Source organism: Triturus cristatus, chromosome 2_1, assembly GCF_964204655.1.
Source record: "Triturus cristatus chromosome 2_1, aTriCri1.1, whole genome shotgun sequence".
Lineage (NCBI taxonomy): Eukaryota > Metazoa > Chordata > Amphibia > Caudata > Salamandridae > Triturus > Triturus cristatus.
The window spans coordinates 63523267-63595355 of NC_140581.1; the positions used below are offsets into that span (position 1 = coordinate 63523267).

Consider the following 72089-nt stretch of genomic DNA (forward strand, 5'->3'; position numbering starts at 1 on the left):
AGACAATACATCATCTGGTAAATAGTGATGTTGAAGACATTGTGGATGCGGAATTTACTGCACCCAATGTTGCTGACATCATCATATGTGAGGTTGCATAGTTTTGCCTATGTATTAACATGTGATATTTATAGAACAGTATAAGATATTTTACCCACAAGTCTGATTGATGAAGTTATATAATCTTGGAATAGTTGTGATGAAACCTATGAGTCAAGTGCATAAGGAAGACTCATGTGATTCTTTTTTACTTCTTCTTCACAGCATCAGGACCACCCAGTGGAGGAGACAGCACCACGGATGATGGGGAAGCAGCTATCCAGAGTAGTTCCTGTGCTCATACCGAGCAAGAGGGAACCAGTGGCATGGAGGGTGATTGGAGCCTTACTGAAGGCACGAGTGAAGTTACATCGGTCAGCTCGACAACAAGCTCAAGCTCCAGTGAGGACTCCTACGTGGTGGTCGATGACCCAGGAACTGGATCCACTCCATTAGAGTCCACCACCACCCCTACCATCTCCACCCTCCCAGCTGATCCCCAGCCCACTGTCTGTGGCTACTCCCCTAGAAGGGAAGACATCACTTTCATGCCAGGCACCCAACCCCTGCATCTGTCTTCCCAGCTGCCCCGAGTGTGGAGTCCATTAACCTCATGAGGCCGATCTCTGTGGGGTACACAGCAGTGCTGAATGTCCTCCAGGTGCAAACCAATAACCTTACACAAATGATCTGTCCTGGAGGGCATATCTGCCTTACATAGATCCAAATCAGATTCAAGCCTTCACACTGACAGCAGCATTGTAACAAATTCATCTGTGCCACACCCCTCCTGCCTCGTCCCCATCTATAGTCCCGACTAACCTACTTGACCTAAGCACATGCAAACATAAACATGCATCAACCTCAACATTCAAATGCAGTACACAAAAATAGAGACTTAAGAGCAAACACACACACATGCGCACTGATAAGACAGACTCACCCTGACCACAACAGACATGCCAACAGACACCACACCAGCATCCACAGTTATGCCGCAGACCTCACAACCCTCTACCTCCACAACCCCTACCCATGCCTCTCCACGGAGAGACGCCGACCACTGCAGCAGTAGCAGGAGCTTAACAAGGCACTGTTGTGGAAATGCCAAATAAAGAGGTATCAAGCTTACCCTGGTTGCAAGAGGGACTAGGTACACAAAAGGAGGAACCAACGACTTTGTATATTACAGTGCTGATATTCATGACACTAGTCACAGAAGGACACAACTAACCAATACACCCTGATGAAGTCCACAAAAGATGAACAAAACGTGTTGGCTGTTTTTACAATTTTCATGTGAAGATTAAAGAACCTTTTGGATTCATACTAATTTGGAACATATTCATGGTGGTGCACTTCACAGTTGTGATTGAATCAATTTTAGTCGTTTGGATACTCTCTGGAAACACCTGGAGTGGTGGATGTGCACACTATACAGCAACACATTTTGAACATTGGACTAATTTTGGGGGAGTATTGGGGGAGGTGCGTTTGCTCTATAGGCTTGATGTTTTGCTTTGGTTGTGGAGATCCAATCAGGTTCAAGCCTCCACACTGAGGCCAGCATTGTCACACATTCAGCTGTCCCACACCCCTTCTGCCTCTTCCCCATCTATAGTCCCGACTACCCTCCTTCACCCAAGCACATGCAAACATACACATGCATCAACCTCAACATTCAAACGCAGCACAATATCACATAGACATAAGAGCAAACACACACACATGCACACTCATAAGAAAGACTCACACTGACCACATCAGGCATGTCAATAGACACTACACCAGCATCCACAGACATGCCGCAGACCCCACAACCCTCTGCTTCTATAACTCCTACCCTTGCCTCTCTTTGTACTCACTCTGCCTAGAAATTCCACCTACTTGCCCTTGACCTCTTCCCTACCCAAACCTCCAAACCCACTACCAAAAAGAAGAAAATGACCATGCCACCCCTGCAACCCCTGCCATTCACTTCAGACTCCCCTGCCCAAACACAAAAAAAGACCCACAAAGCATCAACCAAAAGAAATTCCCCTCTTTCCAGAAAGTCCCAACCTCCTCCTAAAACCCTTATGTCCACAATCTATCCAGTACCTCCACACCCTAGAAATGCCACCCCAAGAAATCACCTGCCCTTGCAGACCCTTCAACATTATCGAATCCCTAAACACTTGAAGCCCGGCCCTTCCCCCTCCATCTAGCACTCCCACTGCAGTTGTCGCTCCCCTCCATCTGACCTTTCCACTATATCTGTCCCGCCTCCTCCATCTGACACTACCACTGCAGTGGTCCAACCGCTTCGCCTGATTCCATCCCTCCCAAAACCCAACCTAGTCCTCCCTAGTTTTATCCCCTTGGTGCCTGGCATGCCCCCTAGATGCCTCTCCCATAGAAGATGTCCCTTTGCAGGACAAGTACAGGCAGGATAAGATTGGCATGATGTGTGTTGCTCATGAGTGCCACAAACTTTATTGGACTGGTCAATTACCTTTTACCTAATTCAATTGCTCCCTTATTTTGCTGAATAAAGCATGTTATAATTTTGATTTTAGATTTGTGTGTCCCCAAAATGTATTTGTTGTTAACTGTCATTCATGTGTGATTTGTGCTGTAAGTATACATTGATGTTAGTATGACATGGATTGCATATGTTCCATGGAGTAGGAGCACTTGGTTAGTATGTAGTCTAGAATGTTGTGCCAACATTGGCTGGGTGTCAATGTCAACATTAGTTTGTCTAGGAGTGTAACATGAAGTCAAAAAGCTTTATTTTGGAAATCTCACTTCCACATAGTTCATGTCAACATAGTGCAAGTGTGGCAAAGTTTAGGAGAAGCATGCTGCATATGTTTGAAATGACAACTGTCTCATCAATACACCTGGATACTTATGTACACAGAGTAATGGTACAATGGAGGTATGTGACTTGATCATGGTGGACACATTTCTGTGTCTTCTATAGATCTGGTTGACTAGTTGCAATGACAGCCTTGCCACAGGTGGCATGTCAGGGTAGGCTAATACACTTTCAAGGCTGTGGACCCATATAATACATTTCCTGTGCCTCTGGCAGTATAAATTAGGTATTGTTCTGACACTGTCCCTACCTTATTGCCTTCCAGGACTCCCCTTTCTACAGATATTCCTGTTAGGCAAGGTGTCTGTGGTATGTATTATCCACTGCATTTAAAGTTCGTTACATCTTGATTTAGTATGGGGACGTCATGTGCATGGTGTATGTGTCCACGACATATCTTATTAAGTTACAGTGTTTTGCTGTCCTTACAGGGACACAATTGTAGTATGTGTTAGTTGCATGTGTACACAGCGTATGGTGCAGGAATGGTTGACACACAATTAGAATGCTAGCGATGACATGCTGTGATTGTAGAGTTGTACAGTACCTAGCATTGCAATGCATAGCTCAATCTGGCCTTATGCCACAGTTAGAGTGTGAGAGTCAGGGTATTTCAATATTCTGTGAACTGCACATTGACCACATCATGGTTATGTGATGTTACTTTAGATTGTGTATTTGCATTTGCATTCGATCATTCACCAGCTCAGAGTATGGTAAGAAGCAGGTTAGGGGAGGTATGGCCTATTCCAGGCTGGTGTTAGTTGCAATATGTTGTCCAAGCTTTTCATTGAATATTGGTTAGATAAGTGAAGTTGAATGTGTCTACGTGGATGTGTGACAAGCTAACCGTGACCAAGACACAATGCAAGGCACTTCTGATTTGTGGTTCGGTGGTTTACTCTTCTTGTTTTTTGCATTGTGACAAACTTTATATTATCCCTTCAATGAATCCAATTGTGTATTTTAGTGAGACAAGTCTTTGGTTGTGTGGAGCTATATGGTTATGTATCATGAGTATGTGACTACCTTTTTCAAGAAACTGAGCAACTTGCTAGTGCATTTCACATATGGGCACTGGTTCCAGATGTTGTCGTTTCAGGCATATGATGATTCTGAGATAGGATATGGCACGCCGTAAATTGTACCTAAGATGGCAGACAGTTTGTATTTGCCAAACGCTATGATAGTCATATAAGTTAGGTAACACACATGCAACCAAGCTCCATAGGAATTAGGAGTTGTCATGATACTGCCAGGAGTAGATTGTGCTTGTTGTGTCCAAGATATGTCATCTACTTCAGGGACACTGCTGGCTGCTGCATTGTCTAAGTGTGTCAACTATGTCTCATACATTTATCCAAAGTGTATTAATCTTAAAGGGTATTTCTTATGTACATCACATTGCACTGTAGGTAATGCTAGGCTAGGTCAAGTCCTATCAGAACATTATGAGTGAACAACATTTGTCTGTGCTTTGTTACCCAATGCTCCTTCTACTCCCCTTATGTGACACAGCTGAATGTATACCTTTGATGAATGACAATGCACGGCAAAAAAATTCCTTTGTGGCTTAGTTCATGCAATCAGACTGAACTCAGTTGTTGGTAGCAGGAGTGGTGTAGAGCGGATTTAGTTCAGCATGGATGCTGTGTGCCATTCCGGGATGACACTTCCCATGGACAGCTGCCCAGGGCCTCACAAAATGCTAATGACTACAGAGTCCAGCAAGTGAGCACATGTGTCAGTGGGCTAGAAGTGTTACAAGCTACAGGTGGACTGCCCCCTCCCTTGGGTTTTTCAACCATGGGGCATCGGGGTAATGCACAATCAACACACAATACCGCTCACCTGGGTCCCTTAGGAATGGGCTGAGAAGTGAATATGTTTGACACTAGCAGCCTTTCAGTTTACAGACTGGAACAAGAATCTTGAATCTGAGTTTCTTTCCATACAACATAACTTGCTCTCACCCCTCACTCGCCGTACACAATGAATCATCATCATAACAGTATATAGCCACATCACTTGAAGGAGCTATGGATGTGACCGCAAACTGCCCCCGCCTGGATGAACATTAGGGAATCCTATTGTACACCCACATTACTTATGTCTGACAGACATAATGGCATTGTAGCACAATGGGCACTGCTCAACAGGGATGAGGGCAGGGAGAGAAGAGTATTGCACGGATGAGATTTTGGATTTTTGCTCTATTTTTCACTGACAAATATTTTGTCTGTACAAGCTAGAACTATACAATGTTACCCACTCATCATTTATAGTTGAGCATATGATATGTTTGTATGTAGTTATTTGTGTATTGAAAATAATGGAGTACTTATGAGATATGCTTGATGCTTGCCAAGATCTAACAGAGATGAACTTGATTGGATATTAAGGCTAGTGGATTGCCCTGTGCTACATGTGGTAAGCCGAGTGGGCTGTGAGTGTACAGATGTCCTGTGGGCCCATCTGGTGTGCAGGTGCTACAGGAGCCTGTGTTACACCCATGCACTATTTTGACAGACGGGGGGGAGGTGGGTGTTGTGATGTAAGGCCGAGCTGCACATGTTGTTGTAGAGGTTTATGTTGTAGGGGCTGAACTAGCTAAACTAGGGTAGAGGTGAGAGTGACTTGTGTTTCCAATTTTAAAATGGCGGGGAGACTTAGACTTAATAGAGGAAGAATATGTGGCAATTTTTATATGAGTGGAAGGGAGGAGTTAAGGTCAAATGCAGTTCTTGGATAGGATATGTGATGTATCCTCATTATTACAATGAGAATTTTTGAAAATGCTGGAGTGAGGATATCATAGTGTGGGACCTCTAAAAACAGGTTAACAACTGTGTGAGGTATGCTAGGAATTGGAAGATGTGATTGTGTTAGAACAAGCTAGACAAGGTTAGAGGCTAACAGGAGATAAGAGCTGTAGTCTTTGGCACTATGGTGAGAGATGGTTGTGATAGGGCAGATGCATTGAGAAAGGTAGTTGTTAATGTGCAGAAGTTAATAGAGGCATGGAGCATGGAACTGAGATGTGGATGTGACAGAGCCACAGTGAGACAAGGTTAAAGTTTTAGGTGAAACAAAGTGGATAGGTGTTTGTCAGGGATATGCACCAATTGTGTTAGTTAGTGTGCTGTACGGGGACATGTGAGGTGATGGCTAGTAGATGGATGTTATGTTTGAATTTTTGGGTGCACTAGTTTGTCAAATGACTATTAGTAGGCCTTCAGAAGAGAAGGGTGAGTGACTGGTGAGAGGTGAATGAATGAGGACAGATTCATTGAGAAATGTAAGCCTCTGGATGAGAGATGTGGTGAGGTGTGTAGTGTTAATGTCCGGGTTGGATATGATGATGCACCTTGTGAAAAAGGAGCGGTCGAAGCCATTATTAAGGGGAAAAATGGAAATGAGAGGTGTATATTTGATATGATATGGTTATCGGCTGCTGAGGTGGGGATGAGTACAATACATTGTGTATGTGGTATGAATGGGAGAGGCGTTGTGTACAAAAGTTGTGATGAGTGGTTCTGGGAATGTAGGTGCAGATGTAAGAGGAGTAACACTAGAAAGAGAAAGAGAGAGTCTGGATAGAAGAGTTAGAGTACACGGGTAGAGCTTGGAGGGCAGAAATGGTTTTAAGGATGGCAGCACCATAGGGTGATTGTAAAGAGCTTATGGATGAAGGATAGTTTGAGAGATGAGCATGGACTTTAAGGTAGATGTGAGAGGGGTCAGGCTGGCAAAAGTAGAGATTATATATGCCAAGAGGTAATGTTGAAAGGTATAATAACAATAGAGGGATTTGGGGCACTTGTAGGTCCGGCACACAGGCCCCAGAGGATCCAGTTAGAAGATGAGGTATGCAGTTCCTTGGTGGGAGGAGGGAGGTAGAGACTGGGTTGGTCAATCACCCTCTCCCTGATGTGGGGACGGGGTGTCTCCCAATTTTGGAAATGGGGCCCTCTCACACCTGGCTGGGTGTCATGCTTCATCATAGGGCATGCTCCTTGTCGGGCCGGGGCTGCAATGCCTGATGGGCACCCTATGTGGGGCTCTTTGTGGTAGATCTCTTTCCTAAGCCGTTAGGTGTGGTGCAGGTGTGCGGGGGTTGTGTTGTAGATGTGGATGGGGTGTGTGAAGGGATGGTGTTAGAAGGGATCAAATGGGGCACAGTGGTGCTCCAAAATCGATTTAATCCGCACACCCACTGGTCCCAATTAGAAAGAGCAATGGTGTGTCACTGTTCATATAATGGTCAGAGGTGGCCGCCAGACAGTGTTCAACATATTTCTTGCCTCATGTGTCAGAGATCACGTGGCAATTCATCCGGACCAAAGGGTGTAACTACACTATCTACACAGTGGTTGGTTCGGTGATGCTCTGAGGGGTGAACCATGTATAAAAAAATAAGGGACACCCTACTCACACGGAGCCAGGGTACTTTACAGTTTAACAGAATGCACCGGTCCCTGTGGACAATCAACAAATAATACTTAATTTATAATAGCTCAATCACAATAAACAAAGGCAAAGAGATGTCTGAAAGAGAAAAGGCATATAGCACAAATTTTAAATGAAAATATGTTGTTTTATATAATGTAATCATATTATTTTAATCCAGTGCATGGTGTCCCAAGTGATTGTGAAACCTATATTTCAAGGTTGTGAGTCTTTGTGACATAAAATAAAGGTTTCAACAAAAATGTACAAAAGCGACAATTAAATCAATACATAATATGTGCTTGCAGCCTACTAATACAGTAATAGTGGCTGACAAATGCTTTGCTTCACTCAGTCGATGATGTTTCGACCCACTTAACAATGTGGGGTCTCATCAGGACTTAGCAATGAATGGTCGGTGTCCTAAAAATAAGCAGTGAAACGAGTGAATAAGCATTCACCGAATTTCCAAACTATAAAACCAGAATTTGGCGTGAAGGTGCTCTTGCCCGGGGTGGAGAAGATAATGGAGTGAAAGGGGCTGCCAAAGTCAGCTGCGGTGATTAATCACGCTCGCCTCCTGGAGAGAACTACGCCTGTCTGTCTCTCCTTGTGTAATTACAAGACCGATTGAAAGGAATTGGTCTTTTTTTATGCTCACAGGGCGCGCCCTGCTGGTCATAATTAGAATAGACAAGCAGACATGACTAAAGGAAAGGACGAGGCACACAATTCCGTGTCCTGAAGAAAGCAAGTGAAAGATATTTGGAAAAGGGGCTGAATGGAGGGGAAGACCGGTAAAAATATATGGATGAAACAAAAACAGAATTGAAGGCAGATAAACTAAAAATATGCTTGAATTCACCACGTAGGCCAAAGAACACATTTTTACAATGTCTATGCAATTGTGCAATAAAGTGATGTGTATAATGCGAAAAGCTGTGAGTGTGTGAAATATATCCATATTTCACAGAAGCAAAAAAGTCACATTTGAAGGTCAACTACATATTTTGTGGTGTGAGTCACAAAAAAATAATTGGAGATTCAGTATAGCAGGGTGAGAATCATGCCTGCTTCATCGTCTGTATTATATCTCATCTGAACGTTCTTCAAAAGTTCAATTTGACATGGTGGAGAGAAACCCACGCCATTCCTCAGCCGTTTTTAGTCCTTGATCAATGGAGTTAATATGATCTATCAATTGGCACTCTAACCTCTGTAGTATATGCATCAAACCGCCTCCTCTTTCAGGGATGACAGCTTTTTCAACCACTTGCCACTTGAGTTCATCTGCTGTGTGTTTCTTTTCATTGTAGTGAGCCACCAATGGAGCATTTAAAATGGAACATTGTATTCTGCTTCGATGTTGAATTATTCTAACTTTTATAGGTTGGGAGGTGTGTCCAGTGTACGTTGTATTGCAATTAGAGACAGAAAAGTTGAGAGAATGTTTCACATGCCCATGTTCAAAAGTATCTGTGTCAAAAGTTAATGCACATGCCACACAATTCCCACACTTGTGGTGACCTTTGATTTCTGGCAACCCCAAAGCTGATTCGAATGTTCTAGACTTTTGCCTGGAATGAACCAGGTGACCCTTTATATTCTTACCACATTTGAATGCGAACATAGGTAATTCAAAAGATGGATCTATATTTTGAATAAGGTGTCAGTTTGTTTTAAATTAACTTCTGGATTTTGTTCGTATGCATCCCAAAAGTAATGACACAAATCAGGGGTGGTTGATTTCTGGTGGTGAGTAGTTCCTTTCGGGGTCAAAACCATGCTCGCTTGTGTGAATTTTGCACGACTTTACTTGGATATTCCCTAGCCAGCAGTTTTGCTTTCAGTATTTGTGCCTCCATCATGTAGTCTTATTTCCGGTAACAATTTCTACGAAGACATAGAAATTGGCCAAATGGTAGTCCATCTCTTAAAGCACTCAGGTGATTGCTGTTACATGCAACACGGGTGTTTCTTTCCATGGGTTTTCCATGGAGAGCAGTGTAGAGTGTTCCATTCTCATACTTAATCGCCTGGTCTAAAAAAGCTATTTCTGACTTTTGTATGGTAGAGGTGAACGGTAGAATGTTTTTGAACGTTATTCAGATATTTTACAAATCCATGGAAGTCATATTAAGAACCAGGCCAGATTAGAAAAATATCATCAATGTAACGTTTCCAACATTTTATGTTGGGATGATATATGTTCGTGCAGACAAGACATACGTTTGTTCACCAAAATCCGGACCATTCTGAATTGGAATATCTGTTGACACCACACACGGCAGCCTGAGGTGCTAGATGCTAAATAGCTGTGGCGAACATTCTCAGAGCATGACACCATACACATACACATTCTGCCCAAGTCAAGTTATTTAAAAGACATGTCACCCTTTTTTAGAATGGGCAGGAAGACTCATCAGGACTGTCCCCTTCCCGCCTGCTCTTTGCCATGACAATTTAGCCACCAGCCCAGCAGCTTTGTCAGGTGTGGTAAGCATGCTAAGTTCCACTAGGACAAGAGGTACATGTAGTATTCATTGACGCAGATGACATGCTGTTATATATTCGGTCTCTCTGCACGGACATTTCAGATATTTCTGTGAGATTTGCAGACTGTGTCGAATTTGTGTGTCAACTGGGCCAAGTCTTGCATTTTCCCCTCTCTGTGGAGTATCATTCACAAGAGGTGATGGCGGGTGAGCAGAGGGTGATGCATGAGCTTGTTTTTGTACTTAGGGACCTGTAACTGTCATGATGCAAATAATCTCATTATTTAAACCTGACCAGGGCCTTATCTACCCTACGCGCATAGATAGCTTTTCCTGGCACTCTCCCAGTTGCAGGTTTAGCATGTATTTCACTTTCCAAGATGGTAATCCTTCCCTGCATCTTTTATTTTTTCTGTCACTCAGTCGTGGCTGTGCCATGTGCCACCATGGACACCATGCTATGAGGGTTGATCTGAAATAGTGGCATGATAAGTGTGGCTCTGAGGAGGATGCATCTGCCTGTGTGAAGGATGTCCAGGGTGTGCATTTTCACTAAAATGTTATATGTCAGCAACACTGCAATGGCCAGTGTGATGTATGGCTGGGCAGAGGTTTTACAATGTGGGCTTGTTCCCAACATGCATGGCACAGGAGATGGTGGGATTAATGTTGCCCCCTGGAGCACAGCTCCCCTGTGGAGCTGACAGCCTGGTGAAATTATCTTTTTGACCTAAAGTGGCCTGAGGCTACTGAGGGACATGATCTTGTACCCTTCATCTGTTATTCTGCACTTCCTAGCACGTTTACATAGAAGCATTGTTGGGAAGGACTGATGTCATGGACATATAGAGGATGGAGCTCAGTGGGGGACCTATACAGGGTCCAGAACCACAATACTTGTGTCCACTTGCAGGAAGATCCTGACATTCCATTGGGATATTTCTTGGCACTTGGCTACTCTGCTTATCACCTTTAATTTCCTCTTTACAGGAGATGTCATGTGATATGGGCTGGCAATAGGCATAGGCAGTCTGGGCAGCTGCTCAGGGCCTCGCGCCCAGCTAAAAAACAAGGGGTGCCACTTCACTGTGAAAGGCCACACTTTTACAGTTAGCCCAACTGCTCCTCCAGGGACCCCTGCCCACACAATCACATTACAAATGTCTTGAATAGCTGGTCAGGGTGTGGTGGCATTCCCTGGGGATGCAGCAGTGGAGGGAAGGAGCAAACAGGATTTTGGCTCGCAGTGTCAGGGGTGGGGCAGTGCCTCTGTTAAGTACCAGGCATTCTAGGTACCCTTTTGGCATTTTGTTGCTAGGTGACAGAAGGCCCCTTTGTTTACAGCAAGAGCCGGACACAGGTGAGGAGAGGTGGGCGAGGGGAGGAGGGAGCACCTACATCAACTTGCTTTTGTAACCTTTGCATCACCCATAACAAAGATTGGTTTAAAGTGAATGTGGATTTAAAATGTATGTAGAACTGCCAGTGCTAGGGCAGTGTTGTGCAAAATGCCTCATTATTGCTTCGAGGCACAGAGGAAGGGCCCCCCTTCCCTGGGCCTCGAAACACTGGAGCAAGCTGTAAGCTCTAGGTGTGGGGGCCCCCTTCCCTGGGCCTTCAGCCATTACCCCTTCTTTCCTCTCCTTTCATTTATTTGTTCCTCCTTGAAATTGACCAAAAAAAGAAAAACACTTTGATGGAAATGACTTTTTGGGACATTTTTCTATTGCAAAGTGCAGCCTCAGGACGGAGAGAAATAAAAGTTTCAAAATGTGAAATAGAACGAAATAAAGCAAGACAGAGTTGGTTGCAAAGTGGCCAGATTGATTTTATTGACACCCAAAACACATCAGCGCTACTTTTCATTTCCTCTTCTTTCTTTGAACAACATTGTTTTCCCCGGGTGGGGAAGTGCACCATTCCTGGATGTACTGCAATGCCTGGCTGATGGGAGGATTGGAAAGTAAAATGAGTGCCGCGGCTCTTTGTTCACTGATGTGGTACATTTCAAGTGTTACCTAATCTTGCATTCCCTATGAGTGTTTACTTTTTCCAGGATGTTATTACTTTTTTTTTAGGCAGCATATTAATCTTGTCTAGTGTGTAATTTGAACTGAGACACTTCCAGGTGATTATAGTGGGGCGCAATTGAGTTGTAGTTGAAGGCAGTGCAAGTTTCTCTCAGTAGGATGTGGCTCAATTGTCAGAGCTGACGAATATCAGACCGGGGAACTAGGTTCAGCCATTATGACCAGTACCCCAGACCACTCTCTTGAGTGAGCACATTCCTGTGCTAGACCTTAGAAGGCCCTGCAAGACTTTAGAAGTCCTGTTGTCTTAGCGCCAGCAGGTGGATCCTACTGGAGGCCAGTGTGGTTTAACCTTGAAGGCTTGTCTACCATAATCCATGCTGAAGTTCACCTCCTGTCTTGTGGGCCGACCTATGAAACAGCATACTCTGGAGCAGCAGTGAATGTATCACTGAGGTCACAAGACCCTTGAAAAGGGCAGGCTCTAGGGCAGTGCGACCGGCGTGATCGGATCAGCCGCTGACTTTGGGTAGGTGCGTCATGTTTGCAAGGATATCATGTTTTTAAAAGCACTTGCTGCATCCTTCCTGGCCTCAAGCAATTTACGGCAACAATAAACATGTCATGATAACTCCAGTTATTATTGTTCTTCTTAAAAAGAGATGGGGTTTTGTCAAGTGGAAGTTTTGCCTCGGGAAAAGTAAGTGCAGAGGGTTAATGTGCTTGCTGCAAAGAACATGTACCATGCAGATCACAACGTACACATAATGAAAATAGGTCAGTGGGTTACTGCTTTTGTCCGTGAGATCCTTTTGTTACTTGCAGTTTATAAGTCAAAAATCTAAACATAGAAAAATGAGCTATGAACTGTCATCTTAGAGCTGCATGCAAACAGCTAGGTATAAATTAGAGAATTATGTTTAAATCCCCAGTCTTTGATTATCTTCTGTATCAATGTATGATTTAGTAGTCTCAAAGGTTCTAAGTCTTTTTATTTTATCTATGTGAAGTCTTTATTTATTTGTAATGGTGTCTTTATTTTTTAAATTTGGTGTTGATTTTTTGCACATAACATAATTCTGGCAAGTAAGGAACCCACACACACAAAAAGATTGTCCTGCATGTGAGACACTGGTGAGAGGATTTACATTCAAACAACTTACTAAGTATTATTGTCATCCTAAGGTGGCACAATAATGGCACGGAAATATAACAGACCCTTTTGAAATTTGTGATTATATCCATGTTGTGAGGGTTTTTCTCTTGATGATCCCGCCACTCATTACCTCAACAGGATCTCTTCCCTTTATGAGAGAGAATTGGAATTTTTATCATGCACTCATCTGGAAGCAATCATGGAATCTGTAATTATTAAGTAAAAAATATTTAAAAAATTTGAGACCTGCCACTAGCCTTTCCATCCAATGTGACAAATGTAATCTATTAAATACAGTTTTCAAATATATGGACTTATTTCACTTGCATATTTATCTTTTTGTCCATGTTACTGATATCCTATCCACATTAGGTCTCTTCAGTGATGCCAAATAAGATCAATCGTCCTGCGATGTCACTTTCTGTGATGTCACTTCTTGTGATGTTACATGCGAATTAGAGGGGCCTCGCATCTTCCCTCTCACCCGGGTCCCCCAGATGCTCTAGGACCATCCCTGCATGTGATTATGGGTATGTGGGAGTCAACTTCCACGCAATATCTCACTTTGTCATGACAGGACCACTGATTGGCCAGCTCAGCTTTGATTTTTGTCCTTGCAGCCTATATCAATCTGAAAGAGAACATGATAATAAACTTGCCATGGGTCTGCACTGAGACCATACAAACACCTCAATCGAAGAAACCAAGCTAACATGCGCAAAATATCTAGGGGTGGTCAGAAATAAAGCCAGCCACCGCCGCTCCCCAGCCCGTTCCCTGCTTCTGAAAGCAGGCAGGCTGGGGAAAGCCTCCCCAGGCCCCGGTGGACCCCCGTCCCCAGTGCCCGGACCCGGCTGTCTTGTAGGACAGGGGACTCCCGCAACCTGGTGCCCTTCGGACAGAGCTCGAGCTTCGGGCCCAGGCCCAGGTTCCAATCCCTAGCCAGGCTGGGGAGAGTCTACCTGGGCCCCGGTGGACCCCCTTCCCCAGCACCCGGACCCTCGGCAGGCTTGTAGGACGGGGGGACTCCCACAACCCATGGCCCGCCAGATGGAGCACGAGCTCCGGGCCCTGTCCCAGCTTCTGAACATGAGCCAGGCTGGGGAGAGCGTTCCCAGGCCCTGGTGGACCTCCTTCCCCAGCACCTGGACCATTGACTGGCTTGCAGGATGGGGGGCTCCGACACCCCGGGGCCTGCCGGATAGAGCACGAACCCCAGGCCCGGTCCCAGCTTCCGAACCCTAGCCAGGCTGGGGAGAGCCTACCCTGGCCACGGTGGACCCCTGTCCCCAGCGCTCGGATCCTTGGCTGGCTTGCAGGACAGGGAGCTCCTGCACCCTGGGACATTGGGATAGAGAACAAGCCCCGGGCCCGGACGCAGCTTTTGAACCCTAGCCAGGCTGGGGAGAGCCTCACCGGGCCCTAGTGGACCCCTTTCCCCACCCGAACCCTCAGCTGGCTTGCAGGATGGGGGGCTCCCACACCCCGGAGCCCGCAAGATGGAGCACGAGCCCTGGGCCCGGTCCCAGCTTCCGAACCCTAGCCAGGCTGGGGAGAGCCTACCCAGGCCCCGGTGGACCCCCATTTGTATTTGTATTTTTAGGGGAATTTATATAGCGTATGTCTACCGACAGGTCTCTTAGCGCTGACAGAAGGAGATTTGCAAAAATGGCCCGGCAAAGACAGTCCTGGTGACAGTCCCGTTCCCAGTGATCGGACCCTCGGCTGGCTTGCAGAATGGGGGGCTCCTGCACCCTGGGACATTGGGACTGAGCACAAGCCCCGGACCGGGTCACAGCTTCTGAACCCTAGCCAGACCGTGGAGAGCCTACCCGGGCCCTGGTGGACCCCTGCCCCTAGCACCCGGACCCTCGGCTGGCTTGCAGGATAGGAGGGAGGCTCCAGCACCGGATGGCAAGCCAGACAGAGCTCAAGCCCCAGGCCTGGTTCCGAACCCTAGCCAGGCCGTGGAGAGCCTCCCTTGGCCCCGATGAATGCCCAGACCCTCGGCTGGGCAAACCATCGTTTGACAGGTGTACCGCCTCAGTCAAACTCCCCACCTGCCACTGTCCCCGGAACGAGTCACGCCCGGTGAGCGCCGGGCACTTGGAACCAGAAGCGAAAGCCCCATGGGGCTCATCCCCGCCTCACCGGGTAAGTGAAAAAACGATAAGAGTAGTGGTATTTCACCGGTGGACCGAGGGCCTTCCAATTATCCTACACCTCTCATGTCTCTTCACAGTGCCAGACTAGAGTCAAGCTCAACAGGGACTTTTTTCCTTGTTGATTCTGCAAAGCTCGTTCCCTTGGCTGTAGTTTTGCTAGATAGTAGGTAGGGACAGTGAGAATCTCGTTAATCCATTTATGTGTGTCACTAATTAGATGATGAGGCATTTGGCTATCTTAAGAGAGTCATAGTTACTCCAGCCATTTACCCGTGCTTCATTAAATTTCTTCACTTTGACATTCAGAGCACTGGGCAGAAATCACATCGTGTGAACACCCACCTCAGGCCTTCGCGATGCTTTTTTTTAATTAAAAAGTCAGCTGCTAGGCGCCGGCCGATGCAGAACGCTGGCCTCGCGCCCCCAGGGAGGGGGCACAGAGAGAGGCGACCACCGCAGCTGGGGCGATCCACAGGAAGGGCCCGGCTCGCGTCCAAAGTATCTACCACCCCGGAGGGAGGCACCTCGTCCAGGCATGGCACGCGCCCAGCCCCGCTTCACGCCCCAGCCCGACCGACTCAGCCCTTAGAGCCAATCCTCATCCCAAAGTTACGGATCTGACTTGCCGACTTCCCTTAACCTACATTGTTCCAATATGCCAGAGGCTGTTCACCTTGGAGACTTGCTTCGGATATGGGTACGGCCCAGCACGAGATTTACACCCTCTCCCCAGATTTTCAAGGACCAGCTAGAGCTCACTGGACACCGCCGGAACCGCAAAGCTTTCCAAGGCTCGGGCCCCTCTCTAAGGCAAACCCAATCCAGGGCACTCTGCCATTCACAAAGAAAAGAGAACTCTGCCCGGGGCGCCCGCCGGCTTCTCTGGGATCATTTGCGTTACCACACTGGATGCCGCGAGGGTGCCCGTCTCTGCAACTCCAGGTTCGGGTATCTGAACCCGACTCCTTTTCGATCGGCCGAGGGCAACTGAGGCCATCACCTGTTTCTTCCGAACGGCGCATGCCCATCTCTTAGGACCGACTGACCCCTATTCAACTGTTGTTCACATGAAACCCTTCTCCCCTTCGTCCTTCAAAGTTCTCGTTTGAATATTTGCTACTACCACCTAGATCTGCACCTGCGGCATCTCCACCTGGGCCCTCGCCCTGGGCTTCCATGCGCACTGCAGCCGCCCTCCTACTTGTCGCGATTAAGCCCCCGAGGCTCTCAGCACCAGCGACGGCCGGGTATGGACCCTCCCAGGGAAGCCAGTCAGGGAGGTGGGCACCTGAGGCAGGTGCACACAGGCAGCCGGTGGAACACCACCGACAGCCACGTGCAGCACGCAGCCAGGCACCCCAGGATGGGCCCGGGGCGGACCAGTCACCAGACCTCTTCTCGGGGGCCAGGTGCACCAGCGGCGTACCTCCACGGCAGGACCTGGCAAGGGACCCTGCCACGGGTGATCGGGGGTCTGACCTTGTGGGGGGACGAAGGGGAAGCAGAGCTAACCCTGTGACAGCCCCAGCCGTGTCCTGGGGAAGCCTCGGGGCGATTGACGATCGAGCGACGCTCAGACAGGCATAGCCCCGGGAGGAACCCGGGGCTACAAGGAGCATTCGAAGTGTCGATGATCAATGTTTCCTGCAATTCACACTAATTATCGCAGCTAGCTGCGTTCTTCATCGACGCAAGTGCCGAGTGATCCACCGCCAAGAGTCACAAGCAACTTTTCAAAAACGTTCACCCACCTGCGGGTGCAGAGAGGCAGGAGGAAGGCAACGCCGTCCATCCACCGCCCGCATGGCAAGACGGCCGGGGCGCCCCGTTCAAGGCTTCTCCTCTGGGAGTCAGACTGCACCGTTGGGAGAAAAAAACATTACCATGCGCTCAGCCCGGGAGTCTCCCCCACACACCCGTGGGCAAGGGAAGGGGCTCCTGGAGTGACGGGAGCAGGTAGCCCCACAGCCACCAGTCTCTCCCAGAGTAACCAGGAGGGACCACAGGAGTCTTCAAACCCCTCAGACCGGCCGCATGGGACCAGGTCAAACCGGGTACCTGGCAATGAGGGAGGGTCTCTCCACCTGCACATCAGCCGTCCGTCGCCGGGTGGCCCGAGCCATGCCAACAGGCTGGCTTTTTTCAACTCACCCCACCCTTGCCTGGGTCGGAGGCACCAGAAGGGAAGAGCCAGGCAGCTCCCCATCCCGCACACCTGCCACCGAGAGGAGCTGGGGTCCCCTCACAGGCCCTTGGCCCCTTCTCTTTCAGGCCCACCCTGCCTCACAAGAAGGGCAACTCTTCAGTCACCTTGATCCCTGTGGAGCCGGGACAGTGGGTGACAGAGAGCCCAGCTGGCCACAGGGCCCTTCGAGGGGGGGTGTTACCAGCCCGAAGATGCACAGTCATTATTTTTCCCCCACTGCGGGGGTCATGCCGGGTGAGCTTGGGTTCCATCTCAGGAGGGCCTACCACTGTGACCATCCCAGAGAGGGACAGGGGACAGGGGCCGCCCCCTGTCCCCGGGCCCTTGTGTGTCAGTCAGGTCGACCCCAGTGGAAGAGGCCCACCAAAGGCCCGGTCCTCACCCGAGCACTCCATGTGGCCACAGACCGCTCCGCCAGCCGGGGCATGGCAGGGCGAGGCTCTGTGCCTAGGGTGTGTGCTTGCAGGAGGCAGACAAGGGCTTTGGGCTGGCGCCGTCAATCGCTCAGACTGCTCCACCGTTAATGATTATTATTATATTATTATTATTATATTTGGGTTTGTAAAGCGCACAGATACCCGGGGGTTTCCCGGCGCTAACAGAGGAAAAAGAAGCAGGGAGACAAGAAGGAAGTGGACATTAAGCAGAGAAAAGCCAGGTTTTTAGGCCCTTCCTGAATTTCAGGTAGCAAGTTTCAAAGCGCAGAGAAATGGGGAGTTTGTTCCAGAGTGATGGCGCCAGATAGGAAAAGGAACGACCACCAACTCTGGTGCGTTTGAAACGTGGCACGGAGAAGGTGCCAAGAGAAGAGGATCTGAGGGTACGCACAGGACAGTATGGTTGAACCAGAGTGGAAAGGTAGGGGGGGGAGTTGCCTGTTTTAATCCTGTGCATGTAACAGAGAGCTTTGAACTTTGCTCTAGATTCGATGCGCAGCCAGTGAAGGCTGCGCAGGGAAACAGCAGCAGAGGCAGTTCTGGGCAAATTGCAAAGCAGGCGAGCTGCCATGTTTTGCACCACCTGCAATTTGCGTGTTACTTCCTGGTTAACCCCAAGGAGGAGCACGTTACCGTAGTCTAACCTGGAGGTTACTAAAGCCTGGACCACAGTTCTTAGGGTATCTGGCGGCAGCATCCATGCTATTTTTCTCAGCCATCGCATGATATTAGTACAGATGGCTGAGACTTTCACAGCATGCTGCTTCATGGACAATTGGTTGTCAAATGTAACTCCCAGGTTACGAGCCTTGGTGGATGGAACCGGCAGGGGACCCATTTGCAGAGGCCAATGCTTAGGGCCCCAGAGAGAGGTGTCAGGACCGAATAGAAGAAGTTCGGTTTTATCGCCGTTTAATTTTAGTTTATTGGTCAGCATCCAGTTGGCAATATTAATAAGCCCAGATCGAAGAGATGAAGTAGAGGCGTGTTTATTAGAAGAAAGAGAGAAAATAATTTGGGTGTCGTCCGCATATGAAAATATGGAGAGACCAGATTGTTCTGCCAGAGAGGCGAGAGGACTGACATAAATATTGAAAAAGAGAGGGCTCAGGATAGAGCCCTGGGGTACACCGTGAGGGGACGGGAGAACAGAGGAAACAGAAGTAGGGGAAAAAACCTGGAAAGTGCGTGCGGACAGAAAACTGGCAATCCAGGCTAAAGCCATGCCATGGATACCAGCGGCCTTTAGGGTGGAGAGGAGGATGTCATGAGAGACGGTGTCAAATGCCGCGCTTAAATCCAACAGGATAAGCGCCACCGTCTCTCCTCTGTCCACCTGTTGTCTAATTGCCTCTGTGACACCTAAGAGGGTGGATTCAGTGGAGAATCCAGCCCTAAAACCAGACTGGGATGGGTGTAAGAATTTGGTGGCCTCAATGTGAGAGGAGAGGCAGAGGTTAATGTGTTTTTCTAGAACCTTGGACAGACAAGGGAGTAGAGATATGGGTCGGAAATTGGAAGGATTATTGGGATCGGCGTTGTTTTTTTTGAGAAGGGGAACCACCATAGCGTGTTTCCAAACTGCAGGGACGGTGGCTTCCAACAAAGATGCGTTCAGGAGGGCTAAGATGGGTAAAAGAGCGGGAGTATCAAGAGTGCTTAAAATTTGAGGAGGCATGGCATCAAGTGGGGAGCCAGATTTGATTTTAGCCATGAGTTTGAAGAAGAGTTCCAGAGAGATCGAATCCCATTTGTCAATAGAAGTGTGCGGAACAAGGGTAGTGATATCCTGAAAGATGGTGTTATCAGGATCAGTACTGGGCGGGATGTCTAATGCTCGTGGGGAGGCATCAAAACCGGCATAGATACGGTCTATTTTTTCCGTAAAAAATTCGGCAAGAGTATTACATTGGACTGTGTCCAAAGAGGGGGCTTTTGGTGAGTTTGATTGTCCAGAGAGTTCTTGGACAGCTTTAAAAAGAGCTTTTGGGCGGTTTTGGGCTGATAGAATAAAGGTGTTAACATAGTTTGCCCTGGCAGATTTGCACAGGGAGTGGTAGTTTCGAAGTTCCATTTTATAAATTTCTTTATCGTTAGGGGAATACGCAGATCTCCATATGCGTTCTAGTTTCTTACACTTGGATTTGGCGCATTTGAGTTGGTCATTAAACCAGGGGGCAGGGGGGTGAGTGAAATTTTGTTTTCCATTACGGGCCGGAAGACAGATATCAACGGCTGAAGAAAGCCATGTGTTAATTAAACTTTCATCTTTGGTAGTAATATTGTTGGGTAGAGAGGGTAGGGTTAAGGCAAGCTGGTGATTCAGTTGTGACAATTTGAGTTTTTTCCAATTTCTATTCGGTCTGAGAGTCTGAGTATGCACTGATGGACCGGCAATAACACTCGTCAGGATGTTAAACTCGATAATGTAGTGGTCGGACCAGGTAATAGGTTTGGAAGGGAGGCAGGTAATGTCGTCAAGGTTCGAAAAGATGGGGTCAAGTAGATTACCTGCCTTGTGTGTAGGGCCTGTGTTATGAAGATGTAGATTAAGAGCGGCCAAATCTTGAAGAAGGTGTGTACGGATAGGACAGAGTGAGTTGTTAAAGTGGATATTAAAATCGCCAAGGAGAAGAAAGTTTGAGGTTTGAAGCAATAGAGGAGCTAAATTTTCCGATAAAGAAGAAGCCCATGCGCCAACAGCGCCCGGTGGACGATAGAGTAATACGCCCGACAAGGTGTAGTTAGGGTTCAATAATAGTTTGAAGTAGCCAGCTTCGCAATTGGGTATGGCTAAATCTTCCCACTTACATGAGTAGGTCCGTTTATATATGATGGCGATGCCACCTCCCTCCTTGCCCTGTCTATTGCGGCACACATAGGTGTAGTTGTTAGGGAGAGCTGTAGCAACGTCAGGTCCCGTGCAGTCGTTCAGCCAGGTTTCTGTTAAGAACAGGGCCGATGGACTGTCAGAAACCAAAAGATCAAAAATGTCCCTCTTGTGCTTAGGCAGGGACCTGCAATTCAAGCTCAGGAAAGTAAAATCCGTAGAATGATGAGTGGGGAAGGGAATGATTTGACATGAAGAGGGTTTCCAAAACGTAGAACTGGGAATATGGGTAAGTGAGGGTGCCGAAGTTAGAGTCAGGGAGCAAATCTGACAAGATGTAGGGGCATCCGAGGCCCGTAAGCAGGGGCAAGTATTATTCATAGGGGAACGAAGAGATCGTAAGGCATGGCTAGAATAGTAAAGCCTGGGGTTTGTGGAGCACGGTGCAGGGGGGGTGGTCCCTGGTCCCGTCTGGTCGCGGACGGGCGCAGACGGGCTTAACTTAGGCGCAACTTCGGCGCGAAGTCGGCGCCCCCGCTGCGTCCGTCCGCTGCGCCTCCGCCACTCCCCCGCAGGATCCTTCCGCAGGTTCACTTACGGAAACATTGTTACAACTTTTACTTCTTGTAGGTAGTCAAGTTTGATCGTTTTCTTGGCACATCCCCAGGGCCGTTGCCAAACCCGGCGGGGCCGATCCGAGGACCTCACTAAACCATCCAATTGGTAGTAGCGACGGGCGTTGTGTATAAAGGACAGGGACTTAATCAGCGCAAGCTTATGCCCCGCACTTGCTGGGAATTCTAAATTCATGGTAAATAATTGCAATCCCCAATCCCTATCATGAACGGGGTTCAGCGGGTTACCCGCACCTGTCGGTGAAGGGTAGACACATGCTGATCCATTCAGTTTAGTGCGCGTGCTGCCCCGGGCATCTAAGGGCATCACAGACCTGTTATTGCTCGATCTCGTGTGGTTGAACGCCACTTGTCCCTCTGAGAAGTTGGACGCCGACCGCTGGGGGTCACGTAACTAGTTAGCATGGAGGAGTCTCGGTCGTTATCGGAATTAACCAGACAAATCACTCCACCAACTAAGAACGGCCATGCACCACCACCAACAGAATTGAGAAAGAGCTATCAATCTGTCAATCCTTTACGTGTCCGGGCCAGGTGAGGTTTCCTGTATTGAGTCAAATTAAGCAGCAGGCTCCACTCCTGGTGGTGCCCTTCCATCAATTCCTTTAAGCTCCAGCTTTGCAACCATAATCCCCCCAGAACCCAAAGACTTTGGTTTCCCGGAAGCTGCTCGGCGGGTCATGGGAATAACGCTGTTGGATCGCTAGTCGTCATTGTTTATGGTCGGATCTTTGACGGTATCTGATTGTCTTTGAACCTCCGACTTTCGTTCTTGATTAATGAAAACAATATTGGCAAATGCTTTTGCTTTGGTTTCTCTTGCGCCGGTCACAGAATTTCACCTCTAGCGGCAAAATACGAATTCCCCCGGCCGTCCCTCTTAATCATAGCCCAAGTTCCGAAAACCAAAAAAATAGGACCTGAGTCCTATTCCATTATTCCTAGCTGAAGTATTCAGGCGACCGGCCTGCTTTGAACAGTCTAATTTTTCAAAGTAAACGCTTTGGACCCCCAGGACACTCAGTCAAGAGCATTAAGGGGCACCGAGAGGCAGGGGCTGGGAAAGGCGGTAGCTCACCTCACGGTGGACCACCAGCTCGGTCCCAAGATCCAACTACGAGCTTTTTAACTGCAGCAACTTTAATATACGCTATTGGGGCTGGAATTACCGCGGCTGCTGGCACCATACTTGCCCTCCAATGGATCCTCGTTAATGGATTTAAAGTGTACTCATTCCAATTACAGGGCCTCGAAAGAGTCCTGTATTGTTATTTTTCGTCACTACCTCCCTGAGTTGGGAGTGGGTAATTTGCGCGCCTGGTGCCTTCATTGGATGTGGTAGCCGTTTCTCAGGCTCCCTCTCCAGAATCGAACCCTGATTCCCCGTTACCCGTGGTCACCATGGTAGGCACAGAAAGTATCATCGAAAGTTGATAGGGCAGTCATCCAAATGTATCGTTGCCATCACGGGGACGTGCGATCGGCCCGAGGTTATCTAGAGTCATCAAAGCGGCCGGGCGAGCCCAGATTGGTCTTGGTCTGATAAATGCACGCATTCCGGGAGGTCAGCGCTCATTTGCATGTATTAGTTTTAGAATTACCACATGTTGGACTTGGCTCTTTTTACAGGGTCATCCCGGAACTTTTTGCCTTCCTCCTATATTTTTTCTGACCTGTTATTGGCTGTTTTATGACTCTGGGTACTGCTGATCAGTGCTAAAGTGCATATGCGCTTCCTATGTAAATTGATGCATGGATTAGTGATTCCATGATTGGCTGATTTGGTTTACTTGTCAGACTCTAGTACAGTTCACCAGGTGTGCCCAGGGCTGGTAATCCAAATGCTACCTGTTCTCCATAGGCCAGAATGGGCAGTTTGATTATTACATCCTATAATCCTAACTGACTAAGGGAACATGGTAGAAATTAAAATTTAGTATGCCTGAACTCAGAATGATAAAATACATCTTTTAGTGAAGTTGGTTTTAACATTCTGTGTTTGAAAATACCACTTTTAGAAAGTAGGTATTTTCTTGTCTAACCATCCAAACCTGCCTCCACTAGGCTGTATATTCCTTGTCTGGAGTTTGAGTGACAGGGGTTGGGGAACTCCAGGGGGCTGGGGAATTCCCGGAGACAGGGTGAGTCAGCACAGGGCTGAATAGAGAGATCTCCATGTAGATGGGTGGGAGGAGTTGCACCTGGGTCCTGAATAGGGCTGTGCTTTCCCTCCACAATGCTGGCTCCAACTCCTGTGGTGCGTCTGATGTCTCTGTCCTGCACTGTGAAAGAAAAGAAGGAGTCATGTCAACAAAGTGCTCCAGGACTGACCGGAACTGGGTTGGACTAGGCAAAGGCCTCTCTGCCTTCAGAGAACAAAGAGAAACTGTGTATAAAAAGGGGACCCAGACGCCAGAACTTTAGATCACTTTGGGAAACAAGAAGAAACCTCTGCTGAGGAGAGGAACCAAGAAGAAACTGAGGAGAGACTATCTCTGAAACTGGGGGATTGGCCTGCAGGCATTGCCTACTGCCAAAGAGAGGCGAAAGGAACTTTTTGTGTACTTTTGCTCAACTTGTAAGGATCTCCAAGGGCTTGGAAAATAGCTTGCCTCCTGCTAAAGTCTCAGGGACAACAGACGTCAACCACCAGCTCCCCAGAGTTCTTTGGAAGTGCCTGCTGCTGTTTTGGGCATTCTGAGGGACTGCGTGTCGCAAGGAGCTGGAAGCGCAACACACGGAGAAGAAGCGTGTCGCCGTCGCAGCCACTGCTGTTGCATCACTGAACAAGGGTGTCGCCCCTGTAGCTGTCACATTGCACAGCATCACGAGAAGCTCCCCGCAACACCGAAGAAGTGTGTCGCCGTCGCAGCCATCGTAGCTGATGCATTGCACCGCATCAGGAGAAGAATCTCGCATCGAGGAAGAAGCGTGTCCCCGTCGCAGCCACTGCCGTCGCATCTTGGATGACGCTGCTGTAGCTGTCGTATTCCACCGCATCAAGTAAAGCGCCTTGCATCCACGGAGAAGCGTGCCGCCGTCGGAGCTGCTGCCGTCGCATCACTGAACAAGGGTGCCGCTGCTTCAGCTGACGCATCGAGCCGAGATCTCTCGCAACATCGGAGAAGCGAGCCGCATCAGGAAGTTCTTCCGTCTTTATTTCTTTGCACCAAACTTTCATCGCATCACCATCGTTGCAACATTTTTGTTGCCCTGCGTGTCGCACCTAAAGCTTAAAGTGTCGCATTTAAGAACTAAAGAGAACTAAGCTAAATTCTACCATCTTTAAAGTAGCAGTATTGTGGATTTTTGTTGTTTATGCTCTTCTGGTAAATCTATATAAAGAATACTTATTTTTTATATAAAACTTGTGTGGTGTCCATCTGTAGTGTTGTCACAAATGCTTTACACACTGCCTCTGAGATAAGCCTGTCTGCTTGTGCCAAGCTACCAAGGGGGTGAGCAGGGGTTATTTAGGAGTGTACCCCTTACCCTGACTAGAGACGAGGGTCCCTATTTGTCACAAGTGCATACCTGTGCCAACTAGAGACCCCTAATTCTAACATTGGTGGTCAGCGGTGAGGATTCTGTACTTGCATTTGTGACTCATGTACAGTGATTGGTGAACACTTCTAGTGAGTGCAGATCAAAACGCAACCACATACTTTTTGATAGATTGTTTTTTTTTAGATTGTCTATTCTTGCAAAGAACTGCCAAGTTTAACTACCATGAGTAAAGCAGCATCTGTTGATTATGATTGGGAAGAGGAGTGACTGGATTACTACAATATCAAGCAGCTGAAGCACTTTTGCAGGAGATTCAAAGTTGCAATGACCGGTTTCTCCAAGAAGGACGAGTACCAGAAGGCACTGAGGGCCTGGGTAGAAGCAAGGAGTACCCCTGAGGATGAGGAAGGGGTTGACAATGCAGAGGAGCAGCTGGGTGGGCCATTGGGTCCAGGGGGGAGGACAGCAACTTCACCAATAGGTAGCAGTGTTTCTGCCAAAGGCCTGTCTCAAGAGGAGTTGGAGGACAGGGAGAGATGTAGGGTGCATGAAATGGAGCTGACCAAGTTCAAATTAAACGGGCAGTTGGAAATTGAATTGCAAATTAGGAAATTGGCCCTAGAAGAAAAGAAAATGGAAATGGAGCATGAGTTGAGAATGTGGAAGCCTGATTTAGAGCTCAAGAGGCTTGAGGTCATGAGTGTCTCAGCCCAGCAACAAGAAATGTGCTCAGAGAGTGTGCTTTGCTGAGTTGGAGGTGGAATCCAGCTCAGATGGTGGCAGCAATATTGAGTTATCTAGTGCTGGGAGAGTAGTACACACACCTAGAGATTTGGTGCCTGACTTGAAGGAGAGGATTAACATACACCAGGAGGTACACAGATATGAAATAGCTCCAGTAGTGTGCAGTGGCCCTGAGGAGAATGGGGAAACTGGCACAGGGGTTCATAGTCCTAGTGGTGGTAGGGACACTCTACTGACACTAGGTGAGAGGTGCAGGGAGAGGGGTTCCCCCAAGGATGAAGTCCTAGTATGTGAGTGTGAATACTACCCAGAAGAGTGTGGGTTGAGCGACAGAGACAGTCAGATACTGTCTTGTTAATCTCAGGAGAGTGGTGTGGAGTACGTGTGCGAGGCACTGGATGGTGAGGTTAAGGATAGTTTGGTTAACCCCTGTGGGGGGCTGTGTGATCCAATTGTGAGAGAGCATATTATAAGTCCCTGTTTTCCAGAGCTATGCCAACACCTGTTGGAGAGTGAGTTCTCTGACCCCCAGAGAGCTCCCATTGGAGGCAGACCTTTTGCTGGATTCCAGAGGGTCTGGAGAGGCATCAGGGAGCGATCCCAAGAAAAGTGGTTCAGGTATCTTTCAACCCAGAGTGGGGGAAGAGGTTCAGTGTAGCCCAGCTAGGTCCCAGTGTAGTTGAAGGGGTGTAGGGACTCACATCCTGTCTCAGTGGAGAAGGAGTGAGTGTGGGGCTGCATTTCCCAAGGTGCTTGAAACCCAGTCTCAGAGCCTGGATGGTTCTTTAAGGGAACACCAGGTGGGGAGCTTAGTCTGCCCTGAGGGGCTGCCCATTGTGCGGGATCCCCTAGTGTCTAGTGAACTGGGAGTGTCTGTAAGGAGGCCTCTATCCGTTCTGGTGTCTAGCAGTGCCACTCCTAAGAGGAGGGTGCCTAAGTCTAGACTGAGGGGTGAGATGGGGAAAGAGTCCCCAGTGGAAGAACCAGTGGGTCAGGGGCCAGCCAGAAGGGCTGCATCACCAGTGAATGACCATGGTGATACCCCTTCTGTCCTGGGGGATCTTCACAAGTTATGTGTTACCCTCGGGGGGCATACATGCTCACCTGGAAGTCCTGGTGCATCAGTCGAGTGTTCAACTGCATGGGTTGGTCCCAGGGTTGGGAAGCCGGGTTCAGGTGTTGACTGACCTGGAGGAAGTGGCAACTGTAATCAGTGCCCTGACCGATGTAGCTTATAGGTGTACCACTCCATGTGGGAGGGTACAGCACTATGGAAGGGGGTGCATAGGGAGGGAGTCCTCGCCTCTGACTCTGGTGCAGCCTGAGGGGTTAGACCCTAGGTTGGAGAGCCAGGTTCAGGTGCTGTCTGACCTGGAGGGAGGGACACCTGTAAACAGTGTCCTGACCGGTTGGTCTTATAGGAGTACCACTTCAGGTGGGAGGGTACAGCACTCTGGAAGGGGGTACAGAGGGAGGAAATCCTCGTTTCTGACCCCGGTGCAGCCTGAGGGTTTAGACCCTAGGTTGGAGGGCCAGGTTCAGGGTGTCCCACCAGACCTGGGAGCCCAGTTGCAGGATAGAACCCCTGAACTTGTGGGCGAATTGCGCAGGACACCTGCCACAGGTGCCCTGGCAATTCTGGAAGAGGGTACCACTCCAGGTGGGAGGGTACAGAGCCCCAACAAGGAGGAGGAGGACCAGGAATGGGAAAGCCTGCCTCAGTCTCCTGTCCAGCCGCCGGGTACAGGCCTGGGGCTGGTAGGTCAGTGCCAGGATATCATACCTGACCTGACAGGAGGGAAAATGGAAAAAGGGTGCCAAGGACTTGGGGCTACTGCCCCCTGCTTTCTGATGCCACAGAGGAGTGAGAGCCCTGAAAGGCATAAGGCCTGGGTCTCATCTCTGACCACTGTCCGTGGCCACTGTGGCTTGCTGTCTGTCTGTTGGGACATACCTGTGAGCAAGTTTAGGTTAAATACTGCACAGGTGGTGTCCACAGGTGAGGAGAAGGGTTCCCCATGGATTAGCTTGGTGGGCCCTGAGAGAATGGACAGAGGGATTCCAATAGGTTCACTTTGGCATAGAACTGGAGTCTGCCCCTGCAGTTGCGGTCCAGGTCCAGGTTCTATCGCCCAAAGCAGGGAAGCCCATCAAGGTAGTGATTGGTCTACTCTGCGTTTTGGCTGGAAGGGGGTTGTGTTGGACTTGGCCCTTTTTGCAGGGTCATCCCTGAACGTTTTGTCTTCCTCCTATATTTTTTCTGACCTGTTGTTTGCAGTTGGATGACTCTGGGCACTTTACCACTGCTGATCAGTGCTAAAATGCATATGCTCTCCCTATGTAAATTGATGTATGGATTAATGATTCCATGATTAGCTGATTTTGTTTACTTGTCAGACCCTAGTACAGTGCACCAGGAGTGACCAGGGCTGGTAATCCAAATGCTGCTAGTGGGCCTGCAGCACTGTTTGTGCCACCCACAGAAGCAGCCTGTTAAAGTGTACCTCAGGTCTGTCATTGCAGAGCCTGTGTGCAGTCTGGTACTATCATGCTGACTGGACAAGTGCACCCACTTGCCAGTCCCTAAACCTTCCCTTTTCTTCATATCAGACACCGTTATGGTAGGCCCAAGGACAGGGTGCATTGTGAGGATAAGGCAGGACATGCCCTGGTGTGTGTGGCATGTTCTAATAGCGAATTACAGCCATTTTCGTTTTTCACTATTGCAAGGCTATCTGTTCTCCATAGGCCAGAATGGGCAGATTGATTATTACATCCTATAATCCTAACTGACTCAGGCAACATGGTAGAAATTTGAGTTTAGTATGCGTGAAGTCAGAATGATAAAATATATCTTTTAGTGAAGTTGGTTTTGACATTCTGTGTTTGAAAATACCACTATTAGAAAGTAGGTATTTTCTTGTCTAACCATCCAAGCCTGCCTCTGCTAGGCTGTATATTCCTTGTCTGGAGTTTGAGTGACAGGGGCTGGGGAATTCCAGGGGGCTGGGGAATTCCCGGAGACAGGGTGAGTCAGCACAGGGCTGAATAGAGAGATCTCCATGTAGATGGGTGGGAGGAGTTGTACCTGGGACCTGAATAGGGCTGTGCTTTCTCTCCACCATTCTGGATCCACCTCCTGCGGTGCGGCTGATGTCTCTGCCCTGCACTGTGAAAGGAAAGAAGGAGTCATGTCAACAAAGTGCTCCAGGACTGACCGAAACTGGTTTGGACTAGGCAAAGGCCTCTCTGCCTTCAGAGAACAAAGAGAAGCTGTGAATAAAAAGGGAACCCAGACCCCAGAACTTTAGATCACTTTGGGAAACAAGAAGAAACCTCTGCTGAGGAGAGGAACCAAGAAGAAACTGAGGAGAGACTATCCCTGAAACTGGGGGATTGGCCTACAGGGGTTGCCTACTGCCAAAGAGAGGAGAAAGGAACTTTGTGTGTACTTTTGCTCAACTTGTAAGGATCTCCAAGGGCTTGGAAAAGAGCTTGCCTCCTGCTGAAGTCTCAGGGACAACAGACTTTAACCACCAGCTCCCCAGAGTTCTTTGAAAGTGCCTGCTGCTGTTTTGGGCCTTCTGAGGGACTGTGTGACGCAAGGAGCTGGAAGCGCGACTCATGGAGAAGAAGCGTGTCGCAGCTGCTGCCGTCGCATAACTGAACAAGAGTGTCGCCGCTGTAGCTGTTGCATTGCACCATATCACGAGAAGCGCCCCGCAACACCAAAGAAGCGTGTCGCTGTCGCAGCCATCGTAGCTGATGCATTGCACCGCATCAAGAGAAGAATCTCGCATCGAGGAAGAAGCGTGTCTCCGTCGCAGCCGCTGCCGTTGCATCTTGGATGACGCCGCTGTAGCTGTCGCATTGAACCGCATCAACTAAAGCACCTCGCAATCACGGAGAAGCGTGCTGCCGTTGGAGCTGCTGCCATCACATCACTGAACAAGGGTGTCGCCGCTGTAGTTATCGCATCGAGCGGAAGCCTCTCAAATTGCTGGAGAAGAGTGTCACCGCCTAAGCCGCTGTCGTCGCATCACTGGACAAGGGTGCCGCCGCTGCAGCTGACGCATCGAGCCGAGATCTTTTGCAACATCGGAGAAGCGAGCCACATCAGGAAGATCTTCATGTCTTTATTTCTTTGCACCAAACTTTCATCGCATCACCATCGTTGGAACACTTTCGTTGCCCTGCGTGTCGCATCTAAAGGTATATTAACTTAAAGTGTCGCATTTAAGAACTAAAAAGAACTAAGCTAAATTCTACCATCTTAAAGTAACAGTATTGTGTATTTTTGTCGTTTATGGTCCTGTGGTACTTATTTTTTATATAAAACTTGTGTGGTGTCCATCTGTAGTGGTGTCACTTGATTACTGTATTTCTTCACAAATGCTATACACACTGCCTCTGAGATAAGCCTGTCTGCTTGTGCCAAGCTACAAAGGGGGTGAGCAGGGGTTATTTTAGGAGTGTACCCCCTTACCGTGACTAGAGGTGAGGGTCCCTATTTGTCAGAAGTGCATACCTGTGCCAACTAGAGACCCCCAATTCTAACACCACAGTTATCCAAGTAACAGATGGAGCGATCAAAGGAATCATATCTGGTTTAATGAGCCATTCGGAATTTCACTGTACCGGCCATGTGTACTTACATATGCATGGCCTAATCTTTGAGACAAGCCTATGCTACTGGCAGGATCAACCAGGTAGCCGCACCTGCTAATGGGGTAACCCGCGTGTTTGTGTGATGCACATTCGTTTTAACGAAACGGAATTAATAACTTGTTAGTGAGTTAAACGACTGGATTGCTTCTGAGCAAAACTCTTTTCAACGGGTTCAGAGGGCCGCATGCCCATTTCCCCGACCGGACAACCTTCGCGCACCCCTCCCTCTCGGGAGCCTGCTGGGGGAAGGAGCCCACCTGCCTGGGTGGGAGGGCTCACTGGAGGGGTGGAGAGCTGCGGTCACATGGGCAACGGCAGGCCTAGCCATCTCCCCTGGAAGGGAGTGGCGGGCAGAGGCACAGCCTGAGCGAGACGCATAGGTGCCCGAGCCTGGCGGTGGCGACACCCCTCGGAACGGTTGTTCAGAGCTGCTGTGGAAATGTGCTGGGCAGAGAGTGGTGATGGCGTGGAACACGGGGCCTATAAACCCGCTGGGCAGCAGCATCCGAGGGCCTGGAACCACCTGACCCCTTCCTCTCGGGTCAGACCACTGGGGGACATGAGCTGCCGGGGCTGCTCGGCCTACGCTCTGCTGAGTAGGGTGAAGGGCCACCTACCAGGAGGCAGGCCCTCAAGTCAGACGGTCCACACGGGAAGGAAGCTTCTTACTTGAAACAACAGCTGAGGCTGGCCAAGCATTCCATCCCTAAATGGACCAAGAGTGCCCAATCGATGAGAGTATGGCTAAGGCATCCCCTGGCAGGCCACCCTTCGCGGGGGAATACCGGCTTCACATCCCTGCCTGCTCCCGGGGCGAGCAGGCTCCAAGAAAAGGCCCATCATGGAGAGGCAGGTGCAGAACCGGGCCCCTGGTGCCCCACCAGGAGGGCCCGGGTGCTACCTTTCCCTGTGTCAGAATCGCCGGTCCTCACGGAGGTCTGACTGAGCAAACTCGGAGAAAAAGGACCATTGGGAAGGGGCTGTGAGGCAGGTGCGTTCCCAGGCCCCTGGGGGACCCGGCGGGCGGGCCCGGGTGCTGCCTTCCCCTGTCTCAAAATCGTCAGACCTCACAGAGGTCTGACTGAGCAAACTCAGAGAAAAAGGACCATCGGGAAGGGGCTGAGAGGCAGGTGCCTTCCCGAGCCCCTGGGGGCCCCGGTGGGCGGGCCCGGGTTCTGCCTTCCCCTGTCTCAGAATCGCCTGTCTTCACAGAGGTCTGACTGAGCAAACTCAGGGAAAAAAGACCATCAGGAAGGGGCTGAGAGGCAGGTGCGTAGCCAGGCCCCCGGGGGCACCGGTGGGCAGGTTCGGGTTCTGCCTTCCCCTGTTTAAGAATCGACGGACCTCACAGAGGTCTGTCTGACCCTCTCCCTAGTAATCCGTAGGAAAATTACCCCCTTTCTTGTAATCCGTGCACATGAGCGGACAAAGGGGGCCCAAGGAGCGAATGTACCCGACATCCTGGAGCACTGGCTGGCATCCGGGAGACAAATGAGCCTTCATCGGGACTTCCAGAGTAGCCCGGCCATCTGGTCGCCCTATTGGAAAGCATTGCATGTGACCAGATGGCCGAGGGGTTAGGTGCGACCAGATGGCCGGGACCGAAAGGACTCCCATCTGCCTGCCTCACGCCTTTGTGGTAGAGCTCATGCCTGCCCATGCAGGGCTCAGACGTTCTGCTTCCCGGGGGCCCGGGGACGCCGGCTGCGCCTCGGGCATAGGGAGGACCTCCGGAGCTCTCGGCCCGGATGCCCGGGTAAGGACTGCCCGGGACCCATGGAGCCCGTCCGGGGTACTTTATCACATCGTGGGCCGGAGGAGGGAGCCCCTGGATGGAGGGGAGGTGTTGTCTGGGCATAGCCCATCTGGTCCCCGGAAAAGAACAGCCAGTCCGGGAGGGGTATTCTGGTATTCCCTGCCCCTACTAATCTGGAGGAAAGCAACCCCTCTTTCTGGGAACCCGTGCATACCACGAGACTGACCTTTTGAAGCCCTGGCTGGGATCCGGGAGGCAAATGAGCCCCCATCGGGACTTCCAGGGCAGCCCAGCCATCTGGTCGCCCCATTGGAAAGCATTGTGTGCGACCAGATGGCCGAGGGGAAAGGTGCAACCAGATGGCTGGGACCGAATGGACCCCCATCTGCCCGCCCGAGCCATAGCAGTAGGGCTCCCGCCTGCCCTTTGAGGGCTCCGAGGCTCTGCACCAGGGAACCTTGTCCCGGGCAGATGGACACTCGGCAGGACGTAGGGTGGGGTCTCCCACACCCCAGGCCCTGACCGAAACCCAGACCCCGGGGCCGGTCCCGGCTTCTTAACCCCGCCAGGCCGATCGGGGAGCCTGCCTGGGCACACGGACCCTCAGGACGTGCGCTCGTTTTCTACACATGTTTTCCATAATTCCGCATAGAGACCTTACGCCAATTCCGCCCAGCCCTAAAAATATCCTATTCTCAATTTCAGAAAAAAATATAAATTTGTACACTGTCCCCAGGAGCACCTCTTAAAATGTATGCAACAGCAGTGGTGCTTTCCTGCAATTTAGACCTGCAACTGGACCATTCCACGGGATAGTAGTTCAAATACCAACACATGCTGGTCCTGTAATGGGCTGGTACTATAACATGGATGGACCGGTGTGCCCAGCGGGAACCAGACTCACAAAAGCACTTTTAAAATAACAGTAAAACATGGAAATATTAGGAAACATGAAACGTAAGCTAGGATTGAAAAAATCAAGTAATTGTGTTTTTTCAGAATCTACAAATACCAAACGACATGGTCCCCACTGAGGTGCTTACCTTTGAGAAAGAATTTCTTAAAGAGGCGAATCACTTGAGGGGAAAATCTACCTATGACAACACGCCCAGAAGAATGCGTCAGTCAATTAACTCACTGAAGGATGACAAAACAATTATCATCAAACCTGCAGACAAGGGAGGCGCCACTGTCATCCTCGACATCGAGGAGTAAGAGAGGGAGTGTGCTCGTCAACTGAGCAGCAAGGAATACTACCGCAAATTGGAGACAGATCTGATTGAGCAACTACTCACACGGATCATGATTAATGAGGCTTCTGTTGAGGGCTGGATGTTAGGGTTTGTTTTAAGAACCACGCTCAAACTCACACAGAGTCATAAGGAAGAATACATTGGTTTCTTCTTCCCCTCCTCGTCAAAGGAAACCAGTTCTATGTCAGGACCGGAGGCTCCGATTATGCTTCTCAATTTTCTTTACTGAAAATTCTCAGCAGCCAATCATGTAAAGTAAAACAAATAAATACACTACAATACCCATAAACACCAGTGGGTATCATGTGACAACCATAGAGAGGACCCCTATATAAGGCATATAAGAGAATACCATATCCTCTTTCTTTGCTGCTCCGCAGCCAGTTAAGTGCATTACTTCCTTATTTTACGTTACTTGCGCTATGTTACTCTGAGATTGTATGCGCTTGCTCTTACAGTTATAAGTGTTACGATTTATTGCCATTTCATACACGCCACGCGCGCTCCTTCATTTTCAGGTTGTTTGCCATTTTAGACGCTTCTTGTGTATTTCCCTGACGCGCGCTCTTACCGCTAATTATTTGGCTTCTTGACGCATTGGGAGTGCGTTTGGCCTCCCGGACCAGGCGCCGTGCGCCCGAGTTCAATTTGTGGAGCGGGAGACGGAGGTGGGGATGCTCGTCCTTCGGACGCGTAGTCCTCTTTCTGGTGCAATTCTCGGGCCATTCCACGCATTCGCCGCGGCCATTTTGGATCCGATTACGGCGATTTTTGCCGTTTTTCTCACACGAATTTCGGATTCATTCAAAGCGCAGGGGCAGCACTGTCAGTGCCCTTCACCCACCAATTGTTTCCAGACCTCCAATGACGCTCAGGCTTATAGTGTTGTGCCTTGGGCTGTATCCTTACGCATAGGCTCTGCCTAGAGTGGGTTAATAGGCAAGCCCTCCCTCCACATTCAATCAGTTAATGTACACAGTGTTTTTCCAACATTTTTGTACTGCTGTGGCTTGCTTGGGGTTCACCACTCCCCACCATTCACTGTCTGCGCCTCGTTCTTTCAGGCTCCTCTTTTTGCGCAAGACAGTGGTTATTTGCTCCATACTTATCCTCTGGTGGGTATATCTGTCGCTATTCCAGTGACATAATGTCTGAATATTATTATGAAGAGGAATATTATGAGGACGACCCTTCGGGGTCATTGGAGCATGAGCTCGTAGAGGCTCTTGATGCGGGAGTCCAGCACTCTGTCAATAAGGCCATGGTCAAGGCTATTGAGCCTTTAAAGCGCCATTTATGTAATTATGCCCTAAAACAAGGATGGCTTCCTGGTTCTTTGTCACATTCTTCTGCAAGCAAAAGTTCAAAGAATCCACATTCTTCAGATTTTGCCAAATTGGCTAAAAACCTTTCCACTGACCATTCTTATGGTTGTTCTTCAAAGGACGCTTCTTCTAGTTCGCCCCTCAGAGATGATGGCACTTCCTCCTCTGATATACCCTTTGAGCCGGAGGCTTCTCCTCCCCCAGCTAAGAAGAAATGCAAAGAGCGTTTTGTGGATGCTCCCACCCATCCGCATTTACTTACCTTTGAGCCCACTGCAATTGTCCATCCAAATTCCTCGTCTTGGCTTCCCTCTACGGAGGTTGCTGAGGCACAGGGTCAGACTGATTTGCATATGGCCATGTCTGAACTGGGGTGGTGGAGTGAGCTAAAGAATGATGATGGATTAAACCTAGATCAGTTGACTGGGGGTGAGTGTTTGATTTGCTCAAACGCTCCGTCCATCATCCCCTTTGGTATCGCTTTGTTCGCCCTAAGTTGGCAGGGTATGCCCAGACGTGGGTCCCTTGCTCATTTTGCCACTGGATTCAAGATAGCCTGGCTGATGAGGGTTATGAACCCGAAACCGGTCCCAGGATGCTTGTTTCCGGTCCAGGGAAGGCATGACTTGGCAGTTCGGGCTGGACTGTTCCCATGAGGCACAGGGTCAGACTGATTTGCATATGGCCATGTCTGAACTGGGGTGGCGGAGTGAGCTAAAGAATGATGATGGATTAAACCTAGATCAGTTGACTGGGGGTGAGTGTTTGATTTGCTCAAACGCTCCGTCCATCATCCCCTTTGGTACCCCTCAGAGATGATGGCACTTCTTCCTCTGATATACCCTCTGAGCCGGAGGCTTCTCCTCCCCCAGCTAAGAAGAAATGCAAAGAGCGTTTTGTGGATGCTCCCACCCATCCGCATTTACTTACCTTTGAGCCCACTGCAATTGTCCATCCAAATTCCTCGTCTTGGCTTCCCTCTACGGAGGTTGCTGAGTATGTGCAGTCCCACCTGCGTCAAGCTTTTCCACAGGATGTCCGTGCACGCTTGCGTTCCAAATGCCCCAGACCTGATTTGGCAGACAAGGTCGCAGACACTCCGGAAGTGGACCTCTCTATGCTCACCTATTTGAAGAAATATACCAAGGATCCCAAAAAGGGAATCGACCGGGCATGGCGTTCCTGCCAAGACAAACTACTCGATTTAACTGGTCCCCTTACTAAAATTTTGGAAATAGGATTCAAGTCTAAGGCATCTGGAAAAATTATTGATCCTGACGACCTGATAGGCTGGGCTCAACGAGCCATCTGTCAGTTGGGCAATGCTAATTGTGCCATGTCCTGTGAGCGCCGCTGCTCTATTCAATTGAAACTTGACCCAGAGTTGGCGGAGTTGTCTACCTCTGAAGCTGGTCCTTTAGCACAAGTTCTCCTTTTTGGACAACCATTTTTGAAAGAACTAACTAAGTTTGTCGGTACATTTAGCGGCCTTGATAAGGCACAGGGTTCACTAAAGCGGGCTTTTCGCCCGGTTTTTGGCTGGGCCGGACGACATCGGGGGCGGTCGTTCGGCCGCGGTTATCAACAAAGCACCCAGCGGGGGTATAATACCACCCGTGGCAAATTTCAAGACTCCTCCTTTTTCTATCCCACGCGTGGTTCCCGCAACAACAACCGGAAAGGTCGCTATGGAGGCAACCAGGGAGGTCAACGTGACGCCCCCACCTCAGGCGAGCTTACTTCCTTTTTCCGATGTTCAATTGGGGGGCAGGATTCAATTTTTTCTCCACAATTGGCAAAAAATCTCGCAGGATGCGTGTATCCTGGAATCAGTGCAGGGTTGCAAGATAGAGTTCTTTCATCCCCCCTCTCAATCCCTCCCTCCTCGCCCACTGATTTTTTCCATTAAAGATCAAGATTTCATTTCCAGCGAAATCGAGTCTCTTCTTCAAAAAGGGGCCATAGAGCGGACGGCCCGCCATCCTCAGGGTTGTGTCAGCAACGTCTTCCTCATTCAGAAGAAGGGGGGTGGATCCTGGCTTGTTTTAAATCTCAAGGATTTCAATGGAGGGGTTGTATATCGTCACTTCAAGATGGAGGGAATCCATCTTCTCCGCGATCTTCTTCAGGAAGGGGACTGGATGGTCCGCTTGGATCTAAAAGATGCCTATCTGTCTGTGCCCATTTACAGTTCTCATCATCGGTTTCTTCAATTCCAATGGCAGGGAACTTGGTACGAGTACAAAGTCCTTCCTTTCGGCCTCTCGTCATCACCCTGGTGCTTCACGAAACTTCTGAGGCCTGTAGTCGAGTTTCTTCGAGCCCGGAGGGTTCGCCTCATCATTTATTTGGACTATATTCTCATCATGGGTCGGACTCCTCCTCTAGTCATGGAACATCTTGCTTGGACGATAGATCTATTACAGAATCTGGGCTTCTTGGTCAATTCTCCGAAATCGGTGTTGATTCCGTCTCAGTCTGTCGAGTTCCTGGGATTTGTTGTAGACTCCCTTACTTGTCAACTCCTCTAGCCCAATCAGAAGATCAGATCAATCAAGAGAGAATTTAGATTGATTTTGCACAAGCAGATTGTGTCCTTGAGATCGGTAGCCCGGATCGTCGGCTTGTTAGCTTCCTCTATCCAAGCGATCTTCCCGGGTCCCCTTCATTACCGAGCGCTTCAACGACTCAAGATCCGTCATCTCCAGAAAGGCCTCAAGTATTTCGATCAGATTCCTCTCACAGAGGAGGCGAGGTGGGAGATGGTATGGTGGCTAGAGTGCATGGAGTCTTGGAACGGTCGAGCCCTATTCGGAACAACTCCGGAAGTGGTGATCGAATCCGATGCCAGTCAGTGCGGTTGGGGAGCCCGTTGCGGTCCGGTGTCCACGGGCGGTCGGTGGTCTCCGGAAGAATTAAATCTCCACATAAATTGTCTGGAACTCCTGGCGGGTTCCTTTGCAATTCGCTGCCTTTCTCCTCGTCAGATGAATTGTTGCATTCTTCTCCGCATGGACAATGTGTCAGAGGTGTACAAGAAGTATCGACTGAATCGTGCCATGATCATGCGTCTCATTGCAGACCTGGAACCACTACTGCAGCACCAGACACATCGGACCAATGCAATCCCTGCGCACGTCCAGGTCCTATGCAGCCTGCACCTACTGGCCTCAGGAAGTTTCCAGGGGGTAATCGCCGTAGCCGGAGGCGTATCGCAAAGCGCACTCTAACGCTTCTTCCAGAAATTCATAGACGCCATGCTGACAATGATCCACACCCACATCAGCTTCCCCACAACCCCACAGCAGTTGGACCGCACCAAACAGGCATTCTACCAGGGGGCACAATTCCCTCATGTAATTGGATGCATCGACTGTACGCATATCCCCATCTGTCCACCCTCTGCAAATGAGTACATATTCCGTAACCGCAAGTCATACCACTCAATCAACGTGCAGGTTGTGTGCGATGCCAAGCACATCATCACGGACCTAGTGGCAAAATTCCCGGGGAGCACACACGACTCCTACGTATTCCGACACAGTGGCATCCACAGGCGTCTACTCAACGGAGAATTTGGAGAGGGACTCCTGCTTGGTGCGTACACATACCTATTCCACACATGAGCACCACACATGTCTCAAAATCACCATTGCTAAGTCTTTGCTTCTATCTTCTAGGCGACAGTGCATACGCCCTGCGTGAATATATACTCACCCCCTACATCAATCCAGCAACACCACAGGAGCAACGTTACAACGCCGCCCACATAAGCACAAGGAATGTCATAGAGAGGACCTTTGGGATTCTGAAGAGTCGCTTCAGAATCCTACATAAGACTGGCGGCGCCTTGCTATACAAACCTGATACCTGCTGCAGGATTGTAGCTGTATGTGCTATGCTGCACAACATTGCGACCAGAAGGGGGATACCCATAGAGGTTGACAGGAATGACGACCACCAGGACGACCAACCACCCGCCCAACACCAACAGGCACACGTTCCTAACACAGCAGAGGGCCATAGGAGTCGGATATACATCATGCAACATCATTTCTGAAGCAGGTAAGAATGAAACATTGCAATTTAATTGGTGGTGCAACTGTTTAATGCACAGGAGCACTGAGGCATGTGCGACCAAACAAGCTATGAAATGAATGCTCCCCATGAAAAATGTAACAACAAATGTCCGTTTCAGTCACGGCTGTGCAGCGTCAGGAAGGGGAGGACCATGGTTGCCCCACCACGGTCATGTTTGACTGTCATTCAGTCTAGTGGCGCTTGCCACGTACGCCAAGCCTCCTCTCAGGTGTCTCCGACGCCTCACCATGGCCTGTCCCCATGGAGCACCGCGAACTGCGGCACCTGGTGCTGGCCTCTGCCACAGACACACTGCTCACACTCGAGGCAGCCTCACTGCCGTCTTTCCCTCCCAAAGCGCCAGCACTGAATGTGCCGCTCTGCAGGTGTTCTACTGCAGCGGTGACCTGCCCTAGAGCTTTGGCTTTGGCCCCGCAAAAGTGTCCAAGGTCCACCGCAGTGACACCGAGCGGCGTGCCAACACTGCGGTGCTATTGCTCATCCTTGTGATGGCCTTTGTTGAGGCCGCGGACCTCACCAACTTCTGACGGTGCCTCCTCCTCTCGCTCTCATGGCCTTCCCTCATGGCACGGGTGAGCTCATGGATGTCCTCCCTCAGGTACCCATTGCCCTCTGCCACCACAGAGGTCATGTCCCTCACCACCGCAGTCATGGCACGCATTTCCTTTGCAAGGCGCGCTATGTTGGAGCTGATTGTTGCCATGTGTCTTCCCTGCAGGCGCTGGACACGCAGCATCCTTTCCTCTATGCCAGCATTTGGGGTGACAGCAACGTCGCCTGAGGAGAGTGAACTGCGCCGAGACCTGCGCCGCTGTGGGAGTCTGGCACGTGCAGGTGGTGCAGCAGGCGGTGTGATGCTGCGCAGACTTTGACCCGATGGTGTAGCGGGTGTTTCCATCACCTGCATGGGCGGAACTTGGGACCTGCGTCTCGGCGCTTTTGTAAAAGTTGTAGCAGGAGCAGGTGTAGCTGGTGCTGCTGCTGGTGCTGGTGGTGCTGGTGGTGCTGGTGGTGGTGTGGTGGTGGTGGTGGTGGTGGTGGTGGTGTTGCAGGTGGAGGTGGTGAGTGCCTATCCTGCGCTGTATCCATGTCGGAATCGGCAGGAGTCTCGGAAATAATCAGCCGGCCGCTGTCGTCCGAATCCCCAGGAGATGCATCTGTGTGTGAAACAGTGTATGGTTAGTGGGATAGTTACACCTACGTAGTATTGTAAACATACATGTCCCTCTGTGATCCACTGAATAAACAGTCTATATCCAGGTTCAACTGATGTGGTGATTTGTAATTATATTTTATCCTGTACATGCACACTGGGCTGACTGGACTACAACTCCCATGATGCACTAGTGTTAAGAGTAAAGTTGTGTGGGCCAAAGCTGCATGCACACTCTGATCCTGCTGGGGGCATGGGAATGGATTTACGCTATGCTGGGTATGGGCAGAGGCATGCATCTTACCTTGGGCACTTGTGGCTGCGCCGGAGGTATCCATCTGGGTTACTCCCACGACGGCCTCATGCTCGATCGTCCCTTCCACCAGCTCCTCCAGGGCAGTGTTGGCTTGCACTGTAGAAGGTCCGTCTCCCGTTCTGGATGCCTCCCGGAGCCTCTCCGCAATCCTCTCCTTTGCCCTCTCCCGGATGCGCAGCCATATGCGCCGCTTCTCACCCTCTGGCACCTTTAGGGACAGCTTACCAAAAAGGCGATCGTGCTTGCTGCTAACTCCGTTTATCAGGTGCTCCAGCTCCCAGTCGGAAAACTTGCGTTTCCGCTTGCGTGCAGCCTCTGCGCTGGATGGTGCTTCCTTTTCCATCCTGGTTGTTTTGGAGGGTAGAACAGTTAGTGTGGCTTCAATGTGCTCAGCCAGTCTCCAGTCCCAGTTCCTGTTTGCTCCTCTGGCGAGGCAATGAGGGTGGGGCTGCAGTATTTCCTGGTTGGTGATGTCAAAGACACGTTCCCGGAGCGACCCGATCTTTTCCGTAATCGCTAATAGCGATTTCGCTAATACCGAAATCGCTATTAGCTATTTCGGTATTACCGAATTCGCAATTAGCTCTTGGGTGTTTGCATTCCCCGCTATTGGATATTCGGTAATAAATAGCGATTTTTAAGGAATCGCTATTTTTTACCGAATCTGTTGATGCATTCACAAAAGCGATTCCTTAATACCGATTCCTTATTTCTCGCTATTAAGGAATCGGTTTTGCTTTTGTTTATGCATGTGCACCCAAGTGTCCAAATACTAAAAAAATGAGCACCATTTGTAATTTGAGGTGAGGTCGGGTGCCGCTGCGCTAAATGCGAAGCGCTCGGCCTTGGGGCAGTGGTGGCTTCAGTCGCATTGTTTTTTTTTTACATTTATTTTTTATTTAGAAGATAGTTATTACAAACATACACTACTAGCATATATCAATACATGTTCCAGCATAATTGAGAAAAAGAAATCAGCTTAAGTTAAAGTGCAAAGTTCTAAATACTATCAAATATAGATACATGTTTCAGAATATTCAACAGTAAAATCCTATCATTCAAATGCGACAGAAAAATATCACGTTAAATGAAAGTGCAGAGTATGAAATCACAAAAAGTAAGCACACATATGTCCTATCTTTCTATACCAAGGTGCACCTTTTGCTTAACCTAAAAATTATGGACATAATATCAACAATTTCTATACCTTTCAAATATGATCAGGATTTTAAAAATAAATGATATCAATCGGTAAAAAGTGCAGAGTGCATATTAGGAGATAAGCAAAAAACCTTCCTTCAATTAAAGCTCCAATTTCAACATATTCACTTCTAACTTCCCCTTAATAGTATTGGATAGCCGATAGGTCTAGAACCCTATCCTATATCTCAAATAGGCTCCAATATTTCTCGTACTTTCTTATTGCACCTGATCTTATTGCACATTTTTTTCTAATTCTTGGATTTTATGCAATTTCGCTCTCCATGCATTGAAGGTAGGTACCTTCTCTGTTCTCCAGAGTTGTAGGATTAAGGATCTTGCTATTAATGCTGCAATAAATAAACCTTCTTCATGTGTAGAGATATCAGGTGAACAACCCAAAACTGCAATAGATTCATCGAATAAGATAAGGGGGTCCAATATGAATTTAAGATATTTCTCGATTTCCTCCCTCAAACTCCGGATTTTTGGACACTCCCAAATAATAAGCGTCCAAGTGCCCCCGCCCCCCTTTGCACAGAGGAAAAATCTGTTTTCAATTGGTAGGTATATCTTATGGAGAAAGGAGGGTGTCCTACAGATCAAGCAATTCGAGTAATATTGCATGCGTTTAAAGTTCGCACCTCTAAATATAACTGCATTAAACTTATTAATTCTATTCTAGGTTGCTTTAGAAACCTGTATACCTTCCCTTTTATTCCATCCATCCCTGGCTTTTTCATATAGTGAAAGAGGTTTGTTTTCATCCAAGATCTTAACCCAAGTACTGATCTTCCGTTTGCATCGGGAAGTTGAGAGCTTCACTAATACTTGTTTTGTAGGCCAGATTTTCCTTATCTAATTTCTCCAACATAGGTTTTAATCTAATAAATGACCATTTCAAAATTGTATTAGAGTGTTGGAGTCCCCTTTCAATCTCTACCCAAGATTTCCAGCAGTTACCTCTGGTAAAGTCCTGGATTTGAAAATACCCATTTTCTTCCCACAGCCTTAGGATACTGGCATATTTCCCCCGTATATATATTCGAAAGCCTAGTCGAATTATTAAGTCTTGGAATGCAGCAATATGCTAGAAGTTGGGATTTTTGCTTAAGTGCCCATTGAAGGATCTTATAACATACTTTTTTAGGGTACTTAGTAATTCTTGTAGGATCAGTGATAAAAAATTATCTGCATCTAAAACTGTAATGTGCAAATGTCTCATAATAATTGTTTCTAATATTTGGAAGAGACAATCCTCCTTAGGCAACAGGATAACTTAAAGTGCCAAGTGAAGTCTTGGTATCTTATTTGCCCATAAAAAAGAAGAGAACATACTGCCTACCTCTTTAAAAAAAGAGGCCTGTATTACACATGGAGCTGCGCTAAAAAGGAAATTGAATAGTGGAAGGATAGACATTCGGATTAATGCAACTCGGCCTACTATTGAGAGTGGGAGCTGGTTCCTTCGTGCTAGTTGAGATTTCACCTTTTTCAACAGTGGGATATAATTTAAGGGAAAATGGTCTTCCACTATTTCCGTAACATTGATCCCTAAGTATCTCTTTGGGCGAGTATTGTATGCCTGTCTAAATTCTTTTAATAAGGAATTAGCACTACAATTGCATAATATGATTTCTGTTTTGGACTTATTGATTTTATAGCCTCCTATCTCATGAAAGTCTGTCTGTTTTCGAATCCAAAAAGAGAACAATATCGTCAGCGTAAAGCTTTATATTTGTCATTCCTTGAACAGGTACTCTATGACCTTTATTTCCTGATTGCGATTGCTAGTGGTTCTATAAATAGTGCAAATAAAATTGGGGAGAGGGGACAGCCTTGTCTGGTGCCTCTATTTATTTGACAGGTCCCTAAATTTACAGAATTGATCATTATTTGAGCCTGAGAGTTCATATAAAGCTGTTTTAATAAAAATATAAACTCATTTGGAAAACTGAACTATTCTAAAATCGTAAACAGACAACTCCAAGAGACTAGGTCGAATGCTTTTTTGGCAGCTAAAAACCAGACCTGAGCCTCAATCTTATGAGTAGAAAAAAAGTCCAGTGCTTCTAATAAAAAATTTGTATTGGTATAAAGCTGTCTTCCTGCTATGAAACCGCACTGATCGGTACCTATAAGTGAGCCCACCATTTTGTTTAGTCTATTGGCGAGAAGTTTAGTAAAAATTTTAAAGTCAGCATTTAAAAGTCTTATAGGCCTGTAGGAATTTACGTTCTCGCTATCTTTGTCTTCTTTTAAAATGCTGACCACTACTGTGGTACGGAAGGATACTGGCGGATCACCCCCTTGTAATAAATAATTTGCAAGTCTTAAAAGTTCAGGGCTAAGTATTGTGGAATTTTATTTTTAAAAAATCCACGGGAAAGCCATCCTCCCTGGTAGCTTTACAGTTAGGCAAGGAGCTCATAAAGAAATCTAATTCTTCCATCGTAAAATCAGCTAGTAATATTTCTCTAAATTTCTTAACCAAAACTGGAATTGTCAATTCCTGTAAAAATGAATTAACTGTTTCTGAGGAAACCTGATGGCATGTCTGATAGATATCCTTATAATCCTTGAGAAAAATCTCACCTATATGTGATGTGGTCTTTAAATGTGTTTTATTTGCTTCGTTCCGAATACACTTGATTCTATTTCGAACCTGCTTCTCCTTAGCTTGCCAGGCTAAAAGTCTTCCTGTATATTCGCTATCTTCATAGTCTGTCTGGATGTATAGCCTACCTGCCATGTCCCCTAATTCATAATAAAATTCCCTCATTCTCATTTTAGCATTTAGTACTACCTGTCTAGTATTTGGGGTCCTATTCCTAAAGTGCTCTTGATTAGCAGATGCCAGCCTATTATCTATCGCCATTCTCTCCTCCTTTTTTGCTCTCTGTTGTGGTATATCCTTTGAGGTGATTATGCCTCTTAATGCAGCCTTAAAAGCGTCCCATATTACATTAATTGGGGCAGAGTCATTATTTATATTAAAAAAGGAACTAATCTCCTTCTCTATTTCTGTGCCCCATTGTTTTTCTGCTAGATAAAGTTTGTTAAAATACCACCTCCTGGATACTCCTTCATCTGCTTTCCCTACAAGGATTTCTAATTTAATCAGGGCATGATCTGAGAAGGCATTTAAGATATGTTCGTATTTACTAACTGTAAAATTATGTGAAGTCAGAAAAAAGTCTAGCCTTGATACTGAGTCATATTTTGCTGAATAGCAGGAATACCCACGTTTGAATGGGTTATTGGAGCGCCAATTATCTAGGAAATCTAAATCTGTCTTACAGCTAGTTGGAGCAATGGCAACTTGTGGTTTATTTTGCCTCCTCTCTGTTTTTGTTGAGTCAACAGAGGGGTCCTGTAAGAAATTAAAATCGCCTCCCCATATAATCTGTCCAGGTAGAGCTGATAATGCTTGCTTTAGTTGTAGGATAGGGAGCGGATCCTCTATCACTGGTGCATACATTGTAGCAAGTATGAGATTTACCTGGTTTATTTTCCCGTGTAGAAATGTTCATCTACCACCCGGGTCTGAATGTGATGCTTCAACATAGAATTGTTTGTGTTTACCTAGAAAGATAGCCACACACCTCTGAGCTATACCTGATACAGATGAACAATGATAACCCGTCCAGTTTTACATTTTTTTGCTAGCATCAGATAAGGTTTGAAAATGAGTCTCTTGTAAGAAGATCACGTCCGGGTGGTGGCTTTTCAGCCAACTTTCTATTGCACAGGCTTTACGTCTATTATTTAAACTATTAACATTAAAAGACAAAATTGTCAATTTATTCCTATTCATCATATGTCTTTTAAAAGGGAAAAAAGAGTGACTTGCTTAGGCCACACACCACAACATATACCAACTAAGGTGCGACTTATAAAGTGCAGCTTGTGCTGAATGTGCAAAATGCGCTTATAGGCAGCAACTCTTGATAGTGACCAGAGACTTCTTTTCCTTACAACAATAGACAAGGTAAAGTGTTCTTAACAGTGACCAACAGCTTTTTCTTCCTAATAGGAAAGGAGCGGGTTTTATTGCCAACTAAAATACAAGCCATTCCAATTGTGCAAATCGCACAAATCTTAGACCAATATACTATGGTGCAGATTATGCCAATTGTGATAAATATACATTAAACAGCGTACAATAATCAATAAATTGGCAAAGAAAGGAATCCCCCCCCTTCTCCCTCATAATGGTCAAATTAAAGCGCAATGTGCAATGTGCAATATATAATGGCCAATGTAGCAACAGCATGTTAAGCAGCATCTTTCCATGGCAGCTGTAATATTGCATAAGTAGCATATGATGTATAATACTGCGACTTATTCCTAAACATATTAAAGTATTAGAGTGCTCAATGCACATTCTCTTTTATAGTATAATTCAAAGACTGTTGACCATATATGACCGATTTCTCTACAAATCCTATACTTATTCTGAAACAATATAATTTCACCTATGAACTCTCTTTTTCCAACTGCTTCACCCCCACCACCATCCCCCCACCCCGTCCTCCTCAGAGGGAGGGAATTCCCAACTAGTCCCACTATCCCTCCTTCTCCCTCTTTTTACTGGATGCCATTTTGTTGCATCCTTTTGCGACTCCTGGTTCACCTCACAACCACCCTTGGTTACTTTAAAAATGGCTTGAGGCCCTTCTTAATCACAGCCTGTTGTAATACAGAGCCATTTTATGACTACAGAGTCTCCTTTTCTTATGCAGCTTTTAGTTCTTCCAAAAGGATTTGGGCTTCCGACATGTCCGTGAAGATAACAACATTTCCTTTGACTAGGACTTTCAATTTGGACTGTTGTACGATTATAGCCTGTGCTCCTTTAGCCTAAAAGGAATCAATCATTTTGACAAAGTCCTTCCTTCTATGGGCTGAAGCAGCTGACATATCAGAGAAGATTTTAAAATTATTGATCTCGGCAGTTGAAAATGATCTTTTTAGAATTGCTGCGCTTAAGATTTTTTCCTTAATTCTGTAATCAGAGAAATTCATTATGATCGTGCGTGGATATTTAGCATTCAAGGGTTTATGTAAGGGGACCCTGTGGGCTCTGGTGATTGTAAGATCCCCTTGTAGCTCTGGAATTGCTTTCTGCAATAGAGACTCAGTCCATTTGACCATTTCCGTATTCTCCAGGCCCTCCGGTATTCTAACAAGGTGTAGATTGGACCGCCTTTTTATAGTTCTCAAGGTCTTGGACCTTTGATTCCATCTGACACTTGATCTTGTTTAACATGCAGAGATCCCTTTGGATGACCGTGATGTTATCCTCCAGGGCTGAAACACGAGACTTCACTTCTGTAATCCTTTTAGGTAGGTTACATAGATTTTCCTTGAGCTTATAGTTGAGAAATTTCAAGTGCTTGTGATACTTTAAAGTCTCTTAATTCTTGGAGGAAAGTCATAAGCATTTCTTTTATTGAGGGGTCCCCTTTGGCTTTTTTTTTAGTTTTTTTATTGACTCTTGATTAGGCCTGAGCGAAAATTTCGTTCCGTTCGTGGAAATTGCAATAATTTGACATTTTCGCGTTCCGCGGAAAGCGCGGAAATGTCAAAAATTCCGGTTTCCGCAGCTTGGCGATAATTTGTTTCTTGCTCGCGCTGTAAAATAATACATTCTTGCGCACGTGCGATCGCCTTACCTGAATCCCTGCGTTCGGCGACAAGTTTTCCGGTCGCGTTCTCCATGAGATGTTGTATTGTTTTTAGCCATTTGCACTGTCTCGCGACAGTTCGCGCCCGCAGTGTCGTCATGCGTCACGCGATCACGTCTTTCTTCTCGCGATCATGCACCGCGAGACAACTCAAAACAAGATGGCCGCGCCCGCAAGCAACCACATGGGTAAGTTGGCGACCCGCAACCATGCAGAAAATCTCGCGAACATGCCAGAAAAAAACTTCCGCATCTTCGCGATATTTCCGCTTGTTTGCGATAATTTCGCGAATTCCGCAAGGAAAGATCCAATTATTTTTCTGCTCCAGTTGAAGATTCCAAGTCCCATTCTACCAAAGCTTCTATCCCAACTCGTTTATTACTGTCTATCTTTTGTGCTATCTGTGAAGATGTTTGATCCTCAATATCCTCAATAGACGGATGGCTGGTCAAAAGTGTTTCTGGAGGACCTGACACTGACATAATACCTGGTTGGGGCTGCAGATGAATTGCTTGAATTGGCAGAGCGGCAACAGATTGAGAGTTTTGAGCTTGCAGATCCTGTTGATGCAATTGGCCTGCTTGGTCTATTTGCTCTTTGGATCTAACTCCATGCAATGGAAGTCTTGCTGAGAAGAGGGTACTGCTTAGGGCTCACCCAGTTGTTATCTTCCCTATTGGGTGTAGCTCCAACACATCCCCATCTCCTTCTCCATCTCCTTCTTCACTGCCTATAGCTAAAAGACTTGAGTCTGCTGATTGCTCAGATAGAGTTTCCTCTTCCTCTGAATGTTCGTCAGGTGGACTCTGTCCAGACAGCTTGTTTTTCTCAGCCAACACCAGCGCTTTGGCCCTGATTTCCATTCTTTGCTGGACGTTCCTTTGCCCCCTTCTGACTCCCTTAGGGGCAGGCACAGATGTTAGTTGTGATTGACCAGAGGATTTTAAAAGCTCCTTTCCTGCACCAACGCCAGTTTTATTCCGCATTTCCCCCAATGCTTATGCTTTTGAATTAAGGGACTGACGTTGACTTCCCTTCAGCAACTTTTCCTTCGGCAACTCAACTAAACTCTATTAGTTCTGTTAGGCTCTGGGTCCCAAAACACTGATATATGAAACAGACAGACTGTAAGCAGCTTTTCTCTCCCACTGTAGCCGAGAACCCCCTCAAGAGGATACCCCCAGGTGATATCAGAATTGTTCTTGGTTTGGCTATTGTTCCTGTGAAGAGTAAACAGGAGTAAGTGAATGAGGCACCTAGCCTTAAAGCCTTAATGCCCCCTACGACACCTAGACAAATCGAGGCCTTAGAGGCATGGGGTAGGCATGGAGTGTCCTGGAAGCTCCTATCTTTTCAAAAAGCGCCTTGGCGACAGACCCCCGTCGCCCCTAAATCCAAGTCTATATCAATGTCAAAGTCCTACCAGTCTGTGTGGCCTTCTGGATCTTGTATGTTTTATGCACTGCCTCAGTATCGCCTCAGTATTGCCTGAACATAAAGCCACAATTCTCAGCGGTACACAGAGGCAGCATCTTTTATCATTGGTGTTTGGCTTCCTCCATATCGCCTCACCCAATTCCACTGAAAGCTAGCATCCTCGCGCAGCAAACAGCGCAGGGCAACAGCAACAAAAAAGCAACGGAGGGCAGCTCATCAAGGCTACAGGCTGCAGGATTCATGTAGGTTCAGATCCGCCTCAGACATTCCGGAAAGACTCCAATCGGTTCCCATCGTGGACGGAGCTGTGAGGAACCAGGAGCTGCTACGGCAACGTCCGTTGGTCACTTCAGCCGCATTTCCCCACCCTGGGACACGGTTTGTGCGCCAGACCCCTGGGGCTGTTGTCGACCAGTGGGATTGTTGAGGATGGACTGCTTTATTCTGCCCAAACAAATTAAAAACTGCATGTTCAGTAAATAATGCATGCCTGCATAACAATGCAAGTCTCGGAGGACAGGCTGCAGTAGTGGAGGGGGAGGAGGCTTCACTCTCCTAGGGATCCCGTTGCACGCACGCAAGCAATAAAATAATACATGTACCATGTAGAAACTGAAGTAAAGGGGCCAGTAACCATGGGATGTTCCAAATGAAGACAAAGCTTTACTAAGGAAGGACTAACACGCCTATTTAGGAATCAGAATCCAGCATTTAGAAGGACATCGACACAAGCCAATTACAAACATGGGTGGGGGAGTGGGCAGGGCTTCTCTCCCTTACTGAACTACCACAGATCATCTCCAGAGCAACGCTTGTGCGCTGCATCAGGCCTGACCGAAAAACGCTTTTGAATGTTGATAAAGAGAGCATTGCCATATTCTACTTTTGAAGAGAAAAGAGTTGTGACTACCCGCTTTCGTAGGCTTGATGGAGTGAAAGGTAGTTCTTTCCTTAAGGTTTTCAAAATCAGGAAACACGAAGAAGTGATGTAATTTATTTGTCCTTCAAAAGATAATTTAGTATCAATAATTACCCCAAGGATTTTTGCTATTTCCCTAGGGTAGGCAAACTCTGCCTGGGAAAATGATGAATCTAGGTGTGGCCCTGGTGCCAGTGCATATGTTTCTTTGGACATACTTTTGTGAGTGCTTTGATGTTTGCTGCCATGTAATGCTTCAATGTGTGTTGTGGTGTACTCATCCATTCATTTTTTTTTAACTTTATTGAATTGTATAAATGACAATCAAGAAACACCATCTTACACCAGGACAAAGGCGAATTAGGTACATTTTAGGGAATAACAATAGAAAAGCTAAGTATATATAATTCAGTTTCGAACATAAAGCGAGTATCACTGGGAACTCCTGAGCAGATGTCGTCTGGCACCTAGACTTATGCTGCGAGGCCAGGCTAATACTGGCATGCCTATATAACAAGCACAGGGTCTACCTCCTCCCGTGTGGTATTGTCTGTGTTGTTCTTGTCTGCGTCTCTATTTGACAGGTACGTCGTGTACAGCCCCCAAAAATCTTTTGGTCGACTTCAAGGTGGTAGAAGGTCACAGAAAATTTTGGTTTGAGTGCTACTGTATAGCATGTCGTGTGACCATTGCGCCATGTGGACCGGACAGGACCCCTGATTCAGCCGATCATTACTGTACATTTAGCCAGTAGCAGCCCCATGTCCACCATCCTTCGTACTCCCCTGGGTATCTGTTTTGATTATCCCAGCAGGGCTAACGCAGGATACGAAGGTATGACCAGTTCAGTTATATTACCCAGTTCCCGAAAAACTAACTCCCAAAAAAGCTGAAATCCCAGGGCAAGACCAGGCAAAATGTAAGAAGTCTGCCAACCCATACCTATGTAGCCGCTCTGGGGTATAATATACTCTATTTAGGAATTTAAAAGGAGTCAACCTGTGCCTGCCGTTAAGTGAGATGCGTCGTGTACTAGTGCAACAATAGGCCCACATGGGATCATCAATATCTCTCTATAAGTCTCTTTGCCAGTCTAATCTGGCTTTGGTGTAATGATTTACCCTGTGGGACATTGATAGCTTATAGATATTAGAGACTATTTTCCGTGAGGAGGCCGCTTTTATGGCATAGGTCAGTTCACGCATTTCAGGAGGTTCCTGTAGGTCCTCTCCCAGCATGTTACGCAAAGCGTGCCTCGTTATGTGAAACTGAAAAGATGCAAGGAAGGTTGGCGTACCAGCCGGCTGCTCTAAATCTACCAAATGTTTTGCTACCCCTTCGTGGAAAAAGTCACCTGCATTCCAGATATTCAGTGTATTGAGCGCTCGCGTGACCCCTGTGTCCTTACATGTGAGCAGCCAGTGACACCATTCGATTGGCTTGGCTGGGGCTTAAAGGATGACCCTGCCTGAGACTGGAGTAAATGTTGCTAGGCATGACTGGTTGCATTAATAGAATCAAGTATCCCTGTTCTGCGGTCTATGTGTTGGAATAGCATGGCGGGGAGTGGCAGCGGAGCCACAATGTTTGTTTCTATACGTAAGTGTGGAATGTCCATTGGGCCATGAAACCAGTGATAGGCGTGGGCGCTCTGTGCTGCTTTTTAATACAGCTCTAGATCAGGTGCACCTAGGCCTCCCCATATGGTATGGCAATGTGAGCGTGCGCCATTTGACTCTTGCCTGCTTTCTCGCCCAAACCAACTTTAGGAGCAGATTTGTGATCCGGCGGAAGAATGTAGCAGGAAGTACCATGGGTATCTTTATGAATAAAATAGAAACTGAGGTAACACCACCATTTTCATAAGTGGCACTCTACCTAGCAGAGACAGGGGTAGCCTAATCCAGTTGTCTATATTATCTTCTAGTTTACCTATACCATAATTCTCTCTAAACACTATCTTTGAGCCAGTATGGACATGGATGCCCAAGTATCTGATCGCATCCATGGACCACTGTAGTGGGTAGTCCATCTCGAAGCGTATTGTGGCTGGCGTGAGTAGAAATACAATGGATTTAGGCCAGTTAACCCTTAAGTCTAATAGAGCTCCAAAATGCACCACTTCTCTCAGTACCGAAGAAAGGTTGCCTTCCGGGTTGTGGACATATAACAGCGTATCATCCGCATAGGTGGATACTATATTCTCTTGGTTAGGAAATTGTATGCCTTTGTGGATGTGGTATTCTCACAAGCCAGGGGCTCTGCAACTAATGCATATAGAAGGGGGAGAGCGGACAGCCCTGCCTCGTACCCCTAGTGACAGCTATCTGCTCTGTGACTAGGTTCCCTATCTTTATTCTGACTTTGGGGGAATTGTAGAGCACCCCTACCAATTGAAGAAAAACTGGGCCCAGTCCCATCCTGGTTAAGACCTGACACATAAAGGGCCACTTTACAGAATCAAAGGCCTTCTCATTGTCGAGGAAGATGGTATCAGCCTTCGCCTCCTGCCGGGTATGTTGTAAAATACTGAATACAGTACAGAGGTTATAAGTGAGATTCCTGCCCGGAACAAACCCAGCCTGTTCTGGGGCAACTAGTATCTGCATGAGAAGGACGAGTCTGGTAGCCAGGATTTTTAGTAGTCAACGTTTAGTAGTGAGAGAGGGCGATAAGAGCCGCATTCCTCCAGCTGCTTACCTGGTTTGAGCACCGGGCCAATAATGGCTTCTTGCATAGTGGGGGCATGGTCCCTGTTATAAATATATCCTCGAAGAGTTCAGTCAGATGTGGAAGCAGGAGGTCTAGGTATGCCTTGTAGAAGGCTACTGTAAGGCCATCCACCCCGGAAGCTCTCCCGGCCTTCATGCTCGCCAAGACGTTTATAATTTCATCTCGCTCTATGGGCCTCATCAGAAACTTCCAATGTGCATTTCTAAGAAATGGGAGTTTAATATGCGCAAGGTAATTCGTAATTTCCTCGTCCTCGTCCGAACCCGCGGTCCGAGAAGAATAGAGCTCTGCCTAAAATTGTCTAAACCGTTTCCGCAATTTCGGACTCAATTGTTGGTATGTCACCCTCTGCTGACTTAAGCTCAGTCACCTGCGTTTTACTGTGCCTATTTTTGATTGAGTGTGCAAGGACCGCTCCTGGCCTCTCTCCCTCTCCATACAGCCACGCAGTTGCATATTTACCAAGATGTTTTATCTCAGCGTCAGTAGCGTCATGATATTCCCCCAATAAGTCCTTTATTTCCCTCAAGTTGGCTTCTCTAGAACCCTCCAGCTGTCGTGTTTCTATTACCCCGAGCTTCTTTTCCAGGTCAGTCAGTCTTTGCCAAATAGAACGGAGGACTCCAAAGTGTTTGGCTATCGCCACACCTCGAATGTAAACCTTGAAGGCCTCCCATATGACCTGAAAGCTGTCAACCAATCCCACGTTAGTTGTGAAGAAGGTCTCCATAGCTTCCGCAAGGTCTTCCTTAAGGACCGGGTCAAGGAGAGAGTAAGGAGGAAATCTCCAAGTAAAAGGAGGAATGGTCTATTTAGGGGTGTCAAGTACTAACAGGAGTGGGGAATGATCTTAACGTGATCTAGGGAGTACTGCACATGCCCTAACTTTGGTGTTGAGGTGCGAGGCAGCCAGCCAATACTCAATGCGGGTATGGAGGTTATAGTAAGCCGAATAGCGGGTAAAGCCTCCTTTCCCAGGGTGTCGTACACGCCATACATCGCATAAGTCTAATCGTGCCATAGCACATTCAAACGCCTTAGCCGACGCTGAGGGGCGTCGCACCGGGCCTCCCAACCGATCCATGTCAGGGTTCCCGATTAGGTTGAGATCCCCTCCCCAGAGGAATTGTCCTTCTGCGTGGTTGCAGGCTATGTCTGCAAGTGTGTAAAAAAAACAGGGCAATCATAATTTGGGCCATAGATATTAACTACTATCAAGCCCATACCCTTCCCTATGCATCTAGTGATCGTAAACCTACCATCTCTGTCTGTTTCCAATGGGACGAGCTTGAAGGAGGATTTAGGATTAACCCAAGTTAATACCCCTCGCACGTGTGTTGTGAAACCGGAGGCATGTATGTTATCATGTAAGTTTTGTGTGCGCAAAAGAGGACTAGTAAGTGGTAGGTGCGTCTCCTGTAAGATAGCCAAGTCCACGTTGTGTCTCTTCAGGTAAGCTGGTACTTTACGGAGCTTCCTGTGATCATTAAGCCCTCTGCATTCCAAGTGATAGCCCAGAGGATGCCTGCTGAAGTTTCGCTGCTAACTGTGCTAGGTGCCACCATAGTTGGCGTGAGTACGTAGTATGCTATCTGACCTGTGTAGTAGATAAGAATCCCGATCGTCATGTGCCTTTCTGAGAGGTATAACAGACATAACAAACAACATTGTAAACTGCAAAGCCCTTCCACCCCCACCCACATCAGACCATCCCCTACTTGGACATGGCAAGCCCCCATGGCCCCTCCTCCTCCCCCTGCCCTAGCCCTTTCCCCTGGAGCAACAAATCCCCCCATTTGTGATTCACTCGTGGGCAGATGTTGCTCGCCCAGAAAAAAGTGCTATCCGGTCTAAATATTGCCTTACTCCCAGCACCATTGAACAAATAATTTGCAGCTGCATAAGACTATGCTACCCTAGCCCCATCTTGCAACGAGCTGCAGGCCCACTTGTCTGACCACCCATCCTTGCGAATAAGCAGTGGCGCTCCGTCAGGCATGATCATTGTCCAGAAACACGTGTCTCCAGAACCAGCTGAGGTCCTGGCCCTATATCTGGGCTACTCCTCCCAACCACAGTCCCCCATCAGTTCAATTCTGTTCACAGCATGCAGCAATCATGGGTGTGATTTAAAGATGCCACATGTAAAGTCACTAGGCCAGAACACTGTCTCTCACATAGTAGCCTGTACTCAAGAGCACATCAAACTAAACACAGTGCCCAGTATACAGCCACACTGACAATACTTATCGACTGCCGGCTTCACTCAGCTGTTAGTACTGCTCGTCTAATTGTCCTCCTGCCGCTTCATCGAGGAGCTGGCGCTCCGGGATGCGATGTTTGTCTTTGGACCAATCTAACAAAGCTTTCTGCAGGGCCTTTGGCTCGGTGAAGATGTGAGAGCGTCCCTGTCTGTTAACGCGGAATCTGGCTGGGTACAGCATAGCATAATCAATGCCTAGTTCTCGAAGCTGCTTTTTCATCAGGGCAATTTGACGTTGCGCTTCATGTACGTGAATCGTAAAGTCTGGAAACAGCAAAATAGTTGTCCCCTCGTAATGCAAAGGCTGTTTGTCTCTTGCCGCTTTCAGTACTGCGTCTCTGTCCGAGTAGTTGAGCAGTTTAGCCGGGGCACAGCCCCCACGGGCGGGCGTGGTCCCAGGGATCGATGTGCACACTTCATGACGTAGATGGGTGAGAATATGTTGCTTCCCAGAAGAGTTATGAGTAGTGTCTCAATAAATTGCTCCATATTACCAGTGTGGGTGGTCTTGAGTAGGCCAGTAATTCGAAGGTTGCACTGCCGAGAGCACATTTTATGTTCGGTGTCTAACGTGGTTTGCGCTTCCTCAACTTCTGTCATTCTGAGTTTGGACATGTCCAGTCTTTCCGCATGTTTATCCATCCTCTCAGCCATGCGGTCCATTCTGTAGGATAGAGCGTCCATTTTGGTGCCCAGTGCTGAGATACTGGATTGCAGGCTCTTCTCCATAGCAATCAGCATGCCACGGATATCTGAGTTTAGCTCTTCTGGGGGCTGCCCCTGCATTCTCTCTGTCTCCTCCACAGAGGTATCCCAGGACTTTGAGCGTTTATTTTCAAAGCAAAGCTTCGGTTGCGCCTTGTCGACTCTGCCCATATTCGCCAGCTAATATTCTCAGTATACAAACTGACACTGTCCCGCAGCAACAAATCGAAGAAAGTGTGTGGGTGTTGTACCCCCCGGATCCCCGGACGCGGTGCGACAACTATACTAAGTCCCTGGGTGCTATCCAGGCCGGTCACAGCCTCTGCTGTTTAAGTGTGCTCGCTTCGCATTCCAAAACTGCTGTTGCATCCAGACTCCAAACAGTCGTACCTCAGGATGCAACCCCCGGCACTGCCTCTGAGGGTCTGGCAGGTCAGCCGGCCTTCATTCCTTCAGTTCGCCAGGTCCAATGTATCTGTGTCCCAACCGTGTTCCTTGGCTTTTCCAGATGTGAAGTGGTCACAAATGTAGAGAACTCCTGTTAAGAAGTGCGCACCAGTCAGAAGGCATGCTGTAAGGTGCCCATACGCTGCAGTACCTGGGTAAGACCTGTGAACATGTGGACTGCGTCGCCTATTTGTGCTGTCAATCCCAGGCAGTGTGCACACTTTGGAGGCTTTTTCGGCGTATAGAGGCAGCCCCAGGTCACCCTCACCAGGGCGTAATGGTCATACCACTCCCACCGTCAAGCTCTGCTTCAGGCGTGCCAGTTATTCTTTGCGAGGCATCATCAGAGTCCCCCAGCAGGACTGGGACTCCAAGCAATCCCGCACCGCTGTGCGACGTTGGGGCACCGCAACAAAATGGCGGATCTGGGGAGACAGGGTTCCTTCACCACCCAGGGTCTCATTATCACTGCACCGCAATCTCCCCCGAAACAGGAGCTGACACTCCTACCTCCAAATCAGTCCAAGGAAGCTGCCAGGGTATGTCTTGTACTCCTGCGCTGCAGACCGCAACACTCTCCCACGTCAAGACTGCAGATCAGCGTCCGCCCCCTGCAGCACTGGGACCGCACCAAGTGCAACTCAAAACCGTGGATTGGAGCTCGGGAGGGCCCGCTTGGCGCAGGTTCTCACAGATCCGGCTGTGTACGCTGCACCGGGGCCAGTAGCAGATCCCCACATTCTGGAAGGCCTTACAAAGTCAGGAAAACACCCCATGAGGCCAAAATAGGTCTGCAGCTGCTGGTTGATTTGATTTTATAATGGTGACTCAGAGCTCGCAGCTCAAGCAGCCATTACAGTCGCGAACAAGCTCTGCCCCATCCATTCATTTAGATGTACATGCATATATGTAGCTATGAGCATTCCTGTTCAAACAAAAAATGTGTGTTTCTCCCAGTATGTGCCGGTGAGACTGTAGATACCTGATAATGACATTCCTTCATTTGCCATGCTTACCATGCTATGGAAGACTTTTGACTCTATTGACTTTCACTTGGTTAATAGGTTAATATGCAGGGATAGTTGTCTCACTTACGGGGGGCGATGATCTCATTGGTTCAGATTGTAATATTCATCGATGATGTAAAATAGAGGGATGACATGTGTGATGTATTCTATAGCTGTGCTGCAGAAGCGCTCCAAACTGCTCCATTTGGCATTTCTGAGAGCTTCACAGTCGGAATTTCCAGTCAGAATCAGAGAAACTGAGTTGCTCGGTAAGCAATGGGTTTTGGGTATCTTAATGCTGGGGTCAAAACAAATGCATCCAAAGTGAATTTGGTCTGGCAGACCGCCTCCAAAAGGACCACAGAGGCACTTCCGACTGACCTCATAATCGACCCCTATATGCTTTAAACAACTGTCTCCGAGAGTTTAGCAATGATTCATTTATTGAGACATGACTGGACGCCATTTGTGATTATGGTGTTATTACTAGCTATAGTGAACTACATCCACTAACTAATAAGCCATTTTCCAACATTTGCTAAACTTCCCCCTATGCATCCCACAAACTTGGTTCAAGAAGTTCACTGCCCACATTCACACCTATCCCTTGGATGAAAAAGCCTCCCATGATCACTTTCCAAAAATGCATTCTGTCTACAGTCAAGGGAGGCATGGCAATAGTTGACCAGAAATTTCACTTCTGGGCATCTCATATTCAAGTGCTCAATGACTGGCTTCAAGGAGGATGGACTGACCATGCCTTCTGAGTTGAGATGTCCCTTATCGGGTGGGACAGATCCCGGAATTTAGCATGATAATGCCCCTCCTCCCTAAGTTTAAAATCCCATTTGTAGTTATCGCAGATTTAGCACTTGTTTCAAAATCACCCAAATGTCTTAGTGTATACTACTAGCTGTATACCTCAGGCGGTTAATGCACTTGCTACAGAAGTAATCTGCTAATAACAGGTTTGAATAGTCATAACATGTCTTAGATAGCTATTGTACCTAGTGTAAAGCACTATGTATTACCCGTTATTCACAAGTTCATAACCTATTTAAATATAGCAGAGTGTTTCAGCTTGTTTTGCAGAGATCCTTGTGTGCTTTCCCCTCTGCTGATACCCGAATGGCTTTAATCAAGACACACAGAGGTGTTTTCCTATCCCCCCATGTCACCTGGGCTCTGAAGGTCACAATATAAAAAGGCGCTGGTGTACCTCATGGATAAATTCATAAACCTATATCAATACTGCAGTGGAATAATTGATTGCCACTGGGATGTCGCTTGAAACAAACTGAATTTCCATAATTAATTGTTTACATGAGACTGTATGCGTATCTGTTGCCATTCCATCATCTTTATAGATGTCTGGACAATGATAAGACAACAACACAGATTACAACATATGAAAATAAAGCAACAATACGTTTCACGTCAATACAAATGTCCATAAAATAATGGGACAATGCTCGTCAAAACCAAAAATTACAACATGCAAAAATAAAGTGTCATCACATCAGTGCAAATATCCTCCAAACATGAGAAAGTTCATTATCAAAATACATTATGTCTAAGTGGGTGCAAATTTAGTCAACGTGTTTTAGCCATCCTTAGTCAAGTCCTCTTCAGGACCAGTAAGACTGGAGAACCTAAACCTGAAGTACGCCATTGTAGTTGGACGGGTATGCTTAGACGTGGGTCCCTTGCTCACTTTGCCACTGGATTCAAACTAGCCTGGCTGATGAAGGGTGTAACCCCGGGACAGGTCCCAGGATGCCTGTTCCCAGTTAAGGGAAGACCTGTATTGGCAGTTTGGGCTGGACTGTTCCCATGAGGCACAGGGACAAGACTGATTTGCATATATCTGGGTCTGAACTGAGGTGGCAAAGTGAGCTTAAGAATGATGATGGATTCAACCCAGATCTGTGACTGGGACAGAGTGTCTGAAAATTTTCAACACTCCATCCATCATCTCCTTGTGTTTGCTTTGTTCGCCCTAAGTTGTCAGGGTATGCCCAGGCATGGGTCCCTTGCTCACTTTGCCACTGGATTCAAGCTAGCCTGTCTGATGAAGGGTGTAACCCAGGGACAGGTCCCAGAATGCCTGTTCCCAGTTAAGGGAAGACCTGTCTTGGCAGTTTGGGCTGGACTGTTCCCATGAGGCACAGGGACAAGACTGATTTGCATATATCTGGGTCTGAACTGAGGTGGCAAAGTGAGCTTAAGAATGATGATGGATTCAACCCAGATCTGTGACTGGGAGAGAGTGTCTGAAAATTTTCAGCACTCCATCCATCATCTCCTTGTGTTGGCTTTGTTCGCCCTAAGTTGTCAGGGTATGCCCAGACATGGGTCCCTTGCTCACTTTGCCACTCGATTTAAGCTAGCCTGGCTGATGAACGGTGTTACCCAGAAACTGGTCCCAAGATGCTTGGTTCCGGTTCAAGGAAGAACTGGCTTGGCAGTTCTGGTTGGACTGTTCCAATGAGGCACAGGGTAAAGACTGATTTGCATATAGCTGGGTCTGAACTGATGTGGCAAAGTGATCTAAAGAATGATGATGGATTCAACCCAGATCTGTGACTGGGGGCGAGTGTCTGAAAGGTTTCAGCACTCCGTCCATCCTCTTCTTGTGTTTGCATTGTACATTTCAAGCACATAAATCAAATATAATAAATGTTAATGTCATGCAATGACACAAAGTCTCCTGATAACAAAGTTTACAGCAGAGAAAGTGTTTCTTGATTACGATACCTCATGGGCAGACCACCTCATGTGTGGACCACCGGGTACTGTTGATAGTTGGTACTGTTGAGGCCTAGGTTGCTATTGAATCGGGGAGCTCCTGGTCACAACAGGTATCGTAATCAAGAAACACTTTCTCTGCTGTAAACTTTGTTATCAGGAGACTTTAGATGTAGATAGTTTTTCCTTTTTTTCAGTCCTGAAGAATTGCGAGTATATACACTCTATGCGAGAAACATGTTGGCCCATATTTTCTAAAATAGGACACTCCAACACGAGACATTACACTTGGATGAGTGCCTTGTTCACTGTTTTTAATCAGGGTAGGAGACCCCAGAATAAAAATCAATTTGTGTTAGGTACTCCCAAACCTGTTTTAAATCACCATTACACATCTACACTATTCTGGCCCCATACCCGCACTTCACCATACAGCAGTTGGATAGAAGATCTCCCCTTTCTAGGGAGCCCGTTGGGTATTGCAATGACGACCCGACAAGGAGCAGCCCATATGATGAAGCATGACACCTGAAAGGATGTGTGAGGGTACTATGATCCAACATATGGATTCCCAACTATAGACCCCTTGTGGACCTAGTTGAATCTGGCCTTCTCTTTGACTCTTTGACTCTATTTACAGAGGAACGGCATAGCCTCATTTTTGAAAACTGGAAATGGGAATGACATGTGTGAGAGACCATTACCAATACACATGCTTGCATTCCTATGTTTGACAACATGCTGGTGCAACAACTACACCATCATTGTGTAATACAAGCATCAATGGCCTACTAGTTTTCAATTCATGCATACACATACTTATGAGTTAGCTGCCTGAAACACCACATGGAAGCAGTTACTTCACTGTCTAAGTTCTAAAAACAAAGAGTATAGGAATGTACCATAGAAACATAATAATCAGTGTAAGTAATTCAACACAGCTGTCCTCATCAAAAAGGGCAACTAATAGCCATTTTCTTTTCCAGATGCAGATGTGAATCTGACTCAATAGAGTGGTTCTCTTGTTGAAGGGATTCTGGTGAAAAAACAGAATTATGTGTTTGACCACAGAACATCTGTATGTAGAGACTGAGTCACCATTCCACATCAGTACCTATGGGCCAAACCCGATCAGCTTACAGTGCCGCACTTGCCCTGCCATCCTTTCCATAGAGACAAGTGATTTGGCATCCCAGAACACAACACACTAGACCCTCTGAGGGTCATCACCTTTCGTCCTCTTACTCATACATATCCACAATAAGTAAAATAGAGACACAAAGGAAGCTTACAATATTCATTGAAACTATAGTGCTCCAGTATGTAATAACTGTGCTACAATTAGAAAACATATGTAGGTCAACAATGTGATAAGTGAGCAGTCAGTTGAGCCCAATGTCCTGCTGCGGAGGCACGTTGCTCCTCCCCCCTCCTCCTTCCATCAGCTTCCGTGTCAGGATTCATCGGCTGGTCTGAATGCAGTGAGAGATGTGAGCCGCAAGCTGCGAGCAGTGTCGCGGAGGCTGCAGAGCAGAGCGGAGAAAGGTATGCAGAATCAACCTTCGGTTAATTGACGTTGTTTGTGACCTGATGGGTCCCATGAGGTGGTGAGAGACACGGCGTGAGGCAACGGTGCTGGGCGGAATAAGCAAAAAAATTGGATATGCTGTGTTAGCTCTGAAGCTGTTCACCGGGACCCCGAGAGGAGAGGTGAGAGGCAGTCTCCCCTGCAAGGTGGTGAGCTTGCTGATTAAAGGATATGCAAAATAACGATCAGATGCACCATTGTTTGGACACCCCTTTTTTGAGGCTAAGTGGCAACTAATCATGATAATAACACTCCTAGGGAGGAGCCAACACAGGACCTATTTCTGAGTTTTTTGAAGTTTGAGAAGCCCTTGGGAGGAGGAGAGGATTAAAAAAAACACTTTCTTCAGGCTATAAATAAACTACTACCTGTTTGCTGCCACTATTTGACCGGCTGACCAGCTGCCCTCGAGGTGCATTTGGCTGAGTGTGACATTGCAGTTTGACAATTTCCACTTGCGTTTTGTGGCCAAAGCTGGAAACCTATTTAACCTGTCTGAAAAAAAGTTCAGCTGCTAGCTCTACCTCCGCCTCTGCAAGGTCGTTTCTTATGAGGCAAAAAGTCCAATAGTAGGCTTCATATTTTTGGCCAGGACTGTGAATTATGCGGCAGATGCTCCAGCGAGGGTCAGTAAAATGAGCAACAGCTGAGGTCCCCACTCCTTCACTGCCGACTCAGAAGGCTAGGAGAAAGGCGGCGCAGTCTTGAATATTGGCAGCCAGGAGAGGAAGAACTAGCCAGAAATTAAGGAAGTCAATGAGCACCATGAGCTTGTAAATGGATATTGTGCTTCTGGTGTCTTCTACCCCATCACTCACTTCTCCAGGAACTTCCTTGGGGTCCTGAGGGTCCTCCCCAGAAATAGAGAGTAGTATTGGGGCTAGCGGAGTGGGTGCTGCAGGCATTACCAGGACTCAAAAAGTAACAGAGGTTTCTCCAGATGAGGTGCTGAATGAGGCGACCCCACGACGCTTCAGTACTTGGCAAGCTAATAATGAAGGCTCTAGGAAGATTGGAGTCCCGGAAATGGTGGAGACAGGCAAGAGGCAGTTAACCCTCTTAAAGACTACCCTGTATTCTCTAAAAACCATAAGCCAAATGAAGCGGTCTTCAAGGCGCCTCTCGCTGATCGGACATTACTTGAAGAAACCACCCAGGTTAGCCAGAAATAATCACTGGTGTGACTCTGGGTGAGACTGCCTGAGAAAGAGGTACAGAAGGGCAAGTTCAATCTATACAGCAGGTGCAGTCTACTGAAGGGTAGGCCTGGACACACTTATGCATAATTGCATGAGTTCAGATGGCCTAGGCCTCTCGTTTCGCTCACTACAGCAGAGTCTCTAGGATCGTAGAGATGGATTCACTTTGTCAGCAGGGGCCTGGAAGCAGCAATGCTTGCGCCAGGGGGGGCGCCGCTATCGTCCAGTATCCATTGGTCCCGACACAGCAAATGCACAGCTGTTTGAAACTATTCTCGGTGAAATATGGGATTTTAAAAACTCGAATGCCCAGGAGCTCTCCTTGTAACATCTAAGATTATATAAAATTGAAACTATGGTCGAGCAAATACCTCAGCGATTTAAGCAACTGGAGCAACTTATATCTCATATTGAGGACCATCTGTGGCATGTGACTTTGATATTTCCTCTCTTCTAAAAAATTTCAGGCCTCTCAGTTAAAGATGGATACGATGGAGAATTATGCCAGATGTTCAAATTTACGCTTTACAAGGATCCTGGAGGACAGTGAATTTCTTAATCGCCAGTCTTACCCAGTAGCTTATATGGAGTCAATGATTAGAGATCATATACTTGAGAAAGCACCTGAAGATATTACTGTAATGTGGGCCCAGAAAATCCCCTCCCAGAAAATTCCAGGGGCTAAGTATCCCAGGACAATGATTGTGAATTTCTCTGACTACCGCATTAGGGAGGCCGTTCTCTCTAAGGCGAGTCAAAAGAGGGATGTTGCTCTACCCAATGAAGCCAATATGTCAGCAGCAGCAGCATGAAGACGGAAGGACTTTGTGGGGTGATGAGTCAATTTAAGAGCACAGGAGCACAGGTTTCTATTGCCCAGAAGACTAAACTGAATGAGCGTTGGAAGGGAAAGTTCCATCTCTGCTCCATTCCTGAGCAGGCTCAGGACCTCTTACAAAAGATCGTCCAAGCACACGGAAAATAATTAAAGGAGGGGTATTTGAGCAGTGTCTTTTGCCTGTCTCATCTGGTTTATGCTCAGGAATGGAAAATTCTGCTTGATTTTGCTGCACTCTAGGCACTTTAGACATTTAGACACTAAGTTCACTTTAACTGTGTGTGTTCTCTGCTACTTTCTCTTTGTTCTCTTTTAGGGAGAAGATGTAGTGGATATAGCTTCTATTATTGTCTGCTACTATAGTTATTGGTATTATTCTCTTATTGTAATTTTCAAATACTCTGCACTTTGGCCAATTTTGTACTATTGAACCATCGCACTTTATTCTTTGATGTCATCAGTGATGTCACTGAACATGTCATGAATGATGTAATATGTGACGTCATCAGCAGTGCATTGCAGGGGCACGAGTTATAGTTAGCTGAACTAACTATTACTCCGGAAATTCTATTGTTTTGTATGAGAGAAATGTCCAACTAACTATAACGTTCCTGAAACCTATGTTTTTTTCTGTGAATTACTATGGTTTTTTAAATGCAAATTTCTAACTATAACATGCCTGAAACCTATGGTTTTTCAAGTGAATTTCAAATGTTTTTTAAATGAAAATTGGTAAGTCTAATGTACCTCAATCCTATGTTTTTTTTATATATATATATATATATATATTATTTTATATATATATATATTCACTGAAAAAACCATAGGTTTCAGGGGCATTATAGTTAGGAATTGGCATTTAAAAACCTTAGAAATTCACTGAAAAAGCCATAGGTTTCAGGGGTGTTATAGTTAGCTGGACATTTCCCTCATACAAAACCCTAGAAATTCCCCTGTTATAGTTAGTTCAGCTAACTATAACTCGCGCCCCCGCAATGCACTGCTGATGACGTCACATATTACATCACTCATGACATGGTCACCCCGTTCTCCTTGCCGGATAGGCACACCCCTGCACTGACCTGTGAACCCCAGACCAGCACACGCCAGTTGTGCATGCAGGAGGATGCGTACGTAGCTACACATCCAGGCTCACTGCCAACACTGAGGTGACAGCACACTATGATGTTGCAGGGCTTGTGCCTATCACTAAGACAATGACAACAGGGAAACACTTACTAAGATATGGGTTTGGGGGGCATTGGCGGTCCTGGAGTTGTTGCGATGAGTCTTCTGGCCCTCATGGGTATCCCTGTTTCATGCTCATTGACTCTATGGCACCTGTGGGTGTTCTGGTGTGGCTCTTGGCTGTGTTCCCTTTCATGGTGCAGGTAGATGTCCTGCTTAACACCAGCATAAAGCAGGTGTAAAATCCCTGGTGTTAACGTGTCCTATTGCCGGAATTTGTTTCACATTGCAATTGGTGTGAAAGTTGTGATGTGGTTTTTTTCGTGTGCAGAACAATATACGAACTAAGCAGTGTATCTCGTCAAGATCCAGCACCTGACGCACCATTCCCAATCAATATAAATACAATGAGATTTCTTAAAAGATTTCATGTGTACACTGTAAGTGCAGCCAATACCTCAGTGCAATACAATACAGGATTTTAGTATTTAGAATAAATCGCAAAGGTGTACCTCATGTCTTTTTGCTCGGGAACGGCTACTCTCTATTTCATTATCAGCACCTCAACGGAAGTAAAGTTGAGATAAATCTAACACACCATTCAGAAGTTGGTGCAAACTGCAGATATCACTAGTATTCCAGCGATAAGTGCCCCAAAATTTAACACCATGGTGGACTCCATCAAATAACAGTAATAAGAACAAGAAAGAGTCACACAGCAGTTAAGAGAACAACCAAAAACATTATTAATTTTTTTCAAACTTTATTTTTTATAATAATAAATATATAAACGATAAACTATTTTCAAACATTATTTTTTTATTAACATAAATATAAACAATAAACTGATAAACAAAATGTAACAACAATAATACAAAACAACAAGGCGGACCACTCCTGTGGGAACCACGGATGTCGACGACAGACCTGGAAAATCAGAAAGCTTGTTAAAAAAAAAACAACAGGGTATTCTTACAAATACCACAAGAAACAAATCACAGATATATAAAATGTATACAGCTAACAAAATTTTTATAATGTTAACTTACAAAAACTTTAAATATTGCCGCTTTAAAATATTTACCGAATGTGAGGAATTTTTTTTGCAGAAGGCACCACACCCACAACGTTTTTCTTCAGTAGTGAAGAAATTTTTAACTTTTTCCAAGGGGCAAACAAAGACCAATGCCACCTTCTTAATTCTCAAGATTTGCCAAAGAGTTCTGTTACGAGGCGAGCCTAACAAAAAATACTCATGCGGCACGGCAAGTATGATGAAACACCTAAGGACCCTTCATCCAAACAATCTTGCACGAGAAGAGTGCAAACAGATGAGAAACACTCCTGTTCTGTATCTGTAAAAAAGAAGCACAAATAAATGTATATTAATAACTTTCAAATTTATACTATTCCATTACTGTACAAACACATTTTATATAAAAACTGACTAAGAAACTATAGCCCTGAACCACAAGTGTGACGATCGTTAAAACACTACATGCATAGTGCATACTACTTTGAAGCAGTTCATGCCCTAAAGCCTACCTCACTAAAAGACTACATGCTAACTGACTAAATGATTACAGTACTAAAAGGAGACACACTGGGTGAGTGACAGGGTGTTTGCTAGAAGAGTATGAATACTAACTAGGGAATTGAAGGTGTGAAACACAACTGTGTAGGTGATCAGAGGACTGCATCAATACTGCATAGGAATTTAAAGCAGTCCATGTGCTAAGGCCTGGCTCACTGCATGATTACTTGGGTACTGACTGAATGATTAGAGTACAGCAAGCAGAGTGCCTAGGTGAATTTATAAGTGGTAGGCTTTTCTCACAGGGAATGGATTAGTACTTGGTACTGAATGGGTCACTATAGGAGTGCAAAGGGAGTGACAGGATGTTTGCTGGACTGTATGGATACTAGGGGTGGGCGGAATTTGCGGAATTAACCTTCGCAAATTATTGCGAGAATGTTTAAAATTATCGCAAACAAGCAGAAATATCGCGAAGATGCGGAAGTTTTTTTCCGGCATGTTCGCGAGATTTTCTGCATGGTTGCGGGTCGCCAACTTACCCATGTGGTTGCTTGCGGGCGCGGCCATCTTGTTTTGAGTTGTTCTCGCGGTGCATGATCGCGAGAAGAAAGACGTGATCGCGCGACGCATGACGTCACTGCGGGCGCGAACTGTCGCGAGACAGCGCAAATGGCTAAAAACAATACAACATCTCATGGAGAACGCGACCGGATCAAGAAAACTTGGCGGCGAACGCAGGGATTCAGGTAAGGCGATCGCGCGCGCGCAAGAATGTATCATTTTACAGCGCGAGCAAGAAACAAATTATCGCCAAGCTGCGGAAACCGGAATTTTTGACATTTTTGCGCTCTCCGCGGAACGCAAAAATGTCAAATTATCGCAATTTCCGCGAACGGAACAAAATTTTTGCCCAGGCCTAATGGATACTGACTAGGGAATTGAAAGTGTGAAAGACAAGTGTCTAGGTGGTTAGAAGACTGCATACATAGTGGATAGGGGTTTGAAGCAGTCCATGTGCTAAGGCCTGGCTCAGTGCATGAATATTTAGGCACTGACTGAATGATTTGAGTACTCCGAAGATAGTATCTTGGTGAATTTATAAGTGTTTGGGTTTTGGCACAGTGAATGGATTAGTACATGATGTTGAATGGGTCACTAGAGGACTGCAAAGAGAGTTACAGGGTGTTTCCTGGAAGTGTATGGATACCGACTAGCGAATTGAAAATGTGAAAGACAAGTGTATAGTATGTTAGAAGACTGCATGCATACTGCATAGACATTTGAAACAATCTATGTGGTAATGTATGGTTCACAACATGAGTACTTGGAAACTGACTAAATCATCAGACTACTGCTAAGTTAGTGCCTGGGTAAAACTTTTACATTTTCAGTTCTGGCACAGTGAAGAGAATGGTACATGGTACTGCACTTTAGTGTCAAACCCTGACTCAGTTTATCAATGCATAAGCATAGAATAGCTTCTAAAACTACTAAGACTTGACAACATGACCGATTTTAAAACAGTTATCTGTCATCAAATATACTATGTTACCAAATGCTTCTCTCACAATCCTTACCCAAATGTACAGAGACTCACAGTGTGATTTTAGACAAGCAACACTATCCCTAGCAGTTTACCAAAACGTATTCACTAGTCTGGAAGAGGTAATGGTACTGCACACAATCTACATATTTAAGTGCAGCACATTAGTGTCAAAGCATGACTCATTTAATCAACGCATAAGCAAAGACTGGCTTCTAATTCTACAAAAACTTGACAACATGACAGGCTTTAAAAAGTTATCTGTCAGAAAATACACAAAGTTACCAAATGCTTCTCTCACAGTGGTTCCCAAATACACACTAACTCACAGTGTGATTCTAGACAAGCACCACTATCCCTAGGAGTTTACCAAAACTCATTCACTACAGTGCAAGTGGTAATGGAACTGCACATAATCTACATATTTCAGGACTGCACTTTTGTGTCAAAGCCTGACTCATTTAATCAAAGCATATGCAAAAACTGCCTTCTAATGCTACTAAAACTTGACAACAAGACAGGTTTTAAAACAGTTATCCGTCAGCAAATACACGATATTACCACATACTTCTCTCACAGTGGTTCCCAAATGCACACAGACTCACAGTGTGATTCTAGACAAGCAACACTATCCCTAGCAGCTTACCAAAACTCATTCACTACTGTGTAAGGGGTAAGGAGACTACACACAATCTACATATTAAAGTACAGTACATTAGTCTCAATGCATGACTTATTTTATCAATGCATAAGCAGAGACTGGCTTCTAATGCTACTAAAACTTGACAACATGACAGGTTTTAAAACAGTTAACTGTCAGCAAATACACAATGTTTCCAAATGCTTCTCTCACAGTGGTTCCCAAATGCACACATACTCACTGTGTGATTCTAGACAAACAACACTATCCCTTGCACTATACCAAAACACATTTCTTCATCTAGAAGAAGTACTACATTTTAGTATAGAAACATAACATAACTCATTTCACAAATGCATAAACAATGACTGGTTTCTAATTGCACACACACTGTCAATAAGATTATAGAGAAAAAAAGTACTCCCTACACTTTAGCAGGAGAAATACATTAGTCTGATTAAAATCAAAATAGTCTACATACATCCCCTCACAATTAAATAACTCACCTTTCAAGTTGTTTTGTAGATTAAGAAGTATATCAGTCACTCACCATATTTTCTTTTACAGAATCTCTGCACTGTGCACCTCTCAGCAAAAACAAAGAATGGAAAAGTTTCCCTTTCATTTTCCTCACATATACATGTAAACATCAAATCACAATCCTTCACACATAAACTCAAAAGCAAACACACATTTCTATTGGTTAAACATTTCACCCCTTTCCAACTGAAATACATTTCAACCCTTCCCCCAATCTGCCTTCTTCCTGTTACCATAGAAGCAGCTCATGGAACACTGCACTGAGCACACAGGTCACAAGTTCAGCACACAATGTTGCTAAACAAGACAGGAAGTGTGCTTGACTTTTCAACATATCAGCTTATCATATATAATGTTCCTTACTATCTGTTTTTGTCAACCAATAAGAATCATACGTTTAAAAAACAGAAATATACACCCTACCTTTCAGTGTAGAAAGTAGTCATACAGCCAATGATTTCTTGTCTTTTTCAAAATAAGTTTCCGTGAATCCGTGCACCCAACGCGATAGGATGCGCGCACGATGCGCGCATTTCGCCGTTTAAAAAAACAACAAAAAGGGGACCCCAGGAGCACCTCTAGAGGGTCAGAGTATTTCCACTCTTCCCCCTTTATATGTTTTACACACTTATTCCCCTTCCTTCTTCAGCCTCGCTTCTACCGAGGCAGAAAATGGCCACCAACAGTTCAAATCTAGACAGACACTCGACAGCCAATTAGCATTCAGCGCGCGATCGGGAGGGTGCGCGCTTGGTTCGGGGAGGGTGCGCTTACGGTACGGGTAGGGTCCGCGGATCCTCCCCGGCCATAGATATTTATGTACTTTTAACTCTAATTTTCTCAGGAACTACTAAACGGATTCACACCATTTATGCAAAAGGCATGAGTCTGATCTGAGGACTACCTCTTTGCCAAATTTGGTGTCATTCCGTTCAGCAGTTCGGGCTGTAGCTGCGACAACAGATCCTATGGGAAATTGCATGGGAAAAACGCGTTTTGGGACCCCCCTTTTTTCACGGCCCCCGCTTGACAAATCACCACGAAACTTTCAGGGTAGGAGCGGAGCAGAGCTTGCCAAAAGTTTGGAAAATTTTACGAGGATTCATCAATCGGCGCCAGACTTATTGGGAATAGAATGTTGCGGATTTCCTATGGAAAATAGGTTCTAACTATAACTATCTACTGGCGACTGCCAGTAGGTAATATATATATATATATATATATATATATATATATATATCAAAGCACAAAACAGTCGAGTCCTGAGTGCAAATGAAAAGAGCTGCTTTATTAGTGACACCTGGCTCCTCTCTTTCAACCAGACGTGTTTCAGCGGTAAATCCGCCTTAATCATTGGATGAGCAAAATTCAAAAGTGGACTACATCGAACTGATGATTTCTTCCTTTATTATACATTTCCCATAATGCAATATTCTTGTACAGGTAAGTTCGATTGTTTTTGTTACGTTTTTTCTCTGTTTGGAAATCCATTAATTTTAAGTATAGTACTTACAAAGTCACAGTTATCATATCCATAGTGGCATTGTGCTCGTTCTGTGGTGCCAGGAAAGATAGTGTCTGAGTCAAAAGGCAACTCTCCAGTGCACTCCACCCGAGGGGTTCAATGCTCCTCTAGCATCCCTTACTCAGCCCCAAATACAATCCACTGTATCCGGTAATTCCTTCAGTTTTGTTCTGGGGCGAGCGAGTCATCCCCCATCCATATTACATTTCCAACAAAGTCTCTGCAAAGATGGGGGGCTCCGACCCTGGCAGGGTGGTCTCAACAAACACAGGCGCAGTCACTCCTGCAAACAACTTCAAAGCACAAAACAGTCGAGTCCTGAGTGCAAATGAAAAGAGCTGCTTTATTAGTGACACCTGGCTCCTCTCTTTCAACCAGACGCGTTTCAGCGGTAAATCCGCCTTAATCATTGGATGAGCAAAATTCAAAAGTGGACTACATCGAACTGATGATTTCTTCCTTTATCATACATTTTCCATAATGCAATATTCTTGTACAGGTAAGTTCGATTGTTTTTGTTACGTTTTTTCTCTGTTTGGAAATCCATTAATGTTAAGTATAGTACTTACAAAGTTACAGTTATCATATCCATAGTGGCATTGTGCTCGTTCTGTGGTGCCAGGAAAGATAGTGTCTGAGTCAAAAGGCAACTCTCCAGTGCACTCCGCCCGAGGGGTTCAATGCTCCTCTAGCGTCCCTTACTCAGCCCCAAATACAATCCACTGTATCCGGTAATTCCTTCAGTTTTGTTCTGGGGCGAGCGAGTCATCCCCCATCCATATTAAATTTCCAACAAAGTCTCTGCAAAGATGGGGGGCTCCGACCCTGGCAGGGTGGTCTCATCAAACACAGGCGCAGAGTCACTCCTGCAAACAACTTCAAAGCACAAAACAGTCGAGTCCTGAGTGCAAATGAAAAGAGCTGCTTTATTAGTGACACCTGGCTCCTCTCTTTCAACCAGACGCTTTTCAGCGGTAAATCCGCCTTAATCATTGGATGAGCAAAATTCAAAAGTGGACTACATCGAACTGATGATTTCTTCCTTTATCATACATTTCCCATAATGCAATATTCTTGTACAGGTAAGTTCGATTGTTTTTGTTACGTTTTTTCTCTGTTTGGAAATCCATTAATGTTAAGTATAGTACTTACAAAGTCACAGTTATCATATCCATAGTGGCATTGTGCTCGTTCTGTGGTGCCAGGAAAGATAGTGTCCGAGTCAAAAGGCAACTCTCCAGTGCACTCCGCCCGAGGGGTTCAATGCTCCTCTAGCGTCCCTTACTCAGCCCCAAATACAATCCACTGTATCCGGTAATTCCTTCAGTTTTGTTCTGGGGCGAGCGAGTATTCCCCCATCCATATTAAATTTCCAACAAAGTCTCTGCAAAGATGGGGGGCTCCGACCCTGGCAGGGTGGTCTCAACAAACACAGGCGCAGAGTCACTCCTGCAAACAACTTCAAAGCACAAAACAGTTGAGTCCTGAGTGCAAATGAAAAGAGCTGCTTTATTAGTGACACCTGGCTCCTCTCTTTCAACCAGACGCGTTTCAGCGGTAAATCCGCCTTAATCATTGGATGAGCAAAATTCAAAAGTGGACTACATCGAACTGATGATTTCTTCCTTTATCATACATTTCCCATAATGCAATATTCTTGTACAGGTAAGTTCGATTGTTTTTGTTACGTTTTTTCTCTGTTTGGAAATCCATTAATGTTAAGTATAGTACTTACAAAGTCACAGTTATCATATCCATAGTGGCATTGTGCTTGTTCTGTGGTGCCAGGAAAGATAGTGTCCGAGTCAAAAGGCAACTCTCCAGTGCACTCCGCCCGAGGGGTTCAACGCTCCTCTAGCGTCCCTTACTCAGCCCCAAATACAATCCACTGTATCCAGTAATTCCTTCAGTTTTGTTCTGGGGCGAGCGAGTCATCCCCATCCATATTAAATTTCCAACAAAGTCTCTGCAAAGATGGGGAACTCCGACCCTGGCAGGGTGGTCTCATCAAACACAGGCGCAGAGTCACTCCTGCAAACAACTTCAAAGCACAAAACAGTCGAGTCCTGAGTGCAAATGAAAAGAGCTGCTTTATTAGTGACACCTGGCTCCTCTCTTTCAACCAGACGCGTTTTAGCGGTAAATCCGCCTTAATCATTGGATGAGCAAAATTCAAAAGTGGACTACATCGAACTGATGATTTCTTCCTTTATC

The 72089-nt window shown here is 46.8% G+C and overlaps 1 non-coding gene and 1 pseudogene across 1 annotated transcript; both read right to left on the reverse strand.

The window, feature by feature from the left end:
* Positions 1-16764: 16764 nt before the first annotated feature.
* LOC146863738 (5.8S ribosomal RNA) lies at positions 16765-16918 on the reverse strand. Its single transcript, XR_014977484.1, has one exon. It is a non-coding gene; the product is annotated as a 5.8S ribosomal RNA (ribosomal RNA).
* A 4323-nt stretch (positions 16919-21241) lies between these two features.
* On the reverse strand, positions 21242-23022 carry LOC146863739 (18S ribosomal RNA; annotated as a pseudogene).
* Between the last annotated feature and the right edge of the window lie 49067 nt (positions 23023-72089).